This window comes from Balaenoptera physalus (assembly GCF_965194825.1).
Source record: "Balaenoptera physalus genome assembly, chromosome: 16".
NCBI lineage: Eukaryota > Metazoa > Chordata > Mammalia > Artiodactyla > Balaenopteridae > Balaenoptera > Balaenoptera physalus.
The window spans coordinates 39,293,618-39,365,706 of NC_138898.1; the positions used below are offsets into that span (position 1 = coordinate 39,293,618).

Below are 72,089 nucleotides of genomic sequence, written 5' to 3' on the forward strand. Positions count from 1 at the left end.
TCCACATTTAGCTGCTACCTCCTCAGAACAACTGGATAGCTAGAACACTAACATGACCCCCAGTTTATTGAACTGTCACTTGCTTTGTTCTCCCCAGCTTGGCCCTGAGACAGAAAACACTGCAGGCCAACTCCTGTTCTAGCCCAAAGGTGATAATGAGGGAAATCGTGAGACTCCTAAAAATAATGGGAAAAGGGAGCAACGTTTGTGCTTGTGAGTCACATTTGTTTGGGAGGCAGGAGAAGGTAAGTGGACAGAGGAGGATTATATAAAAAGAGCAAAGCAGAAAATAAACACAGGCTCTGCAGACACAAAGCTGAGGGGAGTACCCCAGGCCAGAGGCCTCAGAGAGCATCCGAGCAGGCTGAGCTGGAGGTCTTGATGGGCAGGTGCACAGGTGAGAAGCCTGCGTGTGGCTGACTCCACCAGGGGAGCTGTCACCCACCTACATACAGCAGGCTCTGGCCAATGATGTGAGGCCTTGCAGATCCCCAAATCTCCCCTTCAGCCACTGAACAGCAGCATCTACCCCCTCTTCATGCCAAGAAACATACATTCACCAAGATGCCACTTTGCCCTCAGCATTGTACCAAACCCAGGGAATACAAAAATTAATAAGGTCCCTGGGGATTCAGAACTTAACAGGGAGATTGACATAGGGATGGTCATACAAAAGAATAGGACAAGAACAGTAAGAGGGGATTGTTCAAGGAACTGTGGGAAATAGAGGAGACGTGTCTACTCAGAATGGGACCTGGAGGAGAGGTCTAAGAGCCTACCTGGAGAGGTGGCATGTGAGCTGCCGAGATAGGAATCATTCTGATGGATTATGTGTTATGGGAGAGAGTGGGGGGGGGGGGCAGGTCATTCCATAAATAGGTAATATTACAGTTGTAATAGTTTTCTCAGGCTGCTCTAAAATATTACCACAACTGGGTGGCTTAAAACAACCGAATTTTATTCTCTCATTGTACTGGAGGTTACAAGTCTGAAATCAAGGTGTTGACAGAGCCATACTCCCTATGGAGGCTCTAGGGGACAGTATGTTCAGGCTTTTGGTGGCTGCCGGCATTCCTTGGTTTAGGGCCATATCAATCTCTGCCTCTGTCTTCACGGTGTCAAATTTCCCTCTGCCTCTGTCTTACGAAGACACTTGTAATTTCATTTAAGGCCCACCTGAGTAATCTAGATAATCTTTCCATGTCAAGATCCTTAACAATCATATCTGCAAAGACACTTTTCCTTATAAACTAAGACTAACAATTTCCAAGGATTGGTACTTAACATCTTTGAGTAACCATTATTCCCTGTACTACAACAACCTAATACCTAGACATGCAAAGACCTTGGTGAGTGGATATTTCTGCATTCCTTGAGCTTAAGAATGAGTGAGAGATGAGGAAGGCAGACATCTGAGCATGAAGGGTCTTACAGACCAGAACAGGGAAGTTGGACTTGACTCTGAGGGCGATAGGGTACCCTTAAAGATTTTACATGAGAGTGGTCAGATTTTCTTTACTGGGGATTCTCCAGACAACAGTGTGGAGTAGGGTAGGAGAGGGCTAGACTAAAGGCAGGCCATTAAATCCCACACTGGCTAAATTACACATGTTCGGCCCTGGAGAGAGAGAAGTCCAGGGTTCTCCCTGTAGCCACCAGGTCAGGTTTCATTATCAATTAACATCACCGTGGGCTTTGAAACAGAGAAGTTAAGGCCCTGAAAGGATCTCACAAATACCCAGTGCCTGGAATATGTGGGCAATACATGCTTGTGAAATAAGACAAGAAAAGCATGTATTTACAAAGACTGTGGAAATCGGGGAAATTCAGGAGGCCAGTAAACCTCAGTGGAGGGATCCCTGGGCCTGCAGGGTCCTACTGAAAGTGTTGATGGGAGATGCCCCACCCAGGAGATGATGCCACACCACTCCAGGGCAATCCACTGTCAATGCCTGACTGACATTGGGGTATTAAGGGTGGCCCCCTGACTCAAAGTGGGACAGTTCTTGGTGCCCTTCATGCTCCAGAGCTCCCCAGGGTGTCAGGCTGAGGCTACAGATGAGAACACATCCTTATTCCACTCCTGCCTGGCCTTGTCCTGCTCCCCTCACCCTGTCACAGTTTCCTCCTAAGTGCCATCCCTAAATAAATCACTTGCACAAGAATCCTCATCTCAGGCTCTACCTAAGACAGCTTCCCTTTGTGGCGATGTGGATCTTAGGACAATCTTAGCTAAGAGACAGGTCAGCAAGCAGAAGTTCAAAACAGCTGTCAATGACTTCTGGGAGAATGCTAATTCTGCACTCAATAAAATGAGGGAAGAAAGTTTTGAAATTGATATTCAATAAGTGGATGCCAAAAATTTGACGGTCTGTACAAAGTAGAGTGTCTTTTCTTTTTCCCAGAACTGGTTTCTAATTAAAGACTATTCCTTTGTCACTTATCTCCCTCTTCCTTGCACTGAAAATTTATGTTTTTGCAACATGTTTTGTTTTCACCAACTGAATTCTTAAGTCTTTGTGGTGAGGCCCCACATGGTAGGGTTTTCTTCCCCATAATGCCTGTCACCACAGTTGGCACTCAGTAGGGTCTTAATAAAGACTCAAAGTTCACATTCACCTGAGTTTGTGTGGGCTTTAGAGTTTACAGAGCACTTCACATACCCGAAGTGTGGTCCATGGGCTGGTAACATCAGCATCACCTGAAAACTTGTTAGAAACGCAGAATTTCAGCCCACAGCCTCGATCTGCTGAGTGAGAATCTCTGGGGTGGGGCCCAGCAATCTGTGTTTTAACATGACCTCCTTGTGATTTTATGGGCACTAACATTTGGAAACCACTGGCATATATCTCTCATTCAACTTGTTGGGCGATGGATTGATTGGAGAGAGGACTGTCAACAGAAAGCCACAAAGAAGTGCAACAGCAACAGGAACTGACCCCACCCGCAACAAACTTGCCTCCAACTGTGTTCATGCCCTGGGAGTGCTAGGCCAAGGCCCGCACTTCCCCATTCCACCACTGGGATTCAGACCCCACATCTAACACGGGCTGCTTGAGCAAATGATTTCCCTCAGCTTCTGTTTCCTCATCACTGAAATGGGAACAATCTTAGTACTAGCTCACACTGGCTAAATAAACTGTGGTACATCCGTGGTACAAAGGAATACTATGCAACCTGAGGAATGAGGTGGGCTTATATCTGCTGCTATAAAAAGATGTTCAACTTATATTTTTATATAGTTCAAGATTCTGAAGAGTAAATTGTGTGTGTGTGTGTGTGTGTCTGTGTGTGTGTGTGTCAGGTTAAAAACAAAGGACTCATTACATAGATATGTACATCATACCCAAATGTATGCATTACATATGTGTGTGAAGTTAAAGATAAAATACTCATTAACATATACACACAAATAATTATTATATGTATATCGTTTGTGTGTGTGTGTGAGAGAGTCCTCCAGTTTTAACCTCTCATACACACATACACAGAGCACTGATTATAGGTGAGATGCTGGAAATATCAGTGAAAATAAGAAAATCAAATTCTTGTCTATGAGAAACGTACATTCTAAGAAGAAGACAGCCAACAGAGAATCAAATGCATAAATAGAATAATTATAGATTGTGATTAATGTTATGAAAGAAACCATCTAAATGATCTGATTGTGACTTAGGAGGGGCTTGTTTGATAAAGGACAGTGAGGATCTGCAGGAGGAGGTATGTTTAAGCAGAAACTGATGGAGGGCATGGTGATTCGAACTGTTGGGGAAAGGGCATTCCAGAGGGAGCATTACGGGCAAAGACTCTAAAACGGGAAGGGACTTGGCTCATTTCAGGGTAAAAATGAGCAGATCAGTAGAATAGGAGTCTAGTAAGAGGATGGAAGAGGGTTTTATAAGTTAAGATGAGGAAGCACAGTATGCAAACCTTGAGAGTTGTGTTAACATATTGGATTTTGTTCTAAGAGCAAGGAGAATTCATCAAAGTGTTTACCCAGGGGACTAACACCCTCTGATTTGTGTTTTTAAAAGAGCTCTTGGCTGCTGAGTGGGAACAGCCTCGTGGGGAAGGGTGAGGGAAAGCAGAGCCCCATCTAAGAGGCCATTACAAAATCCGGGTAAAATATGGTGCAGATGCTTTAAACTAGGGCAATGACTGTGGAGGTGGAGAAAAGTGGGCAAACTCGAGAATTACATTGGAGGTAAAACCAGACTTGGACAATGGATTGAAAGATAAAGGATTGGTACTAGAGTCCACTGGCCCTTGGCTGATCTAGACTCTCTTTACCTGGGACAAATGGGACAACTCAGCTTTACTCCATACATCTCTCATTCTCCAGCAAGATAGCCTGGGCACGCATTCATGGAGACAGCAGAGACACAAACCACAATGGAAAGGAAGAAGCTCTTTCTCAAGCCTCTGCCTGAGTCACAACTGCTAATATCCCATTGGCTAAGGCAGGTCACATGGATAAATCAGAATCAAAGGGCACGGAAACAAGCTCAGCCTCTGGAGGGAAGGAGCTGTAAAGCCACAGGGCCAAAGGCAGGGACACAGGAAGGGCTGAAGAATAGGAAGGCAGAGCTTTTCAAAGGACTGGCAGCTCTACATTAACAGCTGGGAACAGGAGACAGCAGTGGTTAACATAGTCCTGAAATGTTGAAAATGTTAAGTGCTTATCACTTAGGAAGCAAAGAATTAAAGTGATTAAGTAAATGCTAGACTGTGAAATGCCTTAGGACCCAAGGGTATGCTAAAATTCGGGATTCTCTGCTTTCTGGCCAGTTTTATTTTATCACAGTGAAGCAGAAATTGAGGGACAGCATGAGATAGCCTGGCAAATAATTTCATTCTCCCTTTGTTTCTTCTCAGTTATTATTTACCTGGTGCCTTCCCTGAGTGGGATATTCTTGGGCCCCCCATCCCCCAAAAGACTGTAGTAATTTCTCTAGAGGAAGCAGAATTTCTACCACTATCCCCAGGCAAACCATTCCAACAGTCAGGTGGGATGATGGTGGTGGTGGTGGTGTATTGTCACTGTTTTATTTGGAGTTTTTTTTTTTTTTACTTAGGACATAAATTGTGGGCCCTTAATGACATCAGTTGTAATTTTTAACCTTATTGGGACAAGAAAGGATAAGCATCTCCCTAATTTCTAGAAACAAAAATAGCAAGGAAATAGGACATTTAAGTAAACAAGAGCTTTTTACAGAAGGTCTGCCGATGTTGACTGCTTCTCTCCATCACTGTAGATCTGTGGCCTGTCTCTGGGAAAGGGCAGAAAGCCTTGGGGCGCCTTGCTCAAGAACAGTAGATAAAAGTCATGGTCTGACTATCCCATCTGCTTCCTTGAAGAAGGAAATATTATAAAATAGTAATGTCAAGGCCCCAGGCAATGCAGTCTCCCAAGCGGTCTCTGAGTTAACCAACATGTCCTCTTACATGCAAACTTGGAATCATGATGGGGTTGGGGCAGACAGCCGAACGCACTGACTATGTTGGCACGCGGTGCAAACGAAAAGGTACCATCTGTTCAGTTGCTGAAAAATGATGATGCATAGCTGTGACTTTTTTAATGTTCCATCTGGGTATAACTGAATTGCTTCTTTAAAGTAAAAAATATCCTTATTTGATATATATCCTTTCTTGTAATGGTCTCCATCCATCCTTCATTTTTTCTGTAGGACTTATTTCATGAGAAGTATGACATGAAATATTAAAAGTTAAGGACGAAGGTCTTTGGGGGATGGCTGTGGAAGTTTTGTTTCTCTGGCTGACTTGTCCTTTATTTTCTTGTCATTTCAAAAGCACTTTCCATATGAAAAATTTTCTCTCACCCCCCCCTGCAGAAAATGCCCTTAACTGGATAACTGGATAGACCAGCAGAAGGAGACTATCTGTCTGTTATCTACACACAGGAGGAAAACAGGACATGAATTTGCCAAAATACCTAGTTACCTACATTTCCAAACCAAGAAAAGCAATTAATTTCCTTTCCTAAAAATCATGTTGGTTCTAAAGAACATTCTGAGAATAATAATAAGGGCAATTAGAAGCACAACTTGAATTCACAGTGACTGGCTCCTGAAACATTAAACGCATAAGAGGGAAGAAAAGTAAAAGGAAGCGGTCTCTAACACGCCTCTCCCCAAGTACAATTATAGATTTGAAATCTGTTGTTACTTTACCATAGCAAACTTCACACTTAATTTCCCAAATATTGAACTTCTGTCATCCTACTCCTTTCAGGGAGCCCTTCAACTACTGCTTCCCCTGAACCCATGTCATGTCATTGCCTTTAATACCTAACAATCCTCCAAGCACATGCTATGAGCACACTTGCCCAGACCAAGAAAAAAGTAAAGACCAGGAAGAATTTGGCTATGCTCTCAGCAAAAGCACTTAGATGTGCTCTTTCTAGATGATGGACACCAACAATTGAATGTAACTCCAAACAATGCCAACTTCAATAGCAGAAACTTGGCTTCTTGTTCTATTCGATTCCATTTAAATAAAGTTACTATCTACCGTGTGCTGGGAGCCTCAGGAAATACTAGATTAGAATAAACCATATTGTCTGATTTCAAGAAGTTTACAATGTAGAGAGACAATGAGATACAGATAAGGAGAAAGCAGTTCTCAGTGTGTGATCCCCAGACCAGCAGCAGTAGCATCACCTGAGACTTTGTTAGAAATGCAGATTCTCAGGCTCCACCCCAGACCCTCTGAATCAGGATCTCTGGGAGTCAGGCCCAGAATCTATTTTCACAGTTCTTCCAGCTGATTATGATGCTCTCTAAATTTTGAGAGTCACTGCTATAAAGCAATAGAGCACAAGCACCAAAGAGAGATACAAAGTGCTTTGAGTAAAGGGAAAATCACATTTATTTTGGAAGGAGGACTTCCACGATTGACTGTATTTCCATAAAGCTTTGAAAGTTAGGTAAGATTTTGAAATGTAGGGAGTGTAATAGGAAGAGGACGTTCTGGGTGAGTGAAGTGTGAACCAAAGGACAGAATTAAGAAAGCAGAAGGAAAATCAAAGAGTCTAGATTGATGAGCATGGAAGGAGACGGAGAAGAGGACCAGAAGATAGGTTGAGGTCTCAAACACCAGTCTGAGGTGTGTGTTGTCTAACACAGTGGGCAATGACAAGCCACTCAGGTTTTTCATTGGAGGAGTAACAAAATTAGAGCAGTGCTTTTGGAAGATTCATCTCAGGGTTTCCACAAGATAACTTGGAGTAAGAAGATAATGCAAGAAGTGGGGAAACAACTGAGTTGATGATTGCAATAGTTTGGGTAGGTGATAAAAAAAGCTTCAACTTTTTAGGGTGTTTGCAGGGGAAATAGAAAAATGAGGAAATTAATTGGAGAAAATTTGAAGGACTAGATAAATAAGATTAGCAATTAATTCTACATTTGGAGGAAAAGAATGAAGAGAATCAAAACCTTGATTTACAACTAAAGATTAGTAATGTCATAAACCAAAGAATAAAGTAATCAGGAGGAGGAGTTGGATTTGGAAGGGATTTGTTTTGAATGTACTTGACGTTCTGTGGTATGGTCATTATGAAGTTGCAAGTGTAGGCATAGAGTTTATAATAATAATATCTACAATGTTTTGACTGCATAGGGCTCTGCCTCACTAAGCACAAGAACCAGGCATATGACCTATATTATATCGTGTCAACCTTACACTGACTTTATGAGAAGGCATTATTATATCCATTTTTACTACCTAAATTAGATTCTGTGGCATATAACAGAAAATCCGAATTAACAATGACTTAAACACATAGAGTTTATTCTAGCATGTAGAAGAAATCAGGAGGTATGCAAGGCCAAACAAATATGCTGCCTCCAACAAAGTCATCAGGGGGCCAAGTTTCTTCTAATGTGCTCTTCAGCATCCTCTACTGGGGAATTCCATCCTCAAGGGCATTTCATCATTCAAGAATGCTGCTGAAGCTCCAGCCATCAGGGAGGTGATGACTAAAAATATGAGAATGGATGCTTATCGAATATAAAGAATAGGAGGTTGGAAGAAAGAGCCTTTGGAGAATGACCACAAGGGAGGGCTGGGAGGATGCACAGAAAGAGAGAAGCACCATGTCAACAAAAGGCAAGAAGACACAAGGCTTCACTATGAAAGGAGAGGTAGTTAAGCAGTATCCAATGGTGCAGTCCATCAGGACGGAAAAATGTTTATTAGATTGGAGAAGGTGAAGCCCTTGACGGCTTTCCAAACAACAGCATCATTCAAGTGTTCTATGGCAGCAGATCTTAGAATTAAGGAAATATTAGGTGGTGAAATAGTGGAGCAATAATTTCACTTCTGTGAAGTTTGGTGATTCAGGGAAAGAGCAAAATCATGATAGTGACTGAGTTGAACAGTGTTGAGGTAATGTTTTCATAGATTAGAAGACCTGAACATAATTCCCCTTTATGATGTCAGGTCTCTGGGAGACTAGATTTAAATTGCTTGAATGTGTGGGTTGAGACAACAGAGTACTTCTTCCATGATCAGCAGCTCCAATCCGATTCCTCACAGGGAAAGTGAAGCAAGTGTTGGCTGATATTATATCATAATAAAGGGCTGATATTACATTTTGTAAAGGCTGTCTGATAATCTTAATTAATTAATTTTTGTTTTTCCCTCCAAAAGCCAGATGGAAATTCGTCTAGCTCTGGCTTGGATTCTTGAAGAAAAATTAAATTGCAAAAGTGAGGATGTTTCATTAGCCTTCTGCACTCCCCCAAGGTCAGCGAAGCCTCTCTGGGTGCTTTTGCAAGGCTGCAGAATCTGGAATGGCAAGGCTGTGGCTCCATTTCAGCAAAAATAAATATCATATTACAATACGTTGTTTTTGCAGCTGACTGAGGCTTTGGTGTAGGGGATATTTCATTCTGCAATTGCAAATAAAGAGAGAAGTTGCTGGCAGGGCAATGTATCTAGTGTTTGCATCATTCCTTTATGAAGCCATTTTCTCTCCTCAAGGAGTGCATTCCCAGAAGACTTTTTTTCCCCCAACAAACGTCTGGTGTTTCTGCAGTGCTCAGCGTGCATGACTTGCTTTGAAGGCTGTTAAAAATTAAGACAGATAGTTGGACAAGTTCTCCTGGTACATTTCATTCCTTCCTTCCTAACTTTATCCCCCCCTCCCATATCCCGCCTCCCCCAAACCCTTCTATTACAAAACTATGAAAGAATGGCAGAGACTAAAACCACAACATACTTTGCAATTATAATTTTCTAACCTAAAACTAGTTAGCCATAAAACCCTAGAAGCTAAAAGCTGCCTGAGGAGAATCCAAATCTTCTGGCTTTAAAATAGCTACATATATTTTACCATTTTAGCTATTTTGAGGTAGATTTTCTCACACATGCATGCTTGTTGAAATTAAATGTATTTTTATCCTTTTATTCTTCTGGAGAGAGAGCAGACTTGAGAGGGGCACTTGTTTTCTATCTCTTGCAGAATAAATTTGAATGCTCAGGGTAGGCATTAAGTTATCTGACTGTGCAATTTCTATCTAAATTGATTAGGTCTGGTACTGCTTTGGAAACTGGGTACATGTAGGAAATGGAGTTGTCTTATTTGAGCCTGCCTTTTAGTATATGGGTGTTATCACAGGTTTGTCATAGTTTGTATCCCCCAGAAACAAACCCTAAGAAGAGGTTTTGAGGAAAAGTAGTTTATTTGGGAGGTGATTACAAGAAAAACTGGTAGAGGAATGGGAAAGTGAACAGGGAAGAGAAGATATTCAATAAAGGCTATCTTAATGAGAAGTTGCCGCTGTGGGCAACTGGTGCTTGATCCTTCTGGGGACCTCTGGGATGCTCTGTGGAACATGCACAGAGATGTCACACCTGAGCAATGGGAAAGCTTGGGCATTCATCAACCAACTCCCATGGATCATTGGTGGACAATCCTGGCCAGAGATGTCAATTCTTCCCAACTTCATCTATAGATGTATTGTAATCCCAATCAAAATCCCAGCAACTATTTTGTAGATATCAACAAACTGATTCTAACATGTATATCAAAAAGGAAAAGACCTAGAATAACTAACACAATACTGAAAAAGAAGAACAGAATTGGAGGACTTAAACTGCCCAATTTCAAGACTTACTGTATAGCTACCATAATCAAAACAGCATGGTATCAGTAAAAAAAAAATAGACACATAGATCAATGAAATAGAATTAAGAGCCCAGAAATAGACCCACAAAATATAGCCAAATATCTATCACACAAAGTCATACTGATCTTTGACAAAGGCTCAAAGGCAATTCAATGGAGAAAGAACAGTATTTTCAATAAGTGATATTGGAAACTAGATATAGATCTAACACATTACAAAAATTAACTCAAAGTGAATCATAGACCTAAAGGTAAGGTGAAAAGCTATAAAACGTCTAGAAGAAAATGGAGAAAATCTCCATGGGTTGAGAAACTGAGTGTTTAGATGCAATACCAAAAGCACAATATATGAAAGGAAAAACTGATATGTTGGATCTTATTAAAATTTAAAATTTCTGTTCTATAAAAGACACTTAAGAAAATGAAAGACAGAATGGAAGAAAATAATTGCAAAATACATATCTGATAAAGGACTTATATCCAAAATACACAAAAAATTCTTAAAGCTCAATAATAAGAAAAAATCCAATTAAAAGCAATAAAGATTGTCAAATTAGATAAAAACAGCAGGTAGAATATGATTTTGTAAATAATAATCATAATAAATACATTAAAAATTTTTTTTTCAATAGCCAAGTCATTTAACTCTCTTTTTTCAAAAGGGAGTTGTGAACTGTAAACATTTCCCTTCCTAGCTCTTGTTTTTTTAAACTTGATTAAAAGGGATTATACAGATTTTTTGATGATGGCCATTCTGACTGGTGTGAGGTGATACCACATTGTAGTTTTGATTTGCATTTCTCTAATGATTAGTGATGTTGAGCATCCTTTCATGTGTTTGTTGGCAATATGTATATCTTCTTTGGAGAAATGTCTATTTAGGTGGAGAGGGTGTGGAGAAAAGGGAACCCTCTTGCACTGTTGGTGGGAATGTAAATTGATACAGCCACTATGGAGAACAGTATGGAGCTTCCTTAAAAAATGAAAAATAGAACTACCATACGACCCAGCAATCCCACTACTGGGCATATACCCTGAGAAAACCATAACTCAAGAAGATTCATGTACCACAATATTCATTGTAACTCTATTTACAATAGCCAGGACATGGAAACAACCTAAGTGTCCATCGACAGATGAATGGATAAAGAAGATGTGGCACATATATACAATGGAATATTTCTCAGCCATAAAAAGAAATGAAATTGAGTTATTTGTAGTGAGGTGGATGGACCTTGAGTCTGTCATACAGAGTGAAGTAAGTCAGAAAGAGAAAAACAAATACTGTATGCTAACACATATATATGGAATCTAAAAAAAAAAAAAAGTTTCTGAAGAATCTAAGGGCAGGACAAGAATAAAGACGCAGACATAGAGAATGGACTTGAGGACATGGGGAGGGGGAAGGGTAAGCTGGGATGAAGTGAGAGAGGCATGGACATATATACACTACCAAATGTAGAATAGATAGCTAGTGGGAAGCAGCTGCATAGCACAGGGAGATCAGCTCAGTGTTTTGTGACCACCGAGAGGGGTGGAATAAGGAGGGTGTGAGGGAGATGCAAGTGGGAGGGGATATGGGGATATATGTATACATAAAGCTGATTCACTTTGTTATACAGCAGAAACTAACACACCATTGTAAAACAATTATACTCCAATAAAGATGTTAAAAAAAAAAAAGGATTATACAATGGGAGAAGGAATTGCAGGAGAAAGAGTGACAGGCAGATAAAGGGAAATCCTTAAAGTAGAGCAGGGTGCACAGCGAGCTGGAGGACCCAGACCCCACGCTTCTCAGTACCCTTAGGTGGTAGCAAGACCTCAGAAGGAAGCTAAAACTGGCACTGAGCCTCCCATTGGAGCAAGGCTCTCTGTGCTCCTCTGGGCCCCGAAGCAGTACAGTTCCTGTTCTCCTGAACTGCTGAACGATAGACAATAATGAAGGCTGCCATGCTAGATTGAAGATCAGAGGCCTCCCTCTACTCTCCCAGTAGTACACAAATCTCCCAATTTTCTCTTTCACCTCAAGGAAGATCAGGAGCCTCAATACTTACCAGGATCTCCTGACAACCTTGTAGGATGAAGGTCAGAGATACACTTAATTTTATTTGAAGAAAATAAAGATACAACTGAGTTTATGTGTATGAAGTTCTATGTGCTTGACACATATGAATGGGAAAACAACTGTAAGGGTACATATCAAAATGGTTATAGATGGTAAACTCTGGGTAAGGATTACAAATGATTCTTATTTTCTTTTTATTTAGCTGTGCTCTTTGATTTCCATACAATGAGAATGTGTTACATATGGTAAAACGGAAAGGACTAGCTGAGTGGTGTGGTGTATAGGGCCTAGGTTTTAGACCCCATAGACCTGGGTTTGAATGACCAACTCTCCTACTTATTAGCTTGGAGAATCTAAGAAAGTTATTTCCATTTCTAAGCTTCATGTCCTCATCTATAAATGCCAGTGATGTCAACCTCGTAGAGTTATCATAGAGATTAAAATTAATCTACATAGAGTGCAGAATACTTTCCCACATAATTACACACATAAATATTCATGATAATTGTACACTTTAGACTACTGAACTTTATACTATGTAAATTATATCTCAATACAGTTGTTAAAAAACACAAAAAAATACCTATAATACTTTTGCATGAATATTTAGACCAGCTATGGAATAGCTAACCTAGATACCTTGAAGGATATTTATAAGGTTGGCATATGTCCATCATTTATATCTTTAAATTAAAGACAAAAAAAAAGCATTGCTTTCTTGTTCTATAATGCCAACTCTGAACCTCTAAGAAGGTCTGTACTCTAACAACTCTTTCTTCTAAGAATGACTTAAAGAAATCCATAGTACAGGTTATCAATTGGATGTGCTGGCTGTGTTCCTTAGACTGTTCAGAGGTCACTTAGCCCCTGAACACCTGACATTCTTCTTCTACTGAAATGGAAAGAACAGTCCTTGTTGAGGGATGAATTATGGCCCTCCAAAATTCATATGTTGAAATCTTAACCTTCTGTACCTCAAAATGTGACTGTGTTTTAAAATGGGGTCTTTAAAGGGGGAATTAAGTTAAAATGAGGTCATTAGTGTAGGCCCTAATCCAATGTGACTGGTGTCCTTAAATGAAGAGGAGATTGGAATACAAATACACATGGAGGGAAGACCATGTAAAGACACAGGGAGAAGACAGCAAGCCAAGGAGAGAGGCCTCAAAAGAAACCAACACTGGCAACACCTTGATCTTGGACTTCCAGCCTCCAGAATTGTGAGAAAATAAATCTTTGTTGTTTATGCCATCCATTCTGGGGTACTCTGTTATGGCAGCACTAGAAAACTAATACAGTCCTTTTGCCTGCCCGAATTTTGAGAGTGTCAGGAGGAACCCAGTGAACATTCAGAAAAAGCTTAGGAATCCTTTTTTTTATAAATGTTATCATTTTTATAAAAATCATTATCTTGTGTGGTGTATCTACTTAAAATTATGATGTGGCAGCTATTATATTCCAAGGTATATAGCAAAGAGATTTAATCTTTAAGTTGAAAATAAAGTGTGGCATGAAGGAACATATCAAATTACAAGTTTTTGTAGTATCCCTCTTCATTCACTTCAAAGGATATAGTATTTGCTTGGTTCGTTTACCAGGACATTGTGCTGAGAGTCATAGTAGAAGGAGAGAAAACTTGAAGAAGATGAGAAGATGAAATTACTTTTTATAAAAACAAAAAAAGAAATGGTAGGGAGATAAGCTAGCACAACTAAAGGCTTTTGGAACATAGGTGAGAGAGAAGAGATTCAGGAACAGCCATTAGGATTGGAATTTTGGGGTGGGGGGAAGGTGTGTAAGAAGAGTTGTTAGGAAGGCTTGCTGGATTGAATGCAGTGTGGTGTCTCCTAATTCTTCCATGAAAAATTGTCATAAGACTTTCATATTATTCTCCAAAGCTTTTGATTCAGGGTTAAAAGATTCATGGTGCTTTCCCTGACATTCCAAAAGGCTGAAAGGTTGTGAAATCAAAACAGTGTAGCTTAAAGGACAGCTCATCCATGTAGTGTTTCTCTTAAAATTTTCCACAACGTGAAACACAAAGTAATGTGCTATAAAGACAATGATTAAGCAAAGGGTATTTTAAAGTTTACTTTCCTTCCATTTGATTTCTCCAGCTTTCAACTATCTGCTACTTAGTCCATTTGTTGTCCTATTTTGATTGTTTTTGGCAAACAGATGCAGGAGAAGAACACTATCACCTTTTTTGTTTTATATAACCTTAGAGATACAAACATAATGTTAGTCAGGTTTTCTTTTGTAGGGAAAAATTATGAAGGACTGAAATACAGCTAAAAAAATTCCTGATGTTTTCAATGGAAAACTAGGCATTGTCTAGCATACCCCTCCAAGTTATCTGATTCTATGGGGTCTTTATACCTTTCATTGCATTAATGTTTTCTACAAATCTGTAAGTTTTAGAGAACTGAAAGAGATACAAATGATTCTTGTCCACAAATATGCAAATGAATTTGGAGGAGGTTCAATTAATTTTCCTCCTTCTTTGTGGAAGAAGCTATTTTGGCACAAGTTAAGCAAATCCAAATGCATTGCATCATTCCTGATAGCCTACATATGTGTATTCTTTTTGGAGTCTCCTTTGAACTGGTGGTAACATCTTACTGGTTCCCTCATTAATTAATGAATTGAATAAAATCTTTGACATGTGTCCATTTTAAATATGTATGTGGGTTTATTTTTTCTAAAAATTTATCCTTTAATACTTTCATGAATTGACTGTCTTTAAGCTTCTAGGAGCCCAGCTGAACCTCTTACCTGAGGTTCAACTGGACATAATAAAGTGAACTACTCTTTTGGAGTGAGGAATAGCAGGGGATGGCTGGGGAACAGCATAGCTGAACTGACCTCTCTATACCTCAGTCAAGAGTCTCAACTGTGTCCATCTCCAATGAACCCAGGAGAACTGAGTTATGATCTGCATGACATTTTTATCTCAGACATTCAGTTTGACTTTCAAGTCAAATCAAAGACTAGGAAAAAAAAAACATGAATCCAAAATGAAACAGTCTATTTTTCAGCTTGGCACTACACCATCTAGTCTAATGTGAAAAAAAATTCATTTCATTTTGCCACTCCCTGCTGATTGGCATGAACTCAGCTGTCCTTCAAAGGTTCAGCATCTCTTGAAAGCAGGTACAGTCATTGCTGTGAGCCAAAGGGGGAACTGTAGTTGGAATTTTCAAATTCCCCTGAGGGTTGCTTTTTTAGAAAAAATTATTAAATGAATGGTTTTAGCATACACTTGAAAGCTACTTTAATTCTGTTTCACTTTCAGTGTATGGAAGTAAAGGTAACATTAGAGAAGTGTGCTGATTACTTCCAGTGGGAAAAATACCTGCAATCTTGAGATAAATGTTGCCAGAAAATAGAAACTGATGTGAGAGGTTTATCCTGTGCACATTATCAAATTATAATAGAACTTAAAACAATGTCTATGCTTTTGTAGGAGAGAAGAAATACATTTTTCTTTTAGGCTCTCCATTGGGGATCCTGTAATGAAGACAGATTAACAAGAGAAAAACAAACAGAAGTTTATCAACATGTATATCTCATATATACATGGGAGAAACTCACAGATGAGTAACTCAAAGAGGTGGCTAGAACTTGGGCTTAAATGCCATCTTCACTTAAAACAAAAGAAGAAGGGTGTGGGGTGGGGGTGTGGGGAGGTAAGTTATGGGAAGGTGACCAGGAAAAGTATGTAAAGAAGCGTAAGGTTTGTTATGCGGATTTAAGACTGTTCCTTCTCTATTGATGAGTTTCTTGTGATTTAGAGTCATCCTTCTTTTCCTGGTACAGAGAGGAAGACACCTTCACAAATGGAAATTTCCTTTACAAATGGAAATTTCCCTTACAAAAAGACAACTTATACCCTGTTTTCAGAACTTCTCCTGTGTCTGCTGTTTCTCAAAATAGTCAATTCTAAATATTGACATTTATGCTAAAGAGGTATATTTTGGGGTCGCACATTCTGGTCTCCTACACTTTTTACTATCGCCAAACTTGAAGCCTCATCCCAGCATTTAGATTAAATGGTTGCTCCATCCAAGGCACCCATGGCTTCTGTATCACATTCAGACAGTTTTTACTTATCTTTAGCTCTTAGTTCCATTATTTTAGAATCTCCAGTTGAGAACATTTTTTTCTTCCTCTCCCAGGTCATAAAATTGAAGGACAAGAACATGGGGTCTAATCTAAGTAAATATCTTAACAGAATGATATCCAAAGTATAATTTTCCAAGTGTTTCATAGATTGCAATTCTTATATAAAACCATAATGAGCAGAAATCTAAGTTTTATTAAACTCATTAATGAGGGAGACAGCAGGATGACAAAGTTGGTTCAGAAAAGAATACAGGGAGGACTTCCCTGGTGGTGCAGTGGTTAAGAATCTGCCTGCCAATGCAGGGGACAGGTGTTTGATCCCTGATCTGGGAAGATCCCACATGCTGTGGAGCAATTAAGCCTGTGCACCACAACTACTGAGCCTGCATGCCACAACTACTGAGCCTGTGTGCCACAACTACTGAAGCCTACGCACCTAGAGCCCGTGCTCTGCAACAAGAGAAGCCACTGCAATGAGAAACCCGCACACCACAACAAAGAGTAGCTCCAGCTTGCTGCAACTAGAGAAAGCCCACGCACAACAACGAAGACCCAACACAGCCAAAAATAAATAAATTTATGATTAATAAATAAATAAATATCATACCATTTCTGGCTCTATAAAAATAAAAATACAGAGAACTAATGATTATATAATCAATGAAGAAAAGGAAGAATGCTGTGATAAATCACAAAGTTAGATGCAAAATTGGTCATTGTCCTACCAGAAATAAGACCAGTCTTTGGGACTAACTTTTCTACGTAAGAAAAATCATTCGTGTTATTATCAGGCAAAAATAATTTTCATTGCACAAAAATTATTTGCCTAATATTGGGCAAAATCATTTATATCTTATCAGTTTCCAATAAAGGAACATCCAACTTTACAAAGTTGTGAGTTGTCTGAGCCTTAATCAACAGTAAATGGCAAATCAAACAAACTTGTATATCTTGTGACTCTAGGGCAGGGGTCAGCAGACTATAGTTGGGCTTAGCTGACCACCTGTTTTTTGTAAATAAAGTTTTGTTGGAGCACTGCCACAGCCATTTGTTACGTATTATACGTGGCTGCTTTTGCTGCAGAGTTGAATAGAGACCAGGTGGTGAACACAGTCTAAAATATTTACTATCTGGCCCTTTACAGAAAACAAACAAAACTTGCCAACTTTGACCTAGGAACAGGACATTGTCTAAAAATAAAAACAAAGGTGACACAATCTTTTTTTTTTCTTCCAAGTTTTGGAGGATATTTTTTCTTTGCAACAATATTAATAAAAAAACATGAACATGAAATCAGAAAAATCGCCTCAGGGGAAAGTCACATCAGAAGTGATTTAAATCCACGAATATACAATTGAAAATTATACATTTTGCAATAATTATACACTATTCATTTGTACAATGGATTCAGCTTAACAGCACCATAGATTCTCAGAATCTCCTTCAGAATCTATTACACATGTTGGAAACAGAGAAATACCAAATTCTTTATTTCTAAGAGAAAGCTCATGACCCATTTAAATCCTTAGCATTCCAAATTACTCACTTCCCCTTGATTAGAAAAATCAACGCAGGCGGGGTGGGGCGGGGCGGGGCGGGGCCACCGGGTTCGGGCACCCTGGGGGCCCGGCATGTGGGCTGCCAGGAAGGGGGCGGAGCTGCCGGCTAGTAGAAGGGGAGAGGCAGTAGCCGGTGTGGACGTGTTCCTCAAAATCCGGCACCTCAAGACCATCATCTTCATGGAAGGCGAAGAGTCCAGCACCATGTTCCTGCTGAAGCACATCGTCGAGGGCATCCTTAAGCAGCTGCCAGACGAGCAGCGGCTGTACAAGCACCACCAGTTTCTGGACGATGGCAAGATATTGGGTGAGTGTGGCCTCACCAGCCAGACCCAGCTGCGGGTGGGGCTAGCCTTACAGGCAGGTGAAGCATTTGAGACCCTGCCCATCAAGCCCTTCTCCAGCCCACAGGAGCTGCCGGATGTGATGAAGCCGCAGGACCCAGGAAGCAGCGCTAATGAACAAGCTGTGCAGTGAGAGTTCCCCCTCAGGGCCTCCCCCCAGTCCCCCCACTCCATAAAAGAGATTGGGTGCCAAAAAAAAAGAAAAAAAGAAAGAGAAGAAAAATCAACCCAGATTTTGGTATTCAGTTCATCCATATTCTGGTATTTTCCTTCAGGAATTTGCTATGTGTAGCAGGCATCAGGGGATCACACTTTCAAGAAGTAGACTTCCTTGGTGGCACAGTGGTTAAGAATCAGCCTGCCAATAGAGGGGACATGGGTTCGATCCTTGGTCTGGGAAGATCCCACGTGCTGCGGAGCAACTAAGCCCATGCGCCACAATTACTGAAACCCTTGTGCTTAGAGCCTGTGCTCCGCAACGAGAAGCCCACGCACTGCAACAAAGAGTAGCTCCCGCTCGGGGCAGCTAGAGAAAGCCCGTGAGCAGCAACGAAGACCCAATGCAGCCAAAAATAAATAATATTTTTTAAAAAAGAGAAAAAGTAGCCTGTAGCTTTTCCTTGATAACCTTACATAAAAAAGTAGATAAACTTACACAACCGATTGTTGTTTGGAAATGGCATCGGAGCAAGGGTTTTAAGATACCCATCTAGACTAATCCAGTCCATATTGTCACTTTAGAGGTCATACCGCCTACTGTCACGAGACCACAACCAGTGTGAATTACAGACATTTGGGAGATTCTGTAGACTCCCTTTTCCCATCTGCAAACAGGTGCAGGCAAAAAACCCAATTCAAAGAAGTAAATATTGACGAAGTTTTTATCTAGGTTATACGCAGGGCTTAGTTTCAGCCAGCACTTACAGTTTGTTAAAATATTATAATATTTAAGTGCCAATTGGTAGTTAGCCGTGGCTATGAGCCCCTTAGGTAATCCTCAGGTTATCCCAGTCATCCCAGCCTCTCTCCCTTGAAGCCCCAGAATCAGCCAGCTACCAGAAAGTTAACTCTGGCGGAGTAGAGAACCAGCCTTCAGTCAGGAGTCCATGGCGATTGCTAAGTGTCCTCACCATGTTGTGTGCTAAATATTTTTCGTTTTACCCCCTACCTTACATTTCCCACGTTACCAAGTTGTTCACAGTCCCTTTTCAGTTAAGTTCCTCTAGGCATCCACTAGCACGAGACAAAATCAATGCAAATCTCTTTAAAAACAGCAGGGACAAATTACAAAGAAAACCAGGAAGCCTAAAATGGAAGCCAATCTTAATACTACATCCCAGGCTCTCTGAATGCGGAAAGACTGTGCAAACTATTCTAAGGAAGGGCTCTAGGCACAATCGAGACAAGACTGAGTATTGAAGAACGGCACAGTATAGTCTAGTGGAAGTGACTAGGATATTTATTCACCCATTGGCAGTGGGGGCTCTGGTTGGGAAAACCTGTAGGGCAAGAACAAAGAAAATAGAAAAACAAGACAAGGGAGCTTTGGGAAAAAAAAAAAAAACAACTTTGATTTTATACTTGTGCTCAATCCAACTTGTGTGCTCAGAAAAACTCATCCATTTTGATTTTAGCTTTCCTCAATTATTGATGCTATACTTCCATACACTGAAAATCAGGTGCTGCTCGTGTCCCACCTGCATCCGCCTACTCCTCTTAGTAGTTCAGTGCACCCTGGCCCAACTTTCAACAGCCGGCCTCTGCCTTTCTTTCCCTCAGGGTTTTCACTGTCTTCCGGAGCCCCCTCTGCCAGTTGGTGTATAAATGTCCCAGTTCCTTTGATATTCAGGTAGGTCAAGTTCCTTTGACCCTGATGTATCCTACACTAGCTTACAGAATTTCCCCAGCAGACTCAAGCTCCAGTCATCCATAACGGTAGCTGGCTCAGTGAGACACATGTCACTGGTTCCTTTTTCTTCCCCTGTCTCACTTAGAAGATCCCCAACCTGTGTTCCCTTCACCTCCTAAATAATCTTGAAACCTTCCCAATTTACACTCAAATTAGTTCCCAAATTACTCTCAAATCCTTGTCTCAGGACCTGTTTTTTAGGAGAACCCAAAATAAAACATGGTAAGTGCTCAAGAACATTCATTCATTCATCGAACCCTTTTGAGTATTTCTTTTTTTTAATAAAATAATTTACAACTTAATAATCATTTCAGGTATAGAAAGCAGTATTAGGAAAACATAACTGATGATTATTTTCACAATTATATGCTTTTTATTCTTAAATTCATGTCTGTTCAATTAAGTGGCAACAAACTAAAATATGAAATACTAACACTCTTTAAGCCTACTACAAGATTTTTACAAAAGTTGTCACATGAAATATTTGTAAAGAAAATAGGGAATAAAGAATCTTTATTCTTGCTTAAGAAGCTACTCATAATTGAATACATAAACTGAAATAAATGTTTACTGAGATATTTTTGTATATTCTTGACTGTTGAAACTTCAGGAGTATTTATATAATACCTGCAAAAATTTCAAAGTGCTTAAAATGGTTTTCACTACAGTGATAAAGGCACTCTTTAATTTAGAATATCTATAATTGGCTATTGAGACATAATCTTTAATTTATCATGTTTGATAATGTCAGAAAATAAACAGTTTAAACTATGCAACATAAAAACTTTAGTTGAACAAGATCCTAGCATGAGTTCCAACATAGTCTTTGAAATGATCCAAGTTTGTGAAGTTTTACAAAAGGTCAACCTCGGGGGCTTCCCTGGTGGCGCAGTGGTTGAGAGTCTGCCTGCTGGTGCGGGGGACATGGATTCGAGCCCTGGTCTGGGAAGATCCCACATGCCATGGAGCGGCTGGGCCCGTGAGCCACAACTACTGAGCCTGCGCGTCTGGAGACTGTGCTCCGCAACAAGAGAGGCCGCGAGAGTGAGAGGCCCGCGCACCGCGATGAAGAGTGGCCCCCGCTTGCCACAACTAGAGAAAGCCCTCGCACAGAAACGAAGACCCAACACAGCCAAAAATAAATAAATTAATTTAAAAAAAAAAAAAAAGTCAACCTCAAAACACTTTACTCACATGTCTTAAAACCACAGATATTTAGTATCATTCACTATGATATATAATATTAAACACTTTAATTCTTTGATGTTGTAAAAATGTTTTTATCAGGAAAAAAAAAAAAAGAAAGAAAACTGTTCTGCATACCCTGTCAAAGGTGCCTGATTTTGTAACCCAACTTTTTTCTGGAAGTTCATATAAGCAACATATACACAAGAATTACAGCTAAATGGCACTAGGTAATTTTGACCTCATACTTTTTTTAATATGTCTTTTCCAAGTTATCCACAATAAGCATATATAAATTATAATACTAATCATTAGATATTAATTTCTTAAAAATAGGCCCTCTCTTTTCTTCAGTTTCAGTGATACAGGAAATTCTGAGGTTGTTTCAGCAGGAAGACCACAAAGAAGAAAGCAAGTATGGAAGCAAAAATTTTTGTGATTATCTACATAAAATAACTATGCCAGGTAAGTAACTAATGCCAATCTGTGTTTTCTAGAACCCAAAACCTTCTCAAATTATGGTACAGATATGTGTTTATTTTGATTAGTTGTATATCTAACTTTAATAGTAGATACTGTTTAAAAGAAAATACTTAGAAATGTATAGATCTACATACAAATATTGGTTCTGTAGCTTACTATTTGTGTGATATTTGCAAAGTTAATTAATTTTTCTAAGCCTTAGTTTTTTGCTCTATGGAGGCATAATAGATACCTTTAAATGTTGTAATAGGGATTAAATGAGGAATTTTTAAACAAGTGACAGAAATGGAAATAAAGATATAGTAAAGTAGATAATGCCTGGGACATAGTAGCATTGAGTAAATTGTAGATATAATTATGAAGTTGCAGTTTGTATTCTTTTTTGGGTGATAATTTAGAGGTCTTCCCAAATGTTTTAAGCCCCATAAATATTTATGTAAATAGTTCTAGAATAATGTTAAGGCTATTCCTGTAGATATAAAAATATTACCCCGAAGAACTAGCAAAATACAAACCCAGCATTCTCCTGCACTTAGATTTCTTTCGTTTTTCTCCTTAAAAATTCATTTGGGGGAATTCCTTGGTGGTCCAGTGGTTAGGAATCCACACTTTCACTGCTCAGGGCACGGGTTCAATTCCTGGTCGGGGAACTAAGATTCAGTAAGCCGTGTGTCACGGCAAAAAAAAAAAATGCATTTGGATGCAAGCTAATGCTGTGTTTATGGTGCAGTCAAGTTGTATGTTCCTCTACTACTATGCATTCCATATTTTACATTTTAAAATGAGAACAATTAATAATATGAAACTGGGAATTTGAAGAAACTGGTTTATTAAAGGATTTTCAAGTATTTCTACCTTTCGGAATTTACTGAAGTTTTTTTGTGTCAATTTTTTTTTAATGTGGTCAATTTTCATGAGTATTTCACGGACTGTTGAAAAAAATACATGTGCTCTATTTTCAGGATATGGTTTGATACATACCAAACACATAAATAACTATGTTATTTAGACCTTCCATATCCTTTCATATTTTTTGTCCACTCAAAACTATTATGAACTAACAGTTGATTTGAAGTCTTCTACAACAACATGCTTCTATTTCTGTTTTTATCATCTATAATTTTTGCTCTATGATTGCTGTTGCTATGTTATTTGATACGTATATATTTATAAATGATATATTTTTTGCATTCTTCAAAACTACAAAGTACTGCATTTGGGGCTGAGTCACACTTTTCTGATATTATGATCATAAGTCCTCATTTTTTTATTGATAAAATGTGCCCTTTTTTGGTAGATTTTGCCCATCCTTCTATTTTAAGCATCCTGAATCACTTTGTTTGGTGTGTTCCTTATATATGACATATTGATAGAATTTGCTTTTGTTTTATTATCCAGTCTAATCTAAAATTCTTATTTTAATATGTAGGTTAAACCCATTTATATTTACTGAGATGGCATATGTTTGCTCTTGGTTCTGTTTCATATTTTCTGTTTTTATATATTTTAAAGACTTTATGTAGTCTGTTTCCTTTGGTTTGCTTTCTGTCTATAGCTCTGAGTTTTTGGAAGGTTTGTAGCTCTGTTCTGGTGATTACCCTTATTAATGCATTTAGGCAGTGCATAATAGTCCTCTGCTATGAGAAATAATAAAAATAGTGTTTTCTCTTTCTTCTGCATCCCTTTCTCTCCTCTACCACTCAACTTAGATCAATAATATATGTTTCTTACTGTTATTTGTACTATTAAAAATGTGTATGTCTGTTGCTTGATTAGTCAACTTTTAATGATGTCATTTAAATCAGAGTTACTATAGATGAGACAATCAGCACATCTATTCTAACTCCTAGCTTCACTCTAATTTTTGTAGTTTGTAACATATCTATATTGTCCATAGTCACTTCACATGAGCCCATCACGTTCAGCAAGTGTATTCTTTTTTTTTTTTAATTAATTAATTTATTTTTATTTTTGGCAGTGTTGGGTCTTCGTTTCTGTGTGAGGGCTTTCTCTAGTTGCGGCAAGCGGGGGCCACTCTTCATCGCGGCGCGTGGGCCTCTCACTATCGTGGCCTCTCGTTGCGGAGCACAGTCTCCAGACGCGCAGGCTCAGTAGTTGTGGCTCACGGGCCTAGTTGCTCCGCGGCATGTGGGATCTTCCCAGACCAGGGCTCGAACCCGTGTCCCCTGCATTGGCAGGCAGGTTCTCAACCACTGCGCCACCAGGGAAGCCCAACAAGTGTATTCTTAACAGTGCTTTCTGAGATCTGTTTTTCTCTGGGTCTTTAGTTTACTAATCTCTTGCTTTTTTCCTTCCCTTTCTTCTTTCAGCTGTTGCTCATCTCTGCTGCTTTATTTATTTCAGTCTGTGGATCATATTTGTCTCCTACTTTCACAGAAGATGGAATCTATGGGGGAGTGGGTGTGCTTTTTTTACTCTCCTTGAAAATATTATATAGTTTCAGGAATTGAAGAAGAAAGAGGTTTACTTATACAGATTTGTTCATACTTGAAGTCCCTGGGTTGGTGTTTTTTTGTTGTTTTTGTTTTGTTTGCTGAACATGTGACCCTTACCCATCCAAGTTTAGGATTAAGCCTTGAAGAAACACAAAAGGAATGACTCTAATCATAGGAATTGTAGGTGTTTTAACAAAACAATGAAGGAATCATTGGTGGGGTAACCTTTTAGAGCACCTCTCAAGGTGCAGAAGTAGATGGCTCACTATCCTGACTATATAATTATCTGGGCCAATTGAACCATTCCTCATTTGGTAATAACCATTTTCCTTTCAGTTCAGTTTCACAAGTCTAATTTCACAGAATTACAGATCATCAGCAATAAGAGTGATGCTAAAGTTTATGTTCCCAAAGAAATTTCAGCTGTCGATATTTTTTTCTTGGAAAAGAAATGTCTTTTGCTTATTCTTAATTACTCAAAGGCTTTTAGAAATTCGAACATAATGATAACTCTCAAAGCAAAGATGACAGGAACATTTCCATTTGGATTACTTCGGGAAGGTTAATAAGACTGGAAAGAATTGTTTGTCTATAAAGTTAAGGAACTGAGAAGAAGACAACCTATTGGTTAGGTCACTGTTACTCACTGCTTAATTCTTCCACCTTCCTGAAATATTTGCCCAACTCCTATGAAATTTTAACACGTGTCTGATGGCAATTCACTTGTAAGAAAATTCAAGCCACTGTCTACTACAGGCCAGAGAGTCTGACTTTCAGCATAGTTTTAGTGATTACCTTTGCCAAATGCTGTGGAATACTCCAAAAGGAAAGGCTTTGCATGTCTTGATATTCCACTGAGCATCATGAGAACCTGAGGGGTAAGGAAGAGAGTAGTTTGGTGCAGTAGAACAAAAATAAGCTTTTGGAGCCGGCAGCCCACATACTCAGATCTTAGCTCCACCACTTACTGCCCATCTATAAGACTAAAAAACTATACCTACCTAATACAACTGGTATGAAAACTGCCTAAGGTCATGTACATAAAGCACACAGGACATAGTAAGTAACTGATAAAAGTCAGTGGCTTTTCCTTGTGCTTCCCAGCTCCTTCCTCTAATTATTCCTTTTTTTGCCTTGGACTTAAAGTAGGGAACTTTTTGTTGGGAGCAGATAATTCTTTGCCTAGTAGAGTATATGTAGTCCTCCTCTAGTGATCTGGAATGGAATGGAATTTTTGCTCCTGAATATTATTTGGCCCACTAGTGACCTGCCCAATTACGGCATTTCTCACATTGTTTTATAGTTGCTTTTTGCACATATCTTTTCCCACTGGATTTCAAAATATTCAAAAGCTACATTTTCTTCAAATCTAAATATATACCTTATTAGTTATCTATTGCTGCACAAAAATATTGCTCCAAAATTTAGCAGCCTAAAACAGCAAACACTTATTTTCTCAGTGTTTCTCCAGAAGTAGCTTAGCTGGGTGAGTCTGGCTCGGGTTCTCTCATAAGATTGCAGTCAAGCTGTTTGCTAGAGCTACAGTCATCATTTTTTATATTTTTGGCTTTGTTCAATATCATGTTAAATAGATTCTCTTTCTTTCTTTTTCTTTTTGAGTTTAGATTCTGTATGAGACAGAAATTCCAGCATCAATTTACTTTTTAAAAAAACCCTCAAATTACCCCTAAAGACAGTCTATATCCTCTTCAAAGAATTTAATACAGTTAAAGGCCTGGATAAAGGCTGGTGACAATTGTTGGCTTGGCATCAGGGGACAGGCTGTATGAAAAATGATGTACCTTTAAACACAAGAATTATATTCAACTCAGCTACACACACACACACACACACACACACACACACACACACACACACAGAATTCAGGGGCTTAGGACGCTGAGGGAACAGATTCCCATTTCATACTGACCCTCGATCAATGAAATGGCAAGTGCTAATTGAAAAGGGTGTGTGTGTTTGCCAAGTTGAATTCATAGAAGTTAAATACATTTATGTTCAATATTGAATGTTGAAATGTAAAGAAGTTTTCTGATTCATCTGTAAGCACCGAATTATTAGTTTTCTAGGATTTGATCTCTTATTTTATGTGTTTTCTTTCCAGTATTTTAGAGCTTTGCTCTGCTTCCTCTTCAATTGTTCTAGTATTAAAGTACTTGGAAATCAAAGTGCTTTCCCCAGAATATGATGAACTACTGGTATGTTTTATTCCAATCTTATAGATAATAATTTAGCCCAAAATTATATGCTTGATTATTTTACATTTATTTTGATTGAAATCATTAATTTAAATTAAAATTAAATTAATTTGTAAATTAATTTAATTAAATTTATACAGTATGAAAGACAATAGTATATCACAATCACAAGTATAAAATCCAAATAGACACACAAAGGCTTTTGAACCAAGCCTCTCCCTTGGTATTGGTTTGTTATGCTCATTGCTCTAGTAGTTGGCTGCTCCTCCTTGGCAGATAATCAATGGCACCTGTCAAAAGTTTAAGAAACATTATATTTTTAAAAGCATTGTAGAAAAACAAATTTGAGAAAAATTTTCTTGATTTCTTCCCCCAAAACTGGAATACTGTTTCTTTATAGCAGAAACCCTTGTCCTTGTTCACAGGAGGTCAACATTCCACTGCAGCTGAGTGGACAAACCCAGTCTATCCCATCAGCTGAATAGAAATCTAGAGGTCATAAAATCCTGAATGTCTTCCTTTTATTATCATTGTTAAAAACTCTAGAGCTTGCATTCTCCATGGAAAACAAGTTCTTCCCAAGTTGTTGTGTTATCTCTATTTGCTGAGTGCTGTCTTTACCACTAGCTGTGTTTAATAATTGGTTCTGATATGTAGGTATGGACACAAACACATCTTGGTTAAGGGTAAAGGAGTTTTAAATAAATTGGCTTCTCTGATCAGAAAGAATATTGCTAAAATGTAAGTGCCATGACTGCAGTGGTCTCCATCTATTTTGCTCACTGAAGCTTTCCTAGAAAAATGCCTGGTGCATAGTACATGCTCAACAAATATTTGTTGAACGATTTTATGGTTGAAACCATCTTTTAGGTTCCATCAACTTTTGTCACATGTTTTATTTTATTTTGATACCTCTATATTAGTTTCCTAGGGCTGCCATACCAAATTACCACAAACTTAGTGGCTTGAAACAAGAGAATTGTGTTCTCTCACAGCTCTGGAGGCCAGAAGTCTGAAATCAAGCTGTTGACAGGGTCACACTCCCTCCAGAGGATCTAGAGGGGAATCCCTTTCTTGCCTCTTTCAGTTTCTGGTGGCTCCAAGTCTTCCTTGGTTTGTGGCTGCATAACTCCAATCTCTTCCTCCAACTTCACATGGCCTTCCCCTCTGCTGCTTCTTCTCCTTCCTCTAGGGACATTTGTCATCGGATTTAGGGTCTACCCTATTAATCCAGGATGATCTCATCTTGCGATCCTTCATTTAATTACTACAAAGACCCCTTTTCAAAATAAGGTCACATTTACAGGTGCCCAGGGGTTAGAATGTGGACATATGTTTTTGGTGGGCCAACTCAAACCACTGCAACCTCTGATTATCAATTTTAAAATTCTGTTCATTCAATACACATTTTGTTAAGTGTCTAATATGTGTCAGACACCACATGAAGTGAGGATGCAAACATCAGTATGATATAGCCACTGGCCTTCTCCAGCCAGATAATAACTTTTCAAAGATTTTTATTCTAAATCCCTCAGATTTAGAATAAAATAAAATTGAAATTTTATTTAAAATAGAACACAATTTAAACTCACATAAAAGAATGTCTTATCTACTCTGAAATCCTCTCATGTTAATTTTTCCATGAGTTCTAATGAGCACGCTTCATTGCTGTTAATTTTTCAATTGCCATACCATTCATCATGTCAGATGTTATTAGTTCAGGGTAATCCCTTTCAAAAAATTCCATGATGTGAGACACTTTTAATTAGTTTCAACATATTTTGTTTCACCACAAATCAGAATTTGTGCAGGAGCATTAAATTCAGTGAGAGCCCATTTACCTCTGTGCTTTTGTGTCATTAAAATATCATCAATATTTCTCTGGCTGAAGTTAACTGTATTTTGTCTTCAGCTGGTTTCTTTGGAAAGCAGAGCCTGCAAAAATGTAGATAGTATATTTGTAAAATAATCTCAGGGAACAGGAATGTAGGATAGGGAGAGGACATCAGGGCAGGAAAGAGAAACAAAACAGGAATACGTTGTAAAGTAAGACACCCCTATGTGGCAACCAACTGATGTTTGACCCCGTAAGACTTTTGAAGAGTCTTATAAAACATATCACAGGGACAAAATAGGGAAGCACTTACCCATCCATTGGCTTCCATTCCTCATTTGTTAAGAGTCCACACCCCTTCTCATTTGGGTACACGGGTGTAATTGCTGAGTTGTTCCCAAAGGTATTTGCATAAAAGGGGAGTAGCTGGTCTGAATGAGATACATTCCCCCCAAAGCTGGGCAAGGCATGTCCTGAACTGGTCACTGCAGCAATAGGTGGAATAAGACGTAGAGCCCAAAGGATTTGCTGATGAGCAAAAGAGGTGTCCAGCATTCTTTTATTTCCCCACTGCCAACCGGGTCATCCTCAGCTTATGAGACTGTAACCTTGGGAGCAGTATGATGTTACATCATTGGACTTTGACATCAAGAAACCAGGCCTCTGGTCTTGGAGAAGTCACTGTCTACATGCATTAATCTCCTAATTTGCATAAGAGGATAACCACAGCCACACTTACCTCATGGGTTTACTATGAAGATGAGATAAGATAATATATAGAAAGTGTTTAGCCCAGTACATGTACGTTCTGACACTAACTTTCTGATACCAGCTGGGTGTCCAATAATTCAATTCAATTCTGACACAAATTACCTGGAGTTAGCACAGACCTCACAGGTTAATGGCTCAGTCCCATGAGACTGCCCCTCTCCCACTTCAGATGCCAGCTGCAAGTCCCAGGGGTCCCCATGCCCACACTTATGCTGGCAAGCTACAAATTCAGGGCTTCATATATCTGCTCAAGTTTGATAATTCACTAAAACAACTCACAGAACTCAGCAAAACACTATACTTACAATTATTTTATTAGAAAGTATACAAATGAATAGCTAGATGAAGAGACACATAGGATGCAAGGTCTGGCAGGGTCCTGAGCACAGGAGCTTCTATTCCCATGGAGTGGGTCCACCACACTGCCAGCACGTCATGTTCACAAAGTACAAAGCTCCCCAAGCCTCGTTGCTGATTTTTTTAATTGAGGTTTTATTGCGTAGGCATGCTTGATTAAATAATTAGCCACATGATTAAGCTCCATCTTCAGCTGATCTCCCCTCCTCAGTGGTTGGGAGATGGGGCTGAAAGTCAACCTTCCAATCAGGTGGTTGGTTTTTCTGGTCACAAGCCCCCATCTTGAAGTTATATAAGGACCCCATCTTAAGTCGTCTCATTAGCATAAACTCAAGTACAGTAGAAAGGGGCTCAAATGAATAGCAAAAGATACTCCTGAGGAAATTCCAATGGTTTTTGGATCCCTGTGCCAGGAACTAGGGACAAAAATCAAATGTATTTTTTTTAATTATACTAGAGCATGATACGTATGTAGCTTTCACTGAACATGGACGATAATTATTCTTAACTTGTGGAAGCTCTGCCAGATACCACCATCATCACCACCACCCCCATGACAACTTTGTTAACTTTTCAATTAAAAAGTAAATCTTAAATTCTATATACACAATTATATATACGTATAAATTTTATACACACACACAGAGTGAAAGAGTTGGAAATGGTTAAAGTACCAGCTCAATTTTATTTCCTTTGACAAAATACGGGAAGCATATGTTTAAAACAAAAATACAAGCAATAATTCCTAAAAGACCACCTAAATGAAGGCATTAGATGGAGTAAGGTGGTATTACCTAGAGTATAATCAACACCTGTTTTCAAGGTTAAAATAGACAGGGAGGGACTTCCCTGGTGGTCCAGTGGGTAAGACTCTGTGCTCCCAATGCAGGGGGCCTGGGTTCGTTCCCTGATTGGGGAACTAGATCCCCCATTCATGCCACAACTAAGAAGCCCACATGCCGCAACGAAGATCCCGAGTGCCGCAACTAAGACCCAGTGCAGCCAAAATAAATAAATAAATAAATATTTTTAAAAAATTCTAGATAAGGAGAAGTGAGATTAACATAAAACTGAAGAGTATGAAAAATAAGTATGTGCTAAAGAGAGCAAGCAAAGTAATATTGCAAAGCAGTTCTTGAGCAAATTAATAAATGTATTCTACAAACAATAGATGCCAGAGACAATTTATAACAATTAAGGAAGTGTTTATAGTGTTTACTTAAACCTTCCGGAGGACGAGGAGAGGACATTGAAAGAGGTAGAAGGGCAGGAGCAAAAATGTGGAAACAAGAAAGACAAAATGTAGTCCTAATTATTGTCTGGATAACTAGTCACCCTTGCTAATGGTTTAGGTTTCAAATGAGCAACACAAATCTAACAATAGCAATGTCAGGTTTATGAAGGGTCTCATGATTATCCATGGCCTTTTCACTATGAGGAGCCTGTGAGGATCTGTTGGGGAGTTTATTGTATCAAAGGAGGGAAAGATATTGAGGTCAGTTGTAAAAATGGAATGTATGAAAACAATGAATTCAGGGAAATGTATTCAGGTCACCAAGATTTTGTGAAGAAACAAATAGCACAAGGAGGAGAAGAGTGTGATTTATTTACATTCTTGAAATCATGTCAGTCATTTGAGCAAAGAACACAGGTGGAATGTGACCCAGTGGGGCAGGGAATCCCACAGAGCCTGAACACATACTCACTTGGGGTTGCCTTGGTGAGGACCTGCCTTCTCCCAACTGCTAATGAGAACAACACAAACCCAAATGAAGTAAATAGTAATTAGAGGTGGAGCTAGCAGTGGCCTCTAGGTCCACCCTGGGATTTAGGTTACAAAGGATGAAGTCGAGAGGGAAACACTCTTAAGTTATTTATAAAGGGGTTAAATTGAACCTATTTGTGTGAGAGCTTCTGGGCACAAGTGATATTTCTTTCCCTGGCCTTGGTCATTGTCAGTCTATAATAAATCAAGTAACGACATATCCACATGGTCTTGACTATTTTCCAACTGGCATTGCTACATGGAAGGGACCGTAAGCTGAAAAATGACGGGCTTACTCTTCTCTCCTGAGAAGGCTGGCTTAGGATATGTGATATTATGATTTATAATAAGAAATGTGCATTTGGTCTTCTTTTCCCTTTCCTGGCACAGAGCTCCTAAAAGGCTTGGAATTTCTTAAGTGTGGAGAGCCATAGGGTGTCTTTGTTTATGCTAATGAGGTGAATTTCAGAAAGCCCTTAGGTCACTTAAGAATGGGGGCTCCTTGCCTGTAAGAGGGTCAGAACTTTCATTTCCCCCCACCTCCACCCTCCACCCACCACTCCCGACCTTGTGGGAGGGGAAAGGGGATGGAAATTTAGTTTAATTGCCTATGGCCATGATTTAATCTACCATGCATATGTAATGAAGCCTGCATTAAAAAAGAAAAGAAAAAAAAAAAAAGGAAGGAAGGAGGTTCGGAGGGAGAGCTTCTAGGTTGGTGAACAAGTAGAGATTTGGGGAGAATGGCATGCTCAGAGAACATGGACGCCTCGTGCCCCTCCCCACACACTTGCCCTATGAATCTCTTCATCTGGCTGTCGATTTGCATTTAAAATCATTTGTAATAAATCAGTAATCCAGTGAGTAAACTGTTTTCCTGAGTTCTGTGAGCCACTCTAGCAAATTAATCAAACCCAAGGATTGGGTTGTGGGATGCTCTAATTTACAGCCAGTTGGTCAGAAGCATGGGCGACAGCCTGGACTATTATTGGTATCTTCAGTGGAGGTTAGTCCTGGGGACTGAGCCTTTAACCTGTGCAATCTGACGCTGTCTCCAAGTACACAGTACCAGAATTGAGTTGAATTATAGGACACCCAGCTTGGTGGCGTGGGGGAAGAACTTACATGTTGGAACTGGGTGAAGAATTGTAGGCTCACAGTAACTGGAGCAACATGTGCCCCTTGCTCTCACTCAAGAAGATATAGCCTGCCCACAGAGGGTCCTAGGAAGAGCACAAAAGTCAATAGTAATGGCTATTATTTCATTTGAGCTTCACAACCCCAAGAGAAGAATAGGCTTTATTATTCCTATTCTACAGATGAGAAAATTGAGCTCCAGAAAGATTAAACAATTTTAATAGTGATATCGCCTGTAGAAACTAAAGCACACAGGTGCTCTGCCTATAAGAATCAACGCTGGGGCTTCCCTGGTGGTGCAGTGGTTGAGAATCTGCCTGCCAATGCAGGGGACACGGGTTCGAGCCCTGGTCTGGGAAGATCCCACATGCCGCGGAGCAACTAGGCCCGTGAGCCACAACTACTGAGCCTGCGCGTCTGGAGCCTGTGCTCCGCAACAAGAGAGGCCGCGATAGCGAGAGGCCCGCGCACCGCGATGAAGAATGGCCCCCGCTTGCCGCCAGTAGAGAAAGCCCTCGCGCAGAAACGAAGACCCAACACAGCCAAAAATAAAAAAAAAAATAAAAAAAAAAATTATTAGGATTTTCTAGTTATCTTTAAAAAAAAAAAAAAGAATCAACGCTGTGAGCTTTCTATGAGTTAATATTTTTCTGTCTAGTCCATGAATAGTTTCCACGATATGCTTGCTGACTCTGTTTCTGTATTTAGTATGTTTAGAACTTGAACAATGAAGCCCAGACCATCTCTCAGGAAGCTCAATATACTTTTTGCTCCCTCTAGTCAATGTTTCATTTTGCTTTGTTTAATAAATAATTCATTTCTCATTTCTAACTTAATAAAACATAACTCTTCTTCCCAAACAATGGGAAGCCTGAATCAATCATTTTTATGGGCAGAGATTCTGTAAAGGGATACAGAGTATGAAATTGCTATGTGGGGAATTTTATAACATTCTGGGAATCTGAAAAAACAAAAACAAAAGCCAGTGCAAGGTGTATTGCCATAAATCATATAGTCTACTAATAATTTAAATGGAAGATTTTCATTGGAGTCTTATCTCTACAGCTTCTAATCATAAGTTGTTGGGTGGGACACTGGACCTTAGTTTCATCTTCAATAAAATGAGGATAATAATACTTATCCTGGGGCTTCCCTGGTGGCGCAGTGGTTAAGAATCCGCCTGCCAATGCAGGGGACATGGGTTTGAGCCCTGGTCCGGGAAGATCCCACATGCCGTGGGGCAACTAAGCACGTGCACCACAACTGATCCTGCACTCTAGAGCCTGCATGCCACAACTACTGAAGCCCACGTGCCTAGAGCCTGTGCTCCACAAGAGAAGCCACCACAATGAGAAGCCTGCGCACCACAACGAAGAGTAGCCCCAGCTTGTCACAACTAGAGAAAGCCTGCGTGCAGCAATGAAGACACCACACAGCCAAAAATAAAAATAAATAAAATTTAAAAAATAATAATATTTATCCTTTGGGATATTGATAAAATTATGCCAAATGTGACATCACAATCTCCACTGAGTTACCATTATCATAACCAGAGTCCCAGAGAAGAAAGGGAGAAAGTGGCAGCGTACTTATTTTAAGAAATAATGGCTGAGAAATTCCCAAATCTGGGGAGAAATTTGGACATCCAAGTTCATGAAGCACAAAGTTCCCCTCTAAAATTTCAACCCAAAAGATCTTTTCCAAGACATATTATGATAAAACTGTCCAAAATCAAAGACAAAGAGAGAATTTCAAAAGCAGCAAGAGAAAAAAAATCATCATGTACGAGAGAAACATTGTAAGTCTATCAGCAGATTTCTCAGCAGGCAACTTACAGGCCAGGAAACAGTAGGGTGATATATTCAAAATGCTAAAAGAAAAAAACTGCTAACCAAGAACACTTTCCCTGGCAAAGTTGTCCTTCAGAAATGGAGAAGTGGTAAAGACTTTCCCAAACAAACAAAAGCTGAGGAAGTTCATCACTACTAGACCTGCCTTCAAGAAATGCTGAAAGGAACTTTTCAAGCTGAAATAAAGGGATGCTAATTTGTAACATGAAAACATATGAACATATAAAACACACGTATAAAGATAAGTATATAGTCAAATCCAGAAAACTCTAATACTGTATTATGGTTGTGTGCTATGGACTTAACTCTAGTATAAAGCCTAAAGGACAAAAGTATTAAGTGTAGCTACAAAATTTGTCAATGAATACACAATACAAAAAGAGGTAAATTGTGACATCCAAAACAAAATGTGTGTGTGGAAGGAGTGGTAAATAAAAGGGTAGAATTTTTGTATGCAATTGAAGTTAAGGTGTTATTAGAGTAAAAGAGGCTGTTAAATCTATAAGATGCTTTTTATAAGTCTTATTGTGACCACAAAGCAAAAACCTACATACAGTAGATACACAAAAGATAAAGAGAAGGGAATCAAAAAATACCACTGTGGAAAATCATCAGTTCACAAAGGAAGACATCAAAGGAAGAAAGGAACAAGAAAACTACAAAAGAGCCAGAAAACAATTCAGAAAAATCACATTATAAGTCCTTACCTATTAATTATTTTAAATGTAAAAGGATTAAATTCTCCAATCAGAAGGCATAGAGTGGCTGAATGGATTAAAAAACCAATGCCCAAATATATGCTGCTTACAAGAGACTCTCTTCAGCTTTAAGGACACACATAAGTTCAAGGTGGAGGGATTGAAAGATATTTTCCAAGCAAATGGAAATCAAAAGGGAACAGAGGTAGCTATACTCATATCAAACAAAATAGACTCAAAAACAGTAACAAGAAACAAAGAAGGTTGTTATATGATGATAAAAGGGTCATTTCATCAAGAGGATACAACAATTGTAAGTAGGCTGGGTTGGCCAAAAAGTTCGTTCAGGTTTTTCGTAAGATGTTACAGAAAAACCCGAATGAACTTTTTGGCCAACCCAATATATGCACCCAACATCAGAGGACCTAAATATATTACACAAATAGTAACAGATCTGAAGGGAGAAATAGACAACAACCCATAATATTAGAGGACTTCAATAGCCCACTTTCAACAATGGATAGATTATTCAGACAGAAAATCAGTAAGGAAACATTGGACTTGAACTGTGCTTTAGACCATATGAACCTAACAGACATACACAGAACATTTCATCCAATAGCAGCAGAATACACATTCATCTCAAGTACACATGGGACATTCTCCAGGGCAGATCATGTCACAAAACAAGTCTTAGAAAATTTAAGAAGAGTGAAATCATACCAAGGATCTCTTCTGATCAAAATGGTGTAACACTAGAAATAATAACAGGAGAGCAACTGAAAAATTCACAAATATGTGGAAATTATACAACACACTCCTAAACAAACAAAGGTCAAAGAAGAAATCAAAGAGAAATAAAAAATATCTTGAAACAAATGAAAATGGAAACACAACATACCCAAACTTATGGGATGCAGTAAATGTAGCTCTAAGAGAGAAGTCTATGAATAATCACCTGGAAAATAATGAAATCTGACCCCTATCTTACACCACTCACTCCAGCTGCAAATGGATTAAAGACTTAAATTTAAAACCTGAAACTGTAAAACTATTAGAAGAAAACATATGGGAAAAACTTCTTGACATTGGTTTTGCAATGATATTTTAGATATGACACCAAAAGCACAAGCAATAAAAATAGAAGTAAACAAGTGTGACTACATCAAACTAACAGCTGCTTTACAGCAAAAGAAAGAACCAACAACATAAAAAGGCAATCTAAGGAATATTTGCAAATTATCTATCTGATAAGGGGCTGATATTCAAAATATGTAAGGAACTCATACAACTCGATAGCAAAAAACATAAATAAATAAGTTAAATAATACAATTAATCCAGTTTAGAGGACCTGAATAGACATGTTTCATACAGACAGACTCTAGACTGGTGGTTGCCAGGGGCTGGGGAATGGGGAAAATGGGGAGATGTTAGACAAAGAGTACAAACTTCTAGTTTTAAGGTGAATAAATACTGGGGATCTAATGTACAGCATAGTGACTATAGTTAACAATAGTGTGTTATATATTTGAAAGTTGCTAAGGGACTAAATCTTAAATATTCTTATCCCCCCACAAACAAGATAAGTATATTAACTTATGGAGGTGTTAACTAACCTTACTGTGGTAATCATTTCACAATATATACATTTATGAAATCATCACCTTGTACATCTTAAACTTATACAATGTATATGTCAATTAAATCTCCATAAAATAGGTACTGCTATTTTGACCTTAGATTACCTCAGTCTGTAATTAATTTAGAAAGAATAAGGAACAGTGGTCTTGAGGTCCTATGCATTGACTCAAGGTAAAAAGATTATTTGGGGAAAACACTAAGACAACTTCGTGATAACCTAACTGTATATTCATATTACAAAAATAATCTGGTTGGTTTATAGGTTCAAAATCCAGCCACTTTTTTGCTATAGTGCATAAAGCTCTATACTTTGCTCGGTGTTATTTCTTGCTACCTCTGAAATCTATTGCAACCTTTTAATTATCTTCAGTGTTGTTGGTTTTGCCTAATTATTCTCTAGAGGCAAACCAAAAAATGCAGACATGAAAATAAAGCTTGGTATCTCAGTGAAAACAGGTTGGTGGTGGGCAGTGAAAATTCCTGAGAAGTAAGTAGGTGGTATTTCTGCATAGCCTATATGCAGAATAAAAATTTCTACAGCCATAAACTTTTCTGTATTGACACCTTTGATTATAAGAGTTCTAATAATAGCTTTGTAAAGTTTTACACAAAGAGCAATTAATAGATTTTTATATTTCAGTTTATGCGGATGCCTTAGTCCAGATTTTAAGAGAGCCCCCCCACCAAAGTTTCTAATTTGAATTCATTAAATACATTCTACATTTTCTATGAAAAGTCCATCAAATAGTACATTCAATCACCAGGATTTAAAAATTCAAGTTAGGGCTTCCCTGGTGGTGCAGCGGTTAAGAATCTGCCTACCAATGCAGGGGACACGGGTTTGAGCCCTGGTCTGGGAAGATCCCACATGCCGCAGAGCAACTAAGTCTGTGTGCCACAACTACTGAGCCTGTGCTCTAGAGCCCACGAGCCACAACTACTGAGCCCGTGTGCCACAACTACTGAAAACTGTGTGCCTAGAGTTTGTGCTCTGCAACAAGAGAAGCCACCACAATGAGAAGTCCGCACACCACAACGAAGAGTAGTCCCCACTCGCCACAACTAGAGAAAGACTGCGCACAGAAACGAAGACCCAATGCAGCCAAAAATAAATAAATAAATAAATAAAAGAACTAAAAACATTTAAAAAAAAAACAAAACCTCAAGCTTAAAAAAAAAACCAAAACCAAAAACCTCAAGCCAAAAGCCATTTTGTTAATAAGGGTTAATAAGGTCTTTTTGTTTATTTATTCTTTATTCTCTAATCACTTAATACTGAACCCACAACACAGATGCAATGCAAAGAAGGATGCTCAGATTTTTTTTATTATTAATCTCAGGATTGCTTCTATAATGGCAAAAGTGGAAAATAGAGTAAGTAAAAGTTTCTGTCCCCTGCTATTTCTAGAATTCTATTTTGTAGAAAGCATGTGTTTTAGTAAAATATGGGAAAGTGGTTGCTTTTTCTTCCTTGTGACAAATGAAATTGAATAAATACATACTTTTTTCCATAATACCTTTTGTGCTCAAAAGTTAAGCAGGCTTCTAGAGGGACAAAATGATACTGCTAAATAAAATGCAAATCTTGAAAGAGCATCTGTATTATATGTCTTACTTTAAAGCCGTCCAATGCTTGTCAGATCAATTCTGCAACCTCATTCATACACACTTAGGCATTTAGAGAATTTCCACTTTAAACATTCTCACACTTTTCAAAAATTTTCAGCACCTTAGCAGAAACTCAGAGGCTGCTGAGCGTGCTAAGGATGGACTTAATATAGACTGATGCTGATGCCCACATGATGTCCTGGGCCTCAGAGAATCTTTGAGAAGATAGTAGTTTATTAGAGCTACCAAACCAGGGGCAAGAGATATTCTTGCAGGCTTTAAAAGAACAGTCATTTCTTCCCCCTGATGTTACCATACTCAGATGTAAAAAAGAAAGATTCATCTTTGCCAGTTTAACCACCAGCCCTTAGTCATTAAAGATATGAAAGCATGAGCTCTGTCCAAGACAAAAACCGAAAAAGTAAGGAAATTCATTTTATTTCAGTCCCCAAACCATAAAACTCCTAGAAGAAAATATAGGAGGTAAGATCCTTGACAGTGGTCTTGGTAATGATTTTTTTGGATTTGACGCCAAAAGCAAAGATAACAACAAAGCAGAAATAAAATGGGACTACATCAAACTAAAAAGCTTCTGCACAAGCAGAGGAAATCATCAACAAAATGAAAAGGCAACTTACAGAATGGAAGAAAATACTTGCAAATCATATTCTAATAAGGAGTTGACATCCAAAATATATAAAGAACTCATACAACTCAATAGCAAAACAAAACAAAACAAAAAAATCTGATAAAAAAAATAGGCAGAGGATCTTTTTATGTATATATATATATATATATATATATATATATATATATATATATATATATATATATATATATGTATATACACTTGAAAGTTGCTGAGAGAATGAGAGTAGATCTTAAATGTTTGCTACAAAACTGAAACTGTAAGTGATGTGATGCAGGTGTTAGTAACACATTGATGGTAATCATTTTACAATATAAAAGTGTACAAACATTGTAAATCAACTATACTTCAATAAAAAAGTAAAGTTAAAAAAAGTGAAATTAAAATCAAACAAAATTAATCTATGGTCTTAGAAGTTTGGATGCTGGCACCTCTTGAGGTGGGGACCATAGGACAGGCTTCTGTAGTGCTTGCTGGTCATGTTCTATTTCTTGGTCTGGGCACTGGCTACAAAGCATGTAAGCTTTGTGATAAGTCATCTATCTGCTCACTTATGATTTGTGCAATTTTCTGTATGTACACTATATATTGATAAAATTTACATTACAAAAAACCCTGAGACTGTCCGAAAAGTGACTTACACTTCTGAAGTGCTTGATTATTTTATTCAGTAAAGTATTTGAGAAAAAGAAATGATTTGCTTTTGAATTTTTAATCTATCTTTGATCTGACACATCTTAGCTTAGATCCATTCTTTAAAAGATGATGCCAAAAGAAAAATCTTCAGAAATATGTTTAGAAAAAAAAGCAGCATATGTTTCTTAAAGGAGAGCTAGAGCTTCCCAATTTCTATCTTCTCTTCACTAACTTGTTATGTTCCTTGAGCAAAAGCCAGTTAAATAAGACCCAAGAGCCAAGAAAAACAGTCAAGGAGCAAAGAGGACCAGATGATTTGGGATGCAAAATCAAAAGACCTGAAAAGAGACCCTGAGATTTCTCAAAAGCTACAAGAACAATGGATCTGTCCTGAACCACCCACCGTTAACCACATTGATGTAGATGAATTTTAAAAGGAAGAAATAAAAGCTGTAAACTGCTTGGGGGGATGAATCATCATTGAAAATAATTAGCCCACATACAAGATGCCATTTCTAGGTGCTCACAAGGCTTTTTAATATTCCCCTCCTTCCATCTCTCCCTAAAACCCATCTCCCAATCCAAATAAGTCTCTTTTTTATTGCAAGGTCTCCTGGCTGGGGATCTGAACCTGGCGCCTGAGGAACCAGACAATTTTCATTCTAAATCCAGCTTGTTTGTGGGAAGAAATCTGTTAGATGAGCTTTTCCAGTGTACATCACTGTTGTTGTTCATTTGTTTCCCTTCAGCTTTCCCAATTAAGTTAGCTCTTTTTAAGTTTTTTTATAGCAATTTTCAATCTATAATCTTTTATTCATACTGTCCAAATAGAGAAAGCTCTGAAAACTAAAAGTTTCTTTTAAATTTAATGACAAAACCAGAACTCACATAAAACTGTTTATAATGTCTATTTATCTCTCTTACTGTGAATTTTTATGTTTCATTGAAGAGATTTAAATATGTTTGTTACAGGATGCTGCTTTAGACCTCCCTGGAGATGCAATACAGTATACCATATATGCTCCGCATTACCTTTCTACACTCAAAAAATTTTCAATTCCAAAGCATATCTGGGATTGTGGAGCTGTAAACAAGAATTCCTGTCCAAGAGTAGAAATGAATTTGTTCAGTTACTAGAGGGATTTAGGTTAAATTTAAACAATAGTCTTATGGCCAGAAGAGTTGTTAAAAATTGATATTTTCTCCCAAAAGACTATATTAAGTTGAGAGATCAGAACCAATATTTAACTTGGAATTCAAACTTAAATGTTAATTCTGGACTGACTACAGGACTCTGACCCTTACATTTCAGATATTTTTTCTACTGATAAGATAAGGAAGTGGATACAGGATGCAACTCAACACATTTGGAGGGAGTCACACGATTAGGAAGAAGGGAGAATAAAATATGATTATTATGGCAAACTTTTTTGTTTGTTTTTGTTTTGTTTTTTAATTTATTAATTAATTTATTTATTTTTGGCTGTGTTGGGTCTTCGTTTCTGTGTGAGGGCTTTCTGTAGTTGCGGCAAGCATGGGCCACTCTTCATCGCGGTGTGCGGGCCTCTCACTATCGCGGCCTCTTGTTGTGGAGCACAGGCTCCAGACGCGCAGGCTCAGTAGTTGTGGCTGACGGACCTAGTTGCTCTGCGGCACGTGGGATCTTCCCAGACCTGGGCTCGAACCCGTGTCCCCTGCATTGGCAGGCAGATTCTCAACCACTGTGCCACCAGGGAAGCCCTATGGCAAACTTTTGATGTGCCCATTTTAATGTGTCTGAAGCAGGGGATGAAAACTCAGTTCTGCAAATGCATTTAGTGGATTTCCCAATTGAGAGGGTTTTTTAGAGTGATGGTTTTGGTAGAGCCTACTTGCCTCCCACTTAAAAGGCTCCTCTGTGTGATAATAAAGAGATTATGAGACTTCCCAAACTGAGAAACCTCTGTGTTTCATTTGCTTGAATTTCCAAAACCGTGAACATCAAGCTTAGCTGCACAGGCCATGTTGCATAGAGGAGGTACGGTAATTCAACCAAACTTTATTTAAAAAAAATTTTTGTTTTTCAGTCAAACTTTAGATGGCTGGTTCTCTACTTGGGGCAGCTTTTAGAAAAAGGTTAATGCCTGCATCTCACCCCCAGAGATTCAGATTTGCCTGGAGGGCTCCTTGGATATCAGAATTTTTAAAGCTACTGGGTGATTTGACTACAAGCCAGAACTGGGAATCCTGCTTAAAAGAAGCCTCTTAACAAATTGGAAGACCTTTATATACCATCTCCCAAGATATTTTGGGGGTATGCCTTTATAATGACTTTGATAAAGCTATTTTAAGGGACACTGTATAGGTTAGTTATCACTGTGTAACAAAACCAGGGCTAAGGACTAGACAGGAGGTAAGAGGGTTTTTGAGGTGGTTATGCTAATTAAGGATTGAAAAGGAACACTGTGGACAGAACAAAAGAATAGAACGAGATTGACATATGCTCACCATTGGTTGAAATAATCCCCACATTTCATTGATAAGGAAAGTCTTGAATCCAGTCCAGTTGTCAATCTGGGCACATGGACCACTCAAAGTCACTGGTTTTTCATCAGCATCAGCTGGTTAGAGACATGATGAAACACAACATTCAGTTTTGGTATATTTTATTTTATTTTTAAATTTTAATTTATTTATTTTTGGCTGCGTTGGGTCTTTGTTGCTGCGCACAGGCTTTCTCTAGCTGCAGCGAGCAGGGGCTTCTCTTGTTGTGGAGCACGGGCCTAGGTGCGTGGGTTTCATTAGTTGTGGCACTTGGGCTCAGTAGTTGTGGCTCACGGGCTCTAGAGCACAGGCTCAGTAGTTGTGGTGCATGGGCTTAGTTGCTCCGTGGCATGTGGGATCATCCCAGACCAGGGCTCGAACCCACGTCCCCTGCATTGGCAGGCGGATTCTTAACCAGGGAAGTCCTGTTTTGGTATATTTTAAAACTAAAACTCTAAAAGAGTGTGGCTCAGGCTTTAATGTGCATACAAATCACTTCAGCATCTTGTTGAGACGCAGATTCTAATTCCCTAGGTCTGAGATGAGTTTGAGATACCGGCAGTGGCCAGGAGATTGGTTTTCAAGGCCAGAGTATTTCAAACTTCATTGTGCATTGGAATCATGTGGAGGGCTCGTTAAATGCAACCCCACCCTCAGATCCTGATTTTGTAAGTCTAGTGTGGACCTGAAATCCTGCACATTCCTCCCAGGTGATGCTGCTGATACAGGGCCACACTTTAAGTTTTAAAAATCAATTAAATAAAACAGACATGTTATTCTTTTGAATTTGTTGTTAACATCTGAATATTTTCAAATTGAAGTATCTATATAAGTATCTATAAGCATCTAGATATAATGTTGAATAAAAATCTCCTTGTGAGCTTTATGTGCTAAATTTCTATCACTCAGTTGAAATTTGTATTTATTATTGAAAGAATAAAATGCTATTATAATTAACCATTGTGATATTAATTTTATGTAAAATATTAATGATTAAAAACTTTCCAATAGTTAAATCATTAAAGAAAAAAATCAGCTTAATAGGAATATTAAGCAAGAATGCCTCTGCTAGATAATTTTAGGAAGAACACATTATCCTTCTTGAGCCAACAAATGTTTGTACAATTTTAAATAAGAATGGAAAGCAGAATAATAGAGACTATATATAAATCATATTTGTAGTCTTTGCATAATAATTAGGTTATTATCATTCATGGCATTAAACAAAATACCCTTCAAAAACTATATTTATTTTTATTTTGCTATTTAATTCCATTTAGGCTTCAAGTTTTTAAAGAAAACAACCTGCCATAGAACTTCATTGTAAGTTGACAATATTTGGCTTCAGTCTATTATTTATTTTAACACTAGGCCATTTGGCATTCAGCCAAATTGAGGGTTTGATACACTTCCAACATGAATCTTAGGAGCTGAATCAAGGGAGCTCCCAAGATCCTCAATCAGACACTGTCCAGAGGGCTTCTATTCCTGATGAACTGGCTCATCTCACATCTCCCCACCCAACTCCCCTTGCTGAGAATCTTGTGGAAAGTCAAAGCCAGTCCATTGATCTCCCTTCTTTCAAAGATAAGGTGAGGTTAGGGTTGCAAGATTATATTCAGGATGCCCAGTTAAATTTGAATTTCTGATAAATTATTTTTTAGTGGAAAGATGTCCAGTGCAATGTTAGAGACATTCTTGTATTGTTTTTTGCTATGTCTCACATCATTAGGTAAGGTCTCAGCTGCAAGAAACTTGTCCTAAGAGAATGTCTCTGAAACTCATTATTTCTTCCCTTTTAACATCAAATGGGAGCCATCTAGAGGTGAATAATAGTTTCCTTAAATTTATGTGGTAGGGCATAAAAATAATATGGGAAAGGCTCCATTTTCTAGTGGAAATGTTACTAGACGTTAAAACATTACTTTAAATCTGAGGAAACCTTAGTTCCAATCCCAGTCCTACCGTGGATGCGGTGTGAGATTCTGAGCTAATCATTTATCTTATTTCATAGCTCTATGATACAAATGCTTGTACAATACACCAATAAAAAATGACATCAGGAAAGAAAAAATGCTGCCAATTAAACTACGATGCAATGTGAAAACACCACTGATTATAAGACACATCTTTGTTTCAGAAATATTAAAATGTGGGGGAAAATGAGTATCTTAGAATTGATAAAATATGATATTTTGACTTGCCTCATTTATATAATAAGAATAATTATCATTTTTCCTACTGAATAAACGTAAAGATCAGACCGAGAAATTAATAATCAGCTCTTGTTTCTCAATCTAGTTTTGAACTGCGCAGCAGGGAACTTTAGCTTCCAAGATATTGATAGAAAGTTTTCCAATGACTGCTCCTTTCAAAGTAGCAGAAGAGGAGGTTTAAATTTGTTATAGTCTTTTTAGGACAAATACTGTATAAATCCACATATGAATTATCTAAAATAGTCAAAATCATAGAAACAGAAAGTACAAAGGTGAGCTGGTAGAGGGAGGGAGGTGGGGTAATTACTATTTACTGGGTGTAGAGTTTCAGTGTTACAAGATGAAAAGGTTTTAGAGATCTATTGCTCAGAAATGTGAATATCTTTAACACTACTTAATCACTTACAAATGGTTAAGATGGTAAATTTAATGTGTATGTTTTAGTGCAATGAAAAAATTCTTATAGTCTTTTTAAAAAGGTTCTTTCCTGTGTAGGTCAAAACTAAGTCAGTTTTTGATCCCCTAGGTGAAGAATTATCTTTATGATTATAACGCATCAGAATCCAATGTCATTTAAACAGAAAGTATCTGGATCCATGAGTCTGTATCACCTATGCACTCATCCATCCTTTGGTCCATTCATCCATCCATCCATCCATCCATCCATCCATCCATCCATCCATCCATCCACTCATCTAATAATCCACCTGACATTTATTGAATTTCTGTTCTATGCCAGGTACTGGGATAACCTATGAAGGAAACAGATATGGAAAATGTCCTTGTGTTCAAGGAAAGGCCCGAAAATGTACTGCAATGCCCTACTTATTAAGAGATACTCATACTTTTTGCATCTCAAAACTCTGGAAAATAGTTCATGTCTTCTTTCACATGGAATTCTCATCCTTTCTCCTAACTGCCTATTTAAAGCCCACCCATTTCTTCAGAGGCATCTCAAATCCTCCTATTCTATGAAGTCTTTCCTGGCTATTACAAATCTCGGTTTTCTCAGACTCCTAAGTTGATTAAAGTACCTAACTTGGCTGCTAATTGGGCATTGCATGAGTAAAATATATAGTGTGTTAGATAGTTATATGAGCTAAGAAGAAAAATCAAGTGGGAAGGGGGATATGAATATCTGGGGAGGAATTGGGCTGAAATATTAAATAAAATGGCCAGTGAAAGTCTTACACAAAAGCAGAATTCTGAGTAGTGACCTGAATGAAGTGAAGGGTGAGCCATGTGGGTATTTGGGAGAATGTCACTCCAAGCAAAGAGAATAATTAGTGCAACAGCCCTGAGGTGGGAGTGTGCCTAGTATGTTGGAGGAACAAGAAGGAGACCATTGTGGTTGCAATGAAGTCGACAAGGGGGTGAGATTGGGAAATGAAGTCAGAGAGGACATGGAACCAGGTCATGAAGGGCCTGTAGGTTTGCTAAGAACTTTGGCTTTTACTCTGACCGGGATGGGGTGCCATTGGAGGGCATGAGATGAGAAGTGACACGATCTAACTTATTTATTTTTTCTTAACTTATTTTTAAGAGAATCTCTTTACCCTCTGAGTTGAGAATAGAATGTGAAGGTGCGGGGGAAGGGTAGATGCAAGGAGACCAATTAGGAGGCTATTGTAATAATTTAATAAGAAATAATTATGGTAGGACCCAGTGGTGGCAGTGAGGTAGAGAAAAGTAGTTGAATTTGGAATATAGTTAGAAAGAGCTGTTAGGATTTGCTGATGGATCAGATGTGGGATGTGAAAGAAAGAAAATAAAGGATCACACTTGGGCAACTAGAAGGATGAAGCTGCCATTAACTGAGATTGGGAAGATTGTGGGAGGTGCAGGATTTGGGGACAATACTGTGAACTCAGTTTTGTACATGTTAAATTTGAGAAGAGGATTAGACATGTAAATGGAGATGTTGACTGGGAAATTGAATGCAGAAACCTGAGGTTCAGAGGAGTCATCTTGTTTGGAGTATATAGATGGTATTTACAGTCATGCTACTGGATGAAAACAACTAAGGAGAGAATGTAAGTAGAAAAGAGAAAAGATCCAAGGGCTGAGCTCTGGAGATGTTGCTGTAATTATCTCCATCAGAGCAGAACACTCTGACCTATCAGACAAGAGTGCTGCCCAAGCCTTCATGATCCTTAAATCTTAAGACAGGATAGGAAATCCTCTGGAGTGGAAATTACAAAGGTTCACTGGGTATCTTTGGCATTAAGGAGAAAATGGAAAAGAGTGAACTTTGGAGATAAAAATAGAGAGCTCTGTGAGCATTCTGTGATACCTGTAAGCTATCTACAGCGTGTGGAGTAGGCACCACATACATTAAATTCCCCTTTAAGATAAGTGAGAATAAGACAAATATAAAAAACAATTTGGTAACTGAAGAAGAATCAATGTCACAAAGTGTGACTGTCTCACACCAATTCTGTGACACCAACTGGGTGTCCAACAATTAAATTCTGATACTAACTATGCAACATTAGTGCAGACCCCGCAGACTAGTCCTCTACAAGACTGACCCCGCTTCAGGCACTAGCCACAAGTGGGGTCCCTGGGACATCTGGACTTCTAAACAGTTGGTTACAAATTCAAGAGTCCCATGAACCTCTCAGGTTTTATAATTTGCTAGAATAATTTGCAGAACTCAGGAAAGTACTATACTTAATAATTACAGTTTTCTCTTAAGAGTAAAGATCTGACAAACGGAGAGAGGCATAGGGCAAGCTCGGAAGATAAGGCAGAACTTATTGCCGTCTCCTCATGGAATTCAGGCATGTCACCCTCCCAGCACATCAATGTATTCACTCACCAACTGGGAAGCTCCAGTGAGCCTCTATGCAATAGTTAATTTTATGTGTCAACTTGACTGGGCCACTAGCTGCCTAGAAATTTGGATAAACGTTATTTCTGGGTGTGTGTGTGTGAGGTGTTTCTGAATGAGATTAACATTTGAATCAGTAGACTGAGTAAAGCAGATTATCCCCCACCAGTGGGGTGGGCCTCACCTAATCCATTGAAGGCCTGAAAAAACCTGCGTAAGAAAGAATTCCTTTTCTCTGCCTGACTGTCTTTGAGCTGGAGCATTGGTCTTCTCCTTCCCTTGGACTAGGGTTTGGACTGGACCTATATTATTGACTGTCCCGGGTCCCCAGCTTGCCGACTGCAGATCTTGGACTTCTTAGCCTCCATAATAATGTGAGCCAATTCCTCATAGAAAAATCTATGTATATATAGAAACAGGAGATCTCTCTCTGTGTGTCTCTCTCTCTGTCTCTCTCCCTCTCTCACTCTCAGTTGACCCTTGAACAACATGGGTTTGAACTGCACAGTCCACTTATACGTGGATTTTTTCAATAAATACTACAATACTACACAATCTGCAGTTGGTTGAATCTGCAGATGCAAAAACGGCAGATATGGTGGATTGACTATACAGTTATACGCAGATTTTCTACCGCGCAGTGGGTCAGCACCCCTAACTCCCACGTTGTTCAAGGGTCAACTGTATATCCTATTAGTTCTGGAGAACCCAGACTAATACGCTCAGTGTCCAGAGTTTTTGTGGTTTCATTACTTGAGCATGATTGATCAAATTATTGGCATGTGATTGAACTCAATCTCCAGCCCCTTCTCCTTCCAGGAGGTTAGGCTGGTGCAAAGTTCCAACATTCAAATCATATGGTTGGTCTATCTGGCTACCAGCCTCCATCCTAAAGCTAACTAGGGTCTCACTAAAAGTCACCTCATTGGCATAATAAAGACATTCTTATTATAGAAAATTCTAAGGGTTTTTGAGGCTCTGTGTGAGGAACTGGGGACAAAGATGAGATATATTCTCCATTATACCACAGTGTGGACCATTGTATTTTCCAAAATGGTTGCAATACTATCTCCCATCTCACACGCTCTTCTTACTCTCCTCCCAATGGGACATGAAAACTATTTTCCCTCCCTGTGAGGGAAACACATGTGAGGGAGACATGTGAGTAAGGAAGAGTTCAAGAGGACTCTGCCCCTAGCTGCTATCTGCCTGCAACTGCACGAGAGACTCCTGACTGAGAACTATGTAGCTGAGCCCAGTGAACCCCCAAACCACAAGAGATAATAATAACAATAACAAATGACTGTTGCTGTTTTACACCACAAGTATGTGGTGGCTGGTTTTGCAGCAATAGGTAATTGATACACAGAGATTTCCCATGAATGAAATTTTGCTGCGTGATATCAGCAATTCGCTATTTTTTTTATCTTGGGAATAAAACCTAGATAAATGTAAGCAACAAAATGAACATGTCAAAGGAGAATTGCAGGCCTGGACTCTATTCCTAATGGAGCTCTCTCATTAGCTCCCTGCAGGACCTTGGACAAGCCCTGACATGTCTTTGGCTTCTGGTTTTTCATCTGTTAAAGCATGGGGCTGATGTGGACAACTAGAGGGTACTGTCCAGCCAAGTTTCACTCAGAAAGCGTGTTGTCAATTCTTTTTTAAATGTTCTGCTTTGGACAATTACCTGTCACTAACGATTTCCCCTCTACCTTTCTGAGGCTGAGGATGATTTAAATCAAGCTCTGTAGTTTCTAAGCCTAAGCTTTCAAAGTTACGAAGTTAAATAAATTTCTGTACTTTTGGCTTTTTATGCTCCTCTACATGTAATTTGACCCCTACACACCTTACACAAAAATCAGTTCCAAATGGATTGTAGATCTAAGTATGAAGAGTAAATTAATAAAGCTCTAAAAAAACCATAGAACATCTTCATGACTTTGGGTAGGCAAATTAAAAAAAAAAAAAAAAGACAACAGAATACAAAATACCATAATGGAAAGAAGTGATTAAATTGGACTATATTAAAATCACAAACTTCTGTTCATCAAAAGCCACCAAAAAGGGAATTAAAACACAACCCACAGAAAGAACATTTGCAATACATATATCCAACAAAAGACTTTTATCCAGAATATGTAAAGAACTCCTACAAATCAACAAGACAAAAACCGGCAATGTGATAGAAATAGGCAAAAGACTTGAACGGATATCTTACAAAAGAGAATATCTAAAGGGCCAATACACATTTGAAAAGGTGCTCAACTTAATTATTCATTAGTGAAATGCAAATTAAAACCACACACAAATTAAAATCCATCAGAATAGCTAATTAAAAGGCAGAAAATATCAAATGTTGGGTAGGATGTGGAATAACTGGAACTTTCACATGGTTAGTTGTGAGTCGCCCTGGCTTTATCTGCTAATGCTGACTATGAGCATACATGTTTCAGCAGTTCCACTCCTAGTTATACACCCCAAAGAAATTCATACATATGTTCACCAAATGACATGTACAAGGATGTTCTTAGCAGCACTATTCATAATAGCCCAAACCTGGAAACAACTCAAATGTCCATCAAGAGAAGAATGGATAATAAATAAATTGTGATCTATTTAGACAACACAATACAAAAATAGCAACAAAAATGAAATATCTATAAATTCACAAAACAACATGGATGAATCCCACAAACACAATGGTGGGTGAAAGAGGATAGGCATGAATACTGCTTATTGACAGTATGCTGTCCATTGAAGCAAATTTAGAGATAACCACTAAGGTATTTACCTATTACCCATGAAGGGAATCAGAACATGCCAACCCAAAATATGCCGCTATGGCATATTGATTATTTTGAGCTAAAGGCATTTGAGAAACAGGTGCAGGAAGGGCTCTCTGAATTCCCTTTCTACTTAAACACACTTCATAACATTTCCCACGAGAAAGGTTCCCTCCCTTTCTTCACTTTCCTTCCTTCACTTTCTAAGGTTTCCTCCCTTTCCTTCACTTTCTAAGAAAGTGAACTTTCTTATCACTGGAGACAGATTTTTTTTTAAATTTTTTTTAAATTTATTTTATTTATTTATGGCTGTGTTGGTCTTCGTTTCTGTGCGAGGGCCCCCTCCAGTTGTGGCAAGCGGGGGCCACTCTTCATCGCAGTGCGCGGGCCTCTCACTATCGTGGCCTCTCTTGTTGCGGAGCACAGGCTCCAGACGCGCAGGCTCAGTAATCGCGGCTCACGGGCCCAGTTGCTCCGCGGCACGTGGGATCCTCCCAGACCAGGGCACGAACCCATGTCCCCCGCACCGGCAGGCAGACCCTCAACCACTGCGCCACCAGGGAAGCCCTGGAGACAGATTTGATGCCAAAATGGATCTGTATAAGACAACCCTACTAAAATAACCCTTATCTCCCATTAGTTTCCCCCATATATTTCCTTGCTCTCCATCCTGGGATACTCAGGCAAATCACTTATCCTCTGTGCTTCAGTTTCCTTATCCATATTATTATTTGGGGAGAGTGGGGGGTGTGGAGCGCGGCCTGTGGGATCTCAGTTCCCTTACTGGTGATTGAACCCTGGGCCACGGCAGTGAAAGCCCGGAATTCTAACCATTAGGCCACCAGGGAACTCCCCCTCATATATTTCCTAGTCCCTTTCCCATAATTTACTGCCCCAGCCCAACCCCCTTTGTCTTGTTAACTTCTCCAAAAATTTATCATTTCTTTGTTTTAAAAAGTGTTTAAGCTCTTGGTCCTAACTGCTTCTTTGTGTCTTCATTTTTCTTCTGAAGATTCCTGTGTGCACATAAAATTATTAAATAAAATTTGTATGCTTTTCTCCTATTAAAAAAGTATGATCCCGGGGGCTTCCCTGGTGGCACAGTGGTTAAGAATCCGCCTGCCAATGCAAGGAACATGGGTTCGTGCCCTGGCCTGGGAAGATCCCACATGCCACGGAGCAACTAAGCCCCTGCACCACAACTACTGAGCCTGAGCTCTAGAGCCCTCAAGCCACAACTACTGAGCCCACATGCCACAACTACTGAAGCCTGCGTGCCTAGAGCCTGTGCTCCACAACAAGAGAAGCCACAACAATAAGAAGCCCGCACACCGCTATGAAGAGTAGCCCCTGCTCACTGCAACTAGAGAAAGCCCGCGCACAGCAACAAAGACCCAACACAGCCAAAAATAAATAAATAATAAAATAAATAAATTTATTAAAAAAAAAAAGTATGATCCCGTTTATGTAAAGTACAAAAAACAGATGAAACTAATTTATGTGTTAGAAGTCAGGATAGTGGTTTCTCTTGGGAGGAGGTAGTGACTGAAGGGGACGTAAAGGAGAAGTGTCCTGTTTCTTGATCTGGGTACTGGTGACATATGGATGTTCAGCTTGTGAATGTTCATCAGTTGTATGTTTATGTGCATGTTTCTCTATGTATGTTGCAGTTCAATAAAGAATAAAACAAAACAACAAAAACACTGTCCAATCTTTTAGAAAACTGCACCTCAGAATGTAATTATAGTTATTCTATCTGATGGTTGTGTTCTTAAAAATAATAGAGTTAACTGGATTATTTATTTTAAGTGCTCAAGTGGAAGCAGCTCTCCTAAAGAAGGCTGAGGTGAATCCTTTGATAACATGAATAATTATGGTTGGTGGCATTTCAGAGTTCAGATGTTCTCTGAGTGAGACTTTTCTAAAATCCCTTTTCATATTTAATTCTCCAATCAATAGGTGCAAAAATAAAATTAAATTTTGTTCACTTGGGAACCTAATCATATTAAGACCTTTTGAAGATTTCTCAATCATGACTCCACTTTTTAATGTTTATTTCCACCTGCATTGGGCCAGTATGGCCAGAAATATTCTTTTAAACTTCATAAATTATAAAAGCACTTAGAGGCAGAAGTTTAAATGTATGCTCTGTAAGTATTTTCACGTCAAATATATTATCAGAAATGTGGGAGAATTAACATGGCATTCAGTAATTTAAAAGAAAAAAGGTTTGAAATTGTTAGGACTTATATAAACTGTTACTGCTCTTCTTGTAATAGCAAAAAGTATATATATATATATATATATATGGTATATACTTATGGTATAAATATATATATTATGTATATACCATATATATATATGGTATATACACACACCATATCTTATTTATCCACTCATCTATTCATGGGCACTTAGGTGCCCAGTGGTGAGTGAGGCCAGGTCCTGCAGCTATTGCCAGCCCACTGGTGGGCAGAGCTGTGCCCTTGGGTCTCTGGCTGCAGCGCCCTGGAGGTCCTGCAGTTGCTGTTGGCCTGCTGGTGGGCAGTGCTGGAACCCAGGAGGTCCCAGGGCTGGTGCTCTCCCACTGGTGGGTGAAGCTTGTCTCGAGGCTGGTGCCAGCCCACAGATAGTAAGAACTGAGTGCTAGAGTCTCTGGCTGTGGGACCAAGGGGTCCCAGAGCTATTTTCAGCCCTCTAACGGGTGGGTCTGGATTCTGGGCCCTCTGGTGGATGGGAGCTGGTCCCAGGGTGGCTGGTGGCTCAGGGAGCCCTACGGCAGCTATCCTGCTGGTGGGTGGGACTGTGTCCCCACCCAGCTAGTTGCTTGGCCTGAGGGATTCCTAGTACTAATACTCACAGGCTGGTGAGCGGGTCCAAGTCCCAGGGTTAATAAGCTAGAAATAGCACTTGCCAGCACCAATGTCTTTGTGGTAGAATGAGATCCCCAAAATGGCTGCCACCAGTGTCTGTGTCTCCAGGGTGAGTTCCAGTTGCCTCCTGTCTCTTCAAGATCAGTAGGTGGGCCTGACCCAGACTCCTTTCAGATTACTGCTTCTGCCATGGGTCTTGGAGTATGTGAGATTTTGTGTGTGCCCTTTAACAGTGGAGTCTCTGTTTCCTACAGCCCTCTGGTGTTCCCAGAAGTATGGCCTGCTGGCCTTCAAAGCCAAATGTTCTGGGGCCTTGTCTTCCTGGCAAAGGACCCCTAGGCTGGGGAGCCTGATGGGGGGTTCAGACCCCTTGCTCCTTGGAGAGAACTTCTGTGACTGTAATTATTCTCCTGTTTGTGGGTCACCCACCGAGAGGTATGGGTCTTGACTATAAGATGTTTCCACCCCTCCTACCTGTCTTGTTGTGGCTCCTTCTTTATATCTTTGACTGTAGAAGACCTTTTCTGCTGGTCTTCAGGTCCTTCTCATTAGTAGTTGCTCTGTAAATAGTTGTAATTTCGGTGTGTCCACGGGAGGAGGTGAGCTCAGGGTCTTTCTACTCTGCCATCTTGGCCACTCCCCCTAATAATTTGTCATTATCTATAGAGTGGGCATGTGAAAATCATCATAGTTTTATTCATTTTGATATTAAACGTCTATAAATATTACACAGTTTTGCAGACATGTCTGACAATCCTAGGTCAATCAACTGTTTTGCAGATTAATAATGATATATATCCTCTTCATTGATCAGCTTGGTTGACTATATCCTGAATTCACAGCTGCACAATGCCTGTTTAATGTACCTTAGGTAGATTTATTTTTGTAGCAACTGGAAATACAAAAGAAAGACAAAGGCAGTGCTTTTCACTTCACTGTAAATAAAAGCAATATTTATTTTAAGAATAGTGCTCATTAAACTTTACATTATTCTATTTAGATGGCAAGCTGTTGTGAACAGGAAGCAAAATGCTATTCACAGCACATGCTACAGGGTCATCATTAACTGTGCAAGGCTATCATTTTTGTAGCCTTTTAGACATACATACACTTTAGTTTGGCTTGGCTGTCCCTATTGTTTTCTGTGTTTGCTTGATATATTTTAGGATGTAGATCTCCAACAGGAAAACCAAAAAGATCTTGTTTGGAATTGCCAGGTCCATGTTATCTCAATAGTTTTTTTGAAAATCAATTTAAACAGTAAAACTTAATCTTTTGAGATAGAATAATAATGATGATAAAGCCTATAAATTAAATTATTTTACATATTACTCATTTTCAATGTTAATTCAAGCATTTGGGGACACTGTTGAATGATATAACCTTCCCTGTTTCAATATCCCAAAAGATATGTTTCTCATTGACTAGGGAAGGGTATAAACTTGTAAAACTTGGAACATCACAAAAGAAAAGTTCTTTAACTTTAAAAAGTTCTAACTATCCCTCTTACTATTCAAATAGTAATGACAGTCCAAGCCAATGCAATGAGACCAGAAAAAGGAAAAAAAAAGGGATAAAACTGTTATTGTTTGCTGATAATATAACTGTTTATCTCCAAAGACCAAGAGGGTCAACTAACTTTTTAGAACTAGTAAGGGAGTTCAGTAAGGAAATTGAATTAAAGTGTAACATACAAAAACCAATGCCCTTCCTGCAGGTTTGTTTTAACCAATTGAGAAATGTGATGTACAGATTTCATTCCCTGTAATAAAAAACTTATAAAATATCTAGGAATAAACTCAACTGTAGAAAAATGAAAGACACATAATGAAACAAAAAACTATAAAAGTATGAAAGAACTAAATCAAAGTTAAGTTGGGAGATGTACCATTTTTCAGGATAACCAACCTAAATATTACATAGGCGTCAATTACATGCAAATAATGAAATCGCAATTAAAATCCCAAAGAACTGTCATGGGCCTTGTCAAGCTGATTCTAAAATTTATCTGAATCCCCAGAATCTAGAACAGTACCTGGCATATAGTGGTAGTGTGACAAATGTGTGGTGATTGAATAATCAGTGAATGAACAGCTTTTATAACTACCTATATGCAAATTACTCACATATTTAGATTTCTACCCTAGATTCATCCTCTGAGCTTCAGACTTGTACATCTGCCTTTTTAATCTCTTCACTTGATTAGCAAGAAAGCAATTTAGCCTCATTATGTTCAAAACAAAACTACTGTCTCTTGCAAATCCTATCTTATACCAGTCATCAAGATGAGTAAACTAAAAGCAGGGAGTTATATTTAACCATCCAAGTTTCCGTTTGTGATTATCCAAATCATCACAATTCTGTTGAGTTTATCTGCTGAATATTTCTTGAATCCTTCTGTGTCTCTCACCTATACTGCCACCATCACCTGCCATAATTTCTTCCCTATTCTAGTGAATGACTTCCTAACTAATTTCCCTTCCTTGAACTCACTACTTCTCCCTCCCACCTCTACTTAAAGCAGTGTCAGAATTTGCATTGCTTTTAGGATTAATTCCAAACTCTTTGTAGTGACTTACAAAGTTTGGCCTGGTCTGGCCTCCACCTATGTGTTCTGAGTCATCTTCCATGACATTTGCCCTCACTCTATAAGCTTAGGTCATGATGACCTTTCAATTCTTCAAATATGTTTTGTTCCCTCCTGCCACAGGACCTTTGTATATGTTATTCTTTCCGCCTGGAATCATCTCATTCTTCTTTATCCAAGTTAACTTTAATCTTCCTTAAAATCTCATTTCAATCATCTTGTCCTTATGTAAGAACCTCCTAATTCCCACTATACTCTCTTATATCTCCCTCCTTCATAGATCAGATTAAGTTTACTCTTATGTGAATGATTTTCAGGCTTTAGGCTTAATCAGAACAGAGACAATGTCTTTTCATATTTATTATGGTATCCCTAGCTATGGTGCTAGGTAATGAATAAATGGGTGGAAAAATGAAGCTAGATAGGAAAAACATGTGTGTGCACAATGACTTGATATGGTCAGACAATCAGTAGGTCTTCATTGAATGAATGAGGAGAAACTTAATTTGGTTTTAAGTAAGTAAGAATCTTGGGTCAAAAAACAAACTGCAAATGCTCTATATTTAATTTCATATTCTGAAGTTGTTCCCACAGCAGAGTCCCAATATTTACATCAATTCATTCATTAAGATTAAAATAAAACCAGAAAGGATTCAAATATGAGAAGAGAGATTCATCCATGCAGATAATAAGTATTTAATTTATAATAGAAAATGATGACGATATTTCTTGTAATGCTCAATAAAAAAAGGAAAAATTGTATTTAAACAAGAACTAGAAATCATTTGTGTTTTAAAGACCTTGGTTTCATGTGCCATAAAGATAAAAATTTCTGCTATACTTCATCATCAAGTGTAACCTAATATGATAAAATATTCATGTATAGGAAATTCATAAGTGAAATAAATAAGAATGGCTGATACTTTCCCTTGAGAAGTTGATAGAGATTTCTGTTTTAGTTTTAATAGTTCCTTCAATTTTCATGAGTAATCTAAGAATTTTCAAGTTGCTTATATAATTGTAAAATAGATTCACACATACTTCACATATATTTATTCATTTCTTACAGTCAAAACATATATAAATAAAAGTAAAGAGATGCAGAATAGTAGTTTCGAAAATATCTTAAGCACCATTGATAACAAATGTTAGTAATTTGTTGACAAAAATTCAATCCATTTTTCTTAAACTCAGGGAATATTAAATTCTTTTGCAATAAAACCACCTAGTCAATATTCATAGATGTGTCTGAGGTACTGATAAAAATAATATGTAGCACATTTATCTATGTTTTTAGTGAACCAAGACTGTCAGAGGGATTTAATAAATATGCCCATTGTGTGGTGTCCCTGACATAACCTAAGAGAATTAAAAATTATACAGAGTTACTAAGTCTACAGTAGTACTTGAAAATTAAGCAGATGATTGAATATCCTTGTGACCACTCCACCAAACTTTATAAATTTGTAGTTTTGCTTTATCACAATTAAATTAAAAAAAAATTTTTTTTTTTGAGCTTCTAAAATAATGTGGAATTATCAGCCTGTTGAAATCTATTGGAAGATTTTTCCTAGCTCCTGTTTATTGAGTGCTGCTTATATGCCAGGTTCTGTGCTTTTAATTAATTATTTAATTTACTCTTCACAACAACCACATGAGGTTAAAAAGCTCACAAAAAGTGAGAGTTTACTCAAGTATTTAAACCAAGGTCTCTCCTTCAAAACACCAGAATTCTCAAAAGCCTATGCCATGCCTCCTTCCATCTATATAGATTGCATACATATATTTATTTCCTCAAATCCATGAAAGTCTATAAAGCACATCATCAACTTAATAGTAACTATTTTGTGGGGGGGGGGGAAAGACACCCAAATAATGTATACTTTGATTTTAAGACACATTCCAATTTTAGAAAAGTTATATGTGAAAAAGAAAAACCCATAGATCAAAAATGTATCTATGATTTATTAGCAGTGAACAGTATTCATGGTATTCCAAAAATATAGAAATAAAATATTGGGCATTTAGCAATGGAAAATCATTCTATTCAAACTAGCAACAGAACAGTGAAATACTTAAAAATCCATATAAATCCCATCCCCTGACCTCCAAGGAGAGCAAAAGAGCTGGAGGTCCAATCAGTTGCCAATGGCCAATGATTTAATCAATCATGCCTATGTAGCAAAGCCTCCATAAAAACCCAAATGGCCAGGATTCTAAGAGCTTCCTGGTTGGTGAACATGTGGCATCTGGGGAGAATAGCCCTCTCTGAGAGAGCATGAAACCCCTGTGTCCTGTCCCCATGACTTGTCATATGTATCTCTTCCATCTGGCTGTTGCTGAGTTACGTGCTTTTGTAATAAACTGGTGATCTAGTAAGCAACATGTTTCACTGAGTTCTGTGAGTCACACTAGCACATTAATCAAACCCAGGGATGGGGTCGTTGGGACCTCCAATCTATAGGATCTATAGCCAGTTGGTCAAAAGTACAGGTGATATCCTGGGCTTGTGATAGGCATCTGAAGTTATTTTATTTTAAAGTTTGATTACTAGTGAATTTGAGCATTTAAAATATATATTGTGACTTCTAGTTTCTCATCCAGTATGTAAGGAACTTAGGAGTCACCACTACATCCAAACAAGTAAAAAGCTGAACAAACTCCTCTTAGATCTGTGATAGGTCACTCTGATCACAAAATTTGTGTGAGCGTGAGCGTGTGTGTGTGTGTGTGTGTGTGTGTGTGTTGGGGGTGGGAGAAGTAGCTTTCCCCACACCAAGCAGTTCTCCAGATATCAGCAGGGTCCTACAATTCAACTCAATTCTTACACTTTCTACCTGGAGAGACAGCATCAGATTCCACAGGTTCAAGGCTTAATCCTACAAGGTTGCTTCTTGTTCTAGCCATCGTTTTGCCTAGGGGGAGAAAACCCTGAGAAGCACTGGTGAAGTTCACAGTCCAGGAACAGAGGCTCACCAAAAGACCAAGACCTAATCATAGGACTATAGAATGCCACATTTCTCCCCAGAAATTACCACTGCATCACTAAAGACCTATTTATCACGGTCCCTTTTACACAGTACATCATGTCTGCCTTTCAACACCTGATGGGTAGTTTATCTGTGACACCTGGGGCAGGAGAGGAAGCATGATGATGGTGCAGATAGAGAAGGGGAGTAACAGAGAATGTCAGGTGTAGGGTGATATAAGGGGACAAAGGGGGACAAGGAGATAGTATCCTACAAAAAAGATGATTGTTAATTAAAGGACAACAATAAATGGAGAAACGATTTGAAATGTTTGGTGGTAAAACCTAGCATTGGTGCTTTCTGTCCAAGGTGGACAAACTTTACTCTCTGTGCAGCTGTAGCCCTGGGGAAGAAGGATTTACATCCTGGCAGCTTTTTACTGTCTGTAGTGAGTTGAATGGTGTGCCCCCCAAAGCATATGTCTAAGTCCTATGCCCCATCCTGTGAATATGATCTTATTTGGAAATAGGGTCTTGACAGATGTAATTAAGGATGTTGAGATGAGATCATCCTGAATTTAGGGTGGGCCCTGAATCCAAAGACTGGTGTCCTTATGAGAGAAAGGAGAGGGAGATTTGAGAGATAGAGGTGGGAAAGCCCTGTGAAGATAGAGGCAGAGATGGGAATGATGTGTCTACAAGCCAAAGAATGCCAAGGATTGCTGACAGCCACCGGAAACTGGGAGAGACAAGGAATGACTGTTCCCTAGAGCCTCTGTAGGCAGCATAGCCCTGCCAGCACCTTGATTTCAGACTTCTAGCTCCCAAAACTGTGAGAAAATAAGTTTCTGTGAAGCCACCAAGTTTGCGGTATTTGTTATGGCAGCCCTAGGAAACTACTGCACCATCCCATTTCATAGATGCTCAAAGAGTTAGATGATAGTAAAAAGTCAGAGGCTACTATTTAAAATTCACCATACTACATAGGTGTTTAGTGGCTGCTTGTAAGTGACAAATCAATAGAAATGTACAAAGCTGGGCCATTAAGAAATCACCATGTTTAGCTTGGGCAAGTAAAACTGTTTAGAAAATTGAGACCCTAAGAGAGGCTATGCATTTGCCTTAAAATTTTCTCTCTCTACTACATAGATAGCTTTAAAAATCCATATGAGAAAACAAATAAAAAAATAAAAATGTGTAAGAGAAAGATAAACTTACTGATAGAAAGTAAGGCTTGGAAGGCCTGTTTCAACATTTGACTAAAAAAAGGAAGACATGGCCAATGATGTATGAAACAGTATCTTCCTTATTAATAATTTTGAAAATGCAGATTATAAAAAGGATTTTATTTTCAGCTATTAAATTGGCAAAGATAATAACTAGTGTTGACCAAAGTTCAGAAAAAATGAGAGCTTTCACACAGTATAGTTGAAGTTTATTGATGCCACATTTCTAGAAGACAATTAGACAATATGTATTAATAGCCTTTCCATTTCAAATACAGCTGGACCTAGGAATCTTAATTCTATTTATTCACTCTGAGAAAATAATCAGGGATTTGGGAAAAGGATATATGCAAGATGTTTGCTGTGTTGTCGCTTATATTAACACAAAAATTGAAAACAGTCTAAAGGTATATTAATAAAAGCTCATTGACTAAATTATGATACACAGGTATGGTATACCTCAAAGATATTGAGGGTTTGATTCCAGACCACCACAATAAAACAAGAACTGCAATAAAGTAAATTACACAGTTTTTTTTGGTTTCCCAGTGTGTATGAAAATTATGTTTACAGTACACTGTAGTCTATTAAGGGTGCAATAGCATTATGTCTAAAGAAACATTGCATATACCTTAATTTAAAAATACTTTATTGCTAAAAAATGCCAGCCATTATCTGAGCCTTCAGTGAGTTGTAATCTTTTTGCAATAGTGACATCAAAGATCACTGATCACAGATCACCACAGCAAATATAATAATAATGAAAAAGCTAGAAATACTGTGAGAATTACCAAAATGTGACACATACAAAGTGAGCAGATGTGGTTGGAAAAGCGGGGCCAATAGAATTGCTCGATGCAGAGTTGCCACAAACTTTCAATTTATGAAAAAACATAATATCTGTGAAGTGCACTAAAGTGAAGGACAATCAAACAAGGTATGCCTGTAATCTCTACTACTGAAATTTCTTCAGGTATTAAAACTGATGTAGTAGAAGAATGTGTAATTGTTATACATGATTATGATGTTCATGACATATTAAGTAAAAAGAACAGATTATAAAACAACATCCTCTATTATCACATTTTTGGAAAACTGTACACAGAGAACAAACCAAAAAGATGCACATAAAATATAAACAGTGGTCATCTCTGGGTAGTAGGACTACGCTTGACTTTGTTTTTGTTTTGTGTGTGTATGTCAGATTCATATTTTCCAAATTTTCTACTGTTACAAAATTTTATGAAAGAAGAAAGGAAAATAATACTTAAAAAATATGTCTTGCTGGCCAGATGATCAACTCCTTGAAGTCAGGGATTGTGAACAAATCATTTTTTTTAAATCTTCAACACCATTGACTTTTGTGTCTGGCAAACAGAAAGAAATCAATTGACATTTCTCCAAATGAAGTCACAATGCTTCAAACAAAAGCTACAGGGCTAAATAAAATAGAATGTTTATTATAAAGGTTTCCCCAATGTGAATTCTTAATAGGACATGGTCAAGTTGCTTCATTTTCCTTTTAAGTCACAATTTATTACAGATAATGGTATTCCACTGCTTTTAATACATCTAGTCTACTAATTCTCTCTCCAACAAACGGGTTGATCTACACATACAAATAGTTTTCAGAGATTGCATTCTCTTTTATATGAGTATTACTATATTCTTAATAAAGAAACATATAAATCTACTTGTAATCCAAAAATACAGGTTAACATTGGGTTTAGATGCATCTAAACTCAAGTTTTGTAGGTGAATGGCAAATATTTCCAAGGATTATGGGATACTATAGTTACTAAGTGGAAACACTTAACTAATGTAAAAAAATTATAAAGATATCAGATGTTCAAACTTGCCTTTTCCTTCAGATTAAGAGATAGATTTATTTATACAGCTGAAACAGGGACCTATAAGACATGTTTAGTCTCCTTGACTATTCCCCAAAGATCATCAGAAATGAATAACCTAATTGGATGTTTTGACAGGCCCTGCATTGATTATGAGAGTGATTTTTGTACATGATACTCTTAAATAGTAATCTATATAATTTATGTGACTATAAACAATATTGTTTTATTTTAAATTTATCCAAAAAACTGTTCAACAATGTAAGAATACAGAATATGATGGGTCTTATGAGGGTACTTAAAAGTCCTCTTCTATCACGTGAACGCCCCAAAAGTTTTGATTAGACAAACTGAGTTCAAGAATACCTATGATAATTTTAAAAACTACTACTAATAATTTAAATATCCTGTGGAAAATACTCCATTCTAACAGTTGATTTAAATGTCTAACATATAAAGATTCTCTAATATAAGTATAAATGGAAGAATTAAGGAATTGGGTATTTATAAGATTAAATGAGTATTTTGACTTAAAATGTCTTTTAATTTGTGTTCTCCAATTTTTTTTTCCATGCTGCCAAAATCCTAACCTCTTTTGATTAAAAAGATGCTAATCCTATGGTTCAAGAAACTTTACTAATAAATAATAATAATAATAAAACATGAGACGTGTCCTGTGAGTCCCACAAAAGTATTGAGCAGTGCTGACTTCATTCTTTTCTGCATGATTCTCCTTTTCCTTTTTTTGTAGCTATCAGGGCTTCCTGTTCTGTTGCCCGAGGAGACATAATGCAATATTCAGACTTCAATCTCATTTTGTCAGCAAACAATGCCCAAGGCTTAACTTAGTTGCTATTTTGTTGTTGTTGTTGTTTATTTCTGTCAAAATGAGCTCCTCTGGAATTATTTTCATCAAGAATTTTCATCTCGTATTTTACCATCTGAGTTTGAATGATGATTTTCTTGAACTATTGACAGTGTTTTTTGTTTTTTGTTTTTTAAATTTCCAGTGTTTTCTACTAAGGATTGTATGCAACTTCAGGAAACATGAATTTATAAAAATATTTCAACAATTTATGACATACTCAAAATGAGAGCATTGATGTTTCACCAAGGAATATAATTGAATTTTAAGGCAAAGTTAAAAATGACAGCTAAAAATGGCTATCCTGAGAAGTGGAGACCCTTAACTTATAAGGTCAGTTTGAGAGGTTTGCTATAGCCTCCCTTCTTGGAGCAACTTGGAAATGCAGTAGAGGGCCAAGGAGACCCAGGATAATTCCCATATTTCTATGTGACACCCTTTCTTAAGTGAATATAAAAACCCCATTGTAAACATGTGTGATGAACCCTGCCTTTATGTTTGGAGTGATGGTGAAAATGCAAAGGCATGGCATCAAGAATGCTTTTTTCCACTTGTGTGATCAAATTTTCAGTATGCAATTATAAATAAGCTTTATTCTTGCCTTTATTAGGTGTTAATTGCTGCATAACAAGTAACACCCAAAACTTGGCTTAAAGTTTATCATCTCACAGATTTTGTGGGTCAGGAATCAATCTAGGAGTGGCTTATCTAGATCCTCTGCTTTAGGGCGTCTCATGAGGCTGCAATGATAGAGGCTAAACTTATCTTGAGGCCCATTAGGGAGGAACTGCTTCCAAATTCACTCTTGTGGTTGTTGATAGGATTCAGTTCCTTGTGGGCTGTTGGCTGGAGCCTCCCTCAGTCCCTTGCCACGTGGGCCTCTCCTGAGGGTAGCTCCCAATCTGGCAGCTTGTTTCCATCACAGTGAGCGAGTGACAGATAAGGAGAGAAGCCTGTGTTTTGACAACCCAATATCGGAAGTGACAGCCCATCACTTCTGCTGTATTCTACTCATTAAGAGCTAGTCATTTGGTCCCAGCCACACCCGAAGTGTGTATGCCAAGAGGCAGGACCATCTTGGAGGCTGCCCAAGACATGCAAGATACATTCACACCCTTCCCAGATCCCCCAAATTCTCATGGCGTTACAACATCAGCTCAAAGTCCAGAATCTCATTACTGAAGTCAGGTCAGGGTGGGTGAGGCTCCCTGTGTGTGATTCTTTAGGTGCAGCTCCTGGAGCACAGTTCCTCTCCACTTGTAGACCCACGAAGACAAGTTATGTCCCAATATACAGTGAAAGATCAGGCACAGGATAACTGCCCTAAGACACTCCTGTTCACCAAGTGAGAACTGGAAAACTCAAAGGAGTCACTATATCCAGCCCACACTCAGTGGAGGGGATTAGACAAGGGCCTGAAAACTAGGAGGCAGGGGTAACTGGGGGCCATCTCAGAGGCTGCCTACCACTCTGCCTGACTGACCCTAATGATAAAAGACATGAAATTTTAGAGAAATATTTTATGAAGCTTGTAGTGTAGCTGATTTTTCAATACATATTGCACTACTATGTTTGTACTGCAATTTTTTCTTTGGCTCAGGATAAAAATTCTTTTAGATTACAAGAATACTGGAGGAAATTGCTTAAACATTCTATCTCCCTCTATCACGGCTATAGATCTGATCATTGACTCTTAGGTTGTTTAATTTTCCCAAACTGTTCAAGATGTTTTCCTGAAGTTTAATATAACATGTTACAGCTCTATACTGATTCTCCTAGCTACATTCTGTATTTCTTCTTCAATTTATCAATACATCTTGCATTTGCATAAAATTCGAATTATATTCCTTGATATGACATGTCTTTACTTTGAATATGAGAGCTGTGCCAGTTTCTTTTTGGCACTCTTGACTAAATTAGAGAAATAGTTTTTCCACTTCTTTTCTCTATGCTGCTTAGTTACTATATAAATCTATTTTTTTCCTTGGTTACACATTTCATCAAAATAACAAAAATGAAGAACTGTGATACAAACTAGCAATTGCAGGTAGACCAGCTCCTACACCAATTACCCAACCAGTGAATGATATAGTCTCAGTTAAAGAACCCAGAAATTTTACTGAATGTGTAGTTTGAATACTTCTTTTGAATGAGCAGTAGGTACTAGATGCTTTGTGATACTTTGGAATCTAGTTTTAAACATAGGTAATTACTACGAACTAAAAAATACCTGTAATAAGTATATCCGAACAAGAACATAGGATTTAAAAAAAATTTCTGTTATGCTCTTAGAATGATGTCAAAATAACGAGAACAGAAATGTAGAACAACGTACAGTGGTATCTGTGGAAACTGCTAGATAATTACCATATCTTTAACAATGCTTCATATTTTTATTATTCTGTGGTATAATAATGTGGTATTCAAGAATCAATTATTTTTTCCTTAAATAAGTAAATCTATAAATTTATGAATCATCAATCCCAATATGCAGAACAGGTCTTTGAGAGAGAACACATACACTCAATATTTTTCTTTATTGACACGTCACTAGTTTTTCTTTTTGTAATACAAACATGCTATTCCCTTACATCAGTTTTTATCTTCAATGACATATGCAAGATCCAAAATCAAATTGGCAGTCTCCACAGCCACCTGTAGGCCACTAAGCTTTGCAGTAAAACAGTCCAACGTCAGGTTGCCGGCTGAGTCCGTGGCTTCACACGGAAGGCAGGTTTGAGGCACAAAAGGAAGACGAGCACTCCTTAAGAAGGACCAGCTAAGTTCTTCCTGGCTGCTATACAGTCCACAGCCACATCTTGAAAGCACATCTGGCCAGTTCACAACAGAGGGAGAATCAGCCTGAACTGACCAAAAGTGTCCATACTTCCCGTCAGTGAGAACTTCACCTCCGTCGTGTTCTAAAGAGCCAGCGAGAGATTCGAGTGCGCTGCAGAATGCTTCAGTGATCAGCTGGAGTTCTGTCTGGGTACATCCGTCATCTCTAAGAATGCCTTCTGGCTCGCTACGTGTCTAAAGAGTAACAAAACCATTGAAAGCAATTAATATGACAAAAATGTTTCTGAAAAATACTTGATCAAACCCTTATTCATACAGTACTAAGGGGTTTGGCACAAGGCTAAAGGGCATGGATGGGCCAGCTGGTCAGGCTAATCCCTTAACCTGGTTGTTGTAGTAAAAATGCTCGCTGCCAGTCATGTTATCAGAATGAACGACTCAGAATAAACCCCACCATCAACTTATTCTGAAGGACTGCCCAGTACTGCCTCCTTAATACATGAAGGACAAGGTATAATATGTGAATCACAGGCTTCTGTACATCCGGGAGGAACCTACGGAAGACTAATGTCCCAGATGAAGTACTTATTTATGCTTGGCAAATGTTTGAGATTTGTTTAAAATGCGAATACATGTATTATTATTAAGACAAAAACCATTTAAGCACGTGTCATTTTCACATTAATGTTTAAAAAATAACTGTTCTTCTCTTTAAATTAATGACATGGTTATACAACTTTGAACTGCTTCTTTTCCACCATTCTAAAAAGTTTATCCTAGAAATTTCATGATAGAAAAAGTAATATATTAGCAAACTCATACTTGAATGATAGTTAAAAACCCATATCCTAACTACTTAAAAACAGTGACCACTTTTTTCTTTTGCCCAGGAGGTTGGAACCAGATGAGATCATCTCTATGGCATATTCCTTCCCCACATTTTCAGTGCTATACTGTTTCTTTAAAATCCTACTCAAAACACCTTCCTTCTCCAAAAGACTTATTCTAGTTTCCTCAGTCCCATTTGCAAACCATGTTATTGTCCATTCAGCATCAATAGATTGGCAATGGTTTTGTTTTTCATAATGTAAATTCCAATAACTTTTCATGAATGGGCTTTATCCTCAAACAGATTTTAAATTATTTGGGGAAGCAGGGCAAGGCATGTCTATGAAAAACGTTTACACTCAATCCCAGGCATCCCTGGGAGCTCTGCACTCCTGACTAACCAAAGAGCCAACTGCAAATACTTGGAAAACACATACATTTTTGTATCCATTTTCAAATAGAGTAGGTCAGTGTTAATGAAATAATTAATAAGAACTACAATGCACTAAATTTACTGTCAGGAAATGGAGTTTCATAGATTAATAAAACAATTCTATTTAATAGAATCAATATATCATAAAAGAATACCAATTTAAAAATTATAAGAGTCTAATAATTAGCACACTTTAATAAATGAAATTAAGTTGTTTCTTGAAGATCCAGAAGGTACTGAAGTATTCTATAGAATCTCAACACTTTCATCATGAATATCACTTATTACTGTACCACAGCAGTTGAGCTCTCTAAGATGACAGCTCCCATTCACAGAATGCTCATTTCAACAGGCAGTAGACACAATACTCAAAGAATGTGATCACCTGCTAAAAGGCTGGATTAATAATCACTGTGATAAAGATATTACCTTATATTTGCAAGTGTTATTTTCCTCAAGTGTTTTCAAATACAATATTTGATTTCAAGACTACTGAGAAATTAAGCATTAAAGGCTCCAGAGTATTATGATTTAGCTTATTATCTCATAAAATGAATGTTGCTGAGAATTCAGATAACTTAAGGACTATCTAACCTACCTTGTGTCTGATATATGCCGCCAAATGAGTTTCAGTACAGCCACCTCCTAATAAAACACATGGTTCCTTGATTGTTAACTGCAAAGCATGCAGTGCTGTTTGACATGTGAGCTAAAAAAGAAACGAATCACCAGTATCCGACATTGACATCAGAAACACAAAGAAGTATAACCACGTTTTCAAGGCAACTTAGAGAGTGGTCTCAAAGAGCCTGACTTTAATTGCAGAAGAACAAAACTGGTGTCACTAAGGTTGTCATGTGATGAATACATTTTGGAACAATAAAGATGAAATAATAAAGAGATAAAAGAAAATACTTTAGCCAGATGTTTGTTTTCACGGTCTGGATTAATATCCTCTTTCATATACATTTAGCTCTTCAAATTGAGATTCACAAACACAATAACTGGATCAGCAAGGTATGCAAATATTTCTACCAAAAAAATATTTCAGTCTAAATAACTTAGCTGTATAAATGCTACAGAATGTATTTCAAGTTGCTATGGAAATGATCCAACCAAGCAGTAATAAAAACACACAGACCTTGAATATTCACCAAGGATAGATCCTTGAGCATGCATTCTTCAAGTCTGTGACCAATGCCATAGGGCATCGCTTCCATTGTATAAAAGCTGCATGTGTTATTGCTGTTAAGAGGTGGATGATGGGTATAACTGGGGAACCTATTGCTAAGTGAATTATTCATACACATTAGCATCAACAAGTACACAATTCAAGTTAATTTCTTAAGAAAAGTCCCCATCAAGGACTTTCAGATTGCCTGTAAAATACTAGAAATAATAAGAGGCAACATGCCAAGTTTCTGTAGTATCACAGGCAATTCAATCAGCTTACTTGTCATTTTAATTCTCACATTTTTGTTGTTTTTGCTTTCTATACAACCTAGGGAAGTTATGAAGAAAAAAAAAGCATAGCTCACTGATGTGAAAAAAAATTATAGCACTGTCTGAGTGATTATTTAATCCCTGCCTCAGCCCCTAGACGTGGAATTCAAAGTTTATTACTTACCTTCAGTTCATCCCAGGCTGTGTCATTTCTGTTGCAGAGAAGCAAGCTGCAGACAGTTGCTTCATTAGGAATAATATGAAAAAAATGTTTAAAGCCAAATTTTGCAGTGCACAAATCTTTCACACTTCCATAACTACTGGGAGAGATTGAGTCCAAGGAACCAATAGGCCTTGTTCCTATTTTTTAAAAAAAGTTTAGAAAACACAAAATGGATGAGTAAAGATAGAGCATACAATCATTTACAATTATAATATTTATTCCTAGCCAATATAAAAGTCCCACAAGCATATCATTTAAGATATGAAATATAGGATTAAGAAATAAGATGCATCTTCTTAAACCTATGAAATAAGTAGTATTCTGTCATTAAAATCATATGCAAATAAAGCAGAGGTTCTTTTGGTTTACAGACTTCTTTGAACATGTTAGAAGCTATTTTGTACTCTCCAGAAAAAGACGCACACAATTTTGCATACATTTTCAGGAAGTCCAGGAACCCTGGAAGCCCATGCAGGGATCAGAGACCCCAAATTAACAACTCCACTAATCTGGAATGAGGATGAAGTGAGGAGACAGGCCATTTTTTAAAGGTGTTATGATCTTTACCTTAAAACACACAAATTAAGCTATGCAAATAGCTGTGTAGTTGAATTCTTTTGGGGCTCCATTTAGTGAACATATAGGAATTTTTTTCTTTTTTCTTTTTGCCTAACAACTGTTTGCATGTAAACAACTACCTAAATTATGCCAAAATAAAGTATGTGACATTCTTATTTCATTTTGTTATTCTTTGATTATATTTGCCCTCCTTCCTGTACAGGTAAAATAGTAAAATTTTACAAGACATAAATTAATAAAAATATGAATAAATGAGAAGTTAGGATGACTTGAAGGTTTCTAAAAATCTCTAAATGTAGTAGTTATGTAAGAAATGGCACAAACCTTCTATAAGGAGTAACAATACTAAAGTCTTAAGATTAAAACTGTAACTCTTAGCAATGTACCTTCTTGGGCCAGTTTCCTCTTTGAAACTAATGGGATTAAAATAATTATGTCTAAAAATACTTGCAGCTCAAAAATTATGTAAAAACCTAGAAAACAATCACGAACAATTTCACTTCTTTGAATACCCTTTCTTCTTTACTTCTGAAGTCTCAAAGAATAAGGAATACTTGAGGGATCTAAAATTTAAGGAAAAAACCCCAAAACTCTACATCTTGTATAATTTCAAGGGTGGAACCAACAGAATTTGTAAGGAGAGGATCCCCTTTCCTGCTGATTATTCTCTGATGTGGAGCAAGTCATTTAACTCTTCTGGGTGGGCTTTCCCACAGGAGAGTAAAATGGGGATAATCATGTCTATTTCACAAAGAAATCAAACCAAATGTTAAAAATGCTCTGTAAGCTATGACAAGCTTCATACCCACCAGTCAACCAGGCACAATAACCCCATTACTTAACCTAGATCATCAGTAAAGAGGAATTTTGTTTGAAGGGGGAGAAAGGAGGTAATGTTAACCTAGATACACCAGAGAAGATGGATTAGGTCCCAAAGATACTTCACCTGTTATTAGTTTACCGGAACCATCGGCCTGGTATAGTTTTTCCCCCCCTTTTCCCTTGTGTCTCAAAAAGTTTCTGCTCCCGAGATCCAAGACTGCAGCCCTGGCTTTGCGTAATGTTACATACATAATTTGGGGAAGCAGGGCAGGGCATGTCTATAAAAAACATTTGCACTCTCCCCAATCCCACTGGCAGCTCTGCAATCTCTTGATAACACTCCTTGATAACACTCCTTGATAACACTTGATAACACTCCAAAGAATCAACTGCAAATACTTGGAAAACACATAACTTTTCATATCCATTTTCAAACAAAATAGGTCAGTTCATGTTCTACCATGTTCTAGTTACAAGTGGGACAAATATCGATTGTGGGCTGGTGTGGAAACCCAGCGCCCACTTATAATATTGTTTCTATGGAAAAATGCTTCAGTTTAAAAACTGACTACATAATCTATAATACTGAATATTCCCAACTGGTAATCACCTGACTCATGAAAAGCCAGTAAATATTTAAGGATATGGGTCTGACCCACAATATTACCAATGAGTTCCAAAGAACGATTTCTGTTATTTCTTAACAATTTCCACTCTAACGATCATTTGACAGTCTTACAGAGGCAGGGCAATAGCCCAGAGATCTTAGGGATTCAGTACTGGCACTCATCCTTCTCCTTTTCGATGATTTATAATAAGACTAAAAATAGTCAACTTTAACAGTTTTAACAAAATTTATTAGACTTAAACTTTTAAGTCTAATAACTTACGAATTGAAATTGATCCGAATGAAATGATTGTCTTTCTGATAGGTTGTCAATGCAGTTAAAGAGATAGTGAAAAGTGATTCAAATCAGGAACTTTTCAGCCTGTCATTTCTCTTCGGCTCTAGCAGGTGACTACCAACCTTCTATTTGCTTCTTTTTGCTGAGTTTGTGAAATACGGTGAATTTCCTGCCTGTTATAATTCTCTATGTTAATAAACATATTATTGTTAATTCAACAAACATTTTAGAACCCCTACTGTGGACCAGGCTTGTTGTAAGCACTGAAACTAAAAGATGATCCCAACTCTCAAGGAGCCTAGCTGGAAATATTTGGGATATTGGGATATTTAAAGCTAGCCTGTGGGCACACACACACACACACCACCACCCCCTAATTAGGAACCACCATTTAGGCAGAAGTACAGTTGTTTGTTGGAGTTAGATAAAAGTGAATATTCTAGTTGCAAAACTACCTTCTGAATACAATGTGACTTAAGAGCTTTGTAAAACTCAAGTAGAAGAATTTTGTTTAAAGTATGAAAGACTTCATGTGATTATGAAAATGTTAGATTTCTCAATAATCTGTAAAATGTTTGGGGGTTAATAGTTTTAGATTATGACAGACTCTGCAGTACATTTTGGGGCTGGAAAATACCTAGAAAATAGTCATCATCACTCAATTTTTAATAAGTGAACAACACAGGATCTTTTTCAGAAACAACCTTTGCTGCCAGAAATGATACACACACAGTGAGGTTGGCGGCTTCTCAGATTGTTCAAGATGTTAACAGTGACACACACCAAGAATATCTTTGCTCAAAAGAAGTGTGATTTATTAACCATAAGGGGCAAAAGCTGCGAGTGCTTTTTACCTGTCACTTTACTCAGGGGTTCCATCACAGCCACTCCAACTCTGTCTACAGCAATAACATGATGCGTTCTGAGAAACTGCTTCAAAGATGGGTGTATAACTTTTTGGCACAAGACGAGATCTACGTGATCACTAACTAGCTGCCTTCCTAGGTTAAGCAACTGGTCCAGGACTGCATTTTCAAGAGAAACTCCGTAACTCACCACCACATTTCCTTCTCCAGTATCAGAAAGGTCTCCGGATAAAGACACACAAAAGAGTGCCACCTTGAAGGAATCTGATTTTTTGATAGGTAATATCTTCATCAATTGAACTTCTGATATTTCAATAAGTATTCCAGGTAACACAGTAGACTCTATAACTCTTTGACGTTTTAAAGGGACAATTATACTCTTTCCTAAAATGATGTGGTCTTGGGCATTTTCTGGAATTATAAGCAGAAAGGCTCTCAGAATCAAAGTACTGATATGGTCGATTTCCTTTGTGGTGAGCATACAGGCAGGTTTACTTGTTAATATACTGCGCACCAAACAGAGGAGGATCTGAGTGCTACTGAAGTTGACTGGGATTCGACAACCACAGGCCTCGGATTTTAGGTAACTGGTGCAGAGGCTCAAAAGCTGCTTATTTAACTTAATGACAGTGGTGGGTGTCAAACCTATTCTCTGAACATTTTCAACTAAGTTGCAGCAAAGAATGGCTGTGAATAAGCCGCCGTCACTGAAGCAGGACACGTGATTCTGCACAGAAGTTGTCAGTATCTTTAAAATGGGATGGGTGACTGGCAGGTTGGCGAGGAGGGCTGCTGACTGGGAGGTTGTGCACACAGAGCCCCCCAGGCCGTTGTGCAGCTGCTTCAGCCTGCCTGCCGGGCCATAGCACGATGTGACGATGCCTTTCAAGACAGAGAGGGTGGCCCTCACTCGTTCGCTTGTCAGTGGTTCACTTCTACAGAATGAGGGCTTTTTAGCTTCTAAACGAGACATCTTACTTCAGGTGGTAATTTGTGAAGACAGCTTTTATTTTGTTAACCAG

General features: G+C 38.2%; 3 protein-coding genes and 1 pseudogene across 5 annotated transcripts in view; 1 reads left to right on the forward strand and 3 right to left on the reverse strand.

Moving 5' to 3' along the window:
- Window positions 1-3,359: 3,359 nt before the first annotated feature.
- LOC309645004 (elongin-B pseudogene) lies at window positions 3,360-35,919 on the forward strand (annotated as a pseudogene). Its single transcript has one exon. The product of its transcript is annotated as an elongin-B pseudogene (transcript).
- Window positions 35,920-64,687: 28,768 nt separating this feature from the next.
- On the reverse strand, window positions 64,688-72,040 carry MKKS (MKKS centrosomal shuttling protein; the record flags this gene model as incomplete). Of its 2 annotated transcripts, none has more annotated exons than XM_082428228.1 (4): window positions 64,688-65,202; window positions 66,828-66,938; window positions 67,857-67,915; window positions 71,056-72,040. In XM_082428228.1, 4 exons carry the CDS (start codon window positions 72,038-72,040, stop codon window positions 64,762-64,764), a joined length of 1,596 nt encoding a protein of 531 aa, XP_082284354.1. In that variant the 3' UTR covers window positions 64,688-64,761. The 2 variants fall into 2 exon arrangements, with proteins under 2 accessions (XP_082284354.1, XP_082284353.1); XM_082428227.1 differs by having other exon boundaries at window positions 67,857-68,032.
- A 14-nt stretch (window positions 72,041-72,054) lies between these two features.
- The window catches only part of LOC309644498 (uncharacterized protein), a gene marked incomplete at its 5' end in the record, with an annotated part of 4,631 nt that continues 4,596 nt past the window's right edge, over window positions 72,055-72,089 (reverse strand). The window contains one exon of the mRNA XM_082428245.1: window positions 72,055-72,089. This exon is cut by the window's right edge and continues 369 nt beyond it.
- Window positions 72,055-72,089, reverse strand: part of LOC309644500 (uncharacterized protein) — a gene marked incomplete at its 5' end in the record, with an annotated part of 362 nt that continues 327 nt past the window's right edge. The window contains 1 exon segment of the mRNA XM_082428246.1: window positions 72,055-72,089. This exon segment is cut by the window's right edge and continues 245 nt beyond it.